This window comes from Hippopotamus amphibius, chromosome 4 (genome assembly GCF_030028045.1).
Source record: "Hippopotamus amphibius kiboko isolate mHipAmp2 chromosome 4, mHipAmp2.hap2, whole genome shotgun sequence".
NCBI classification, from domain to species: Eukaryota; Metazoa; Chordata; class Mammalia; order Artiodactyla; family Hippopotamidae; genus Hippopotamus; species Hippopotamus amphibius.
Genome location: NC_080189.1, coordinates 153,784,078 through 153,854,369, shown reverse-complemented (window position 1 = coordinate 153,854,369; position 70,292 = coordinate 153,784,078). Strand labels below are relative to the sequence as shown.

General features: G+C 49.5%; 2 protein-coding genes across 19 annotated transcripts; both read left to right on the top strand.

Moving 5' to 3' along the window:
• The first annotated feature begins 17,167 nt into the window (after positions 1-17,167).
• TMEM229B (transmembrane protein 229B) lies at positions 17,168-55,115 on the top strand. 18 transcript variants are annotated; one of them, XM_057730571.1, is made up of 8 exons: positions 33,168-33,215; positions 39,861-39,949; positions 42,064-42,250; positions 47,031-47,114; positions 47,327-47,470; positions 49,622-49,770; positions 49,909-50,078; positions 53,013-55,115. In XM_057730571.1, exons 7-8 carry the CDS (start codon positions 50,025-50,027, stop codon positions 53,532-53,534), a joined length of 576 nt encoding a protein of 191 aa, XP_057586554.1. In that variant the 5' UTR covers positions 33,168-33,215; positions 39,861-39,949; positions 42,064-42,250; positions 47,031-47,114; positions 47,327-47,470; positions 49,622-49,770; positions 49,909-50,024; the 3' UTR covers positions 53,535-55,115. The 18 variants fall into 18 exon arrangements, with proteins under 18 accessions (XP_057586552.1, XP_057586553.1, XP_057586548.1 ...); XM_057730574.1 differs by lacking the exon at positions 49,622-49,770 and adding an exon at positions 46,493-46,698; XM_057730568.1 differs by lacking the exon at positions 49,622-49,770 and having other exon boundaries at positions 33,154-33,204.
• Positions 55,116-56,189: 1,074 nt separating this feature from the next.
• LOC130850969 (uncharacterized) lies at positions 56,190-67,707 on the top strand. Its single transcript, XM_057730563.1, has 2 exons — positions 56,190-56,834; positions 57,808-67,707. Exons 1-2 carry the CDS (start codon positions 56,190-56,192, stop codon positions 58,066-58,068), a joined length of 906 nt encoding a protein of 301 aa, XP_057586546.1. The 3' UTR covers positions 58,069-67,707.
• Positions 67,708-70,292: the final 2,585 nt, after the last annotated feature.

The following is a 70,292-nucleotide window of genomic DNA, read 5'->3' as shown; positions in this document are numbered from 1 at the left end:
TGTGTGTATGCATGCACTCCTTATTTATTTTAAAGCAGTCGGCCGAGGAGCCGGAAAGGCACACAGGCCACCGCCTGCGGGCAGCTCTCAGGGCACCCTTTCAGTCCCTCAGCTCACCGGTATAATCCTACACCCAGAGTGGAGCTCTCAAATTTTGGTTAGGCGGCTATGGGGTAAAGAAGATGAATGTGGAGAATATTGCAGGGAAGAAACCTCGCTTCATAACAGAGCTTTCTTCTCCAATCCTGCAGGCTCTCATTATAAGCCTGAACAGAGGCAGACATTACTGCAGGCGGTGGTAAAGGAGCCCCTGGGCCGCACCCCAGATCTGAATCTGAGTCTCTGGAGATGAGGCTGGGAAGTTGCCCGGCTAATAAGCTCTCCAGGTAATTCTCATGCACGATCTTGAGAGCCCAGACTCTATGGAAAGCTGACCCCAGTAGTTCAAGAGGCCAAGGGTGAAAATTCAACTGGGTCAGTGGGACTTCAGGGGCTGACCTTGCAAATGGATTCCTAGCTCCTGAGGATTGGAACAGATCAGCCCCAGACTGTGGGACGCTGGCCTCTGCTGTCCCCTTCAACACTGGAAGTGTTGCCTAAAGAAGCCCCACAGCAAGTCCTGTGGAGTCTGTAAGGGAGACCCGTTTGTTCATTCATTCACACACCTATTCGCTTTGAATAGGTAATCATGCACATAGTGTAATTTCAAATGACACAGAAGCGCTAACAATGAATTGTAAGCCTTTCTCCTGCCCTGTCTCTTGTCCCCTAGATCACTCCTCCTCAAAAGCAACTACTGTTGTACTTTTTTGTATGTATTCCTTCAAGATGTTTTATACATACATAAGTATTCATGTATTCATAAATACATATGTATTCATATATATACATATATCCCTTTCAACATGAAGACTTTTTTTCTAGTTTTTACCATTTGTTGACTCTAAGTGTGACACGTCAGCACACTTAGAGATGCCTTACTTTTTCCCCCAGTTTTGTTGAGCTATAATTGATATATGGCACTGTAGAAGTTTAAGGTGTGCAGCAGGACTTGACTTATGTAAATCATGAAATGATTATCACAGGACATGCCTGGTGGCACAGTGGTTAAGAATCTGCCTGCCAACGCAGGGGACATGGGGTCAAGCCCTGGTCGTGGAGCAACTAAGCCCATGTGCCACAATTACTGAGCCTGAGCTCTAGAGCCCATGAGCCACAACTACTGAGCTCTTGTGCCGCAACTACTGAAGCCCACGTGCCTAGAGCCTGGGCTCCACAAGAGAAGCCACCATAATGAGAAGCCCCTGCACCACAATGAAGAGTAGCCCCCGCTCACCACAACTAGAGAAAGCCTGCGCACAGCAACAGACCCAGTGTAGCCAATAAATACATAAATACATAAATAAAATGATTATCACAATAAGTTTAGGGAACATCCCTCATCTCATATCAATGAAATTAAAGAAAGGAAGAAATTTTTTTTCCTTGGGATGAGAACGCTTTTACTTTCTTAACAACATTCATAAATAACATGTAGCAGTTTAATTATATGTATCATGTTGTACATTACATCCCTAGTACTTATCTTATAACTGGGAGTTTGTACCTTTTGACCACCTTCATCCAATCCCCCGGCCCCACCCTGCCTCTGTTAACCACAAATCTGACCTCTTTTTCTACAAGTCTGTTTGTGAGTTTCTTTGTGTTTGAGGTATAATTGACCTACAACGCTGTGTTAGTTCCTGTTGTATGACACAGTGATTCAATATTTCTATACGTTTCACAATGGTCACTGTAAGTCTAGTTATGATAAAGCACCATGAAGATATTACATAGTTACTGACTGTGTTCCCTCCCACACGGTACATTTCACACTCCTGACATTTATTTTGCAACTGGAAGTTTGTACCTCTTCCTCTCCCTCAGAAATTTCTTTCCTACCCCTACCCTCCTCCTCTCTGGCAACCACCTGTTTGTTCTCTGTACCTATAACTCTGTTTCTGTTTCGTTGTGTTTGTTCATTTGCCTTACTTTTTTTTTTCATTTGCCTTACTTTTTAAAACACTTCCCTAGCATTCCTAATGATGGATATTGAGGATGTTTCCAGCCCTTGGCTATTATATACCTTGTGGCAGTGAATATCTCTGTATATACTTCTTGGTCCACACGTATGACTACCTTTATGGCTTAACACTTAGAAGTGGAATTGCTGGGTATCAACACAATGTGAATTTTAAATTCAATGGATGCTGCCCAGTTGCCCTCAAAGGAGACTGTACCAACCTGTACTTCGGTCGGTGTGTTTGCGTGCCCCTTTGTTCCCTCACACCCATGACGATGAAGTGATTTACCACAAAGCACAAAGCTTTTAGTAGAAAGGGAGGATAAGATGAGTTAAACACATGGACGGTTTTAAAACACTGCCGGTTCACAGAGAGGCTCAATAAAGTGTTAGCCGATGGACTCCCGACCACACTCCTCCGCGTGGCCTCCCCCTTGCTCTGGGCTCTGTTTCAGTCCCTGCTCTGTAAACTTGGGTGAGTTCCTTAGCCTCTCTGGGACTCAGTTTCCAATTCTTTAATATGAGAATCACAATGGTTCCCTCTGGAGTTGGTTTGAGGATTAAATCAGATAATAGAGTTACATAAATTTGGGAATCCAATCATTGTTCAATAAGTGATAGTTGTTCTTCTTCTCTCAAATCCTCCCCCCCCCCCACAAGATTTTATTTGGAAAACGTCAAACCTATAGAAGTTCCAAAAAACAGTACATTAAACACGCATATACTCTTCACCTAGGTTTACCGATTGTTAACACATTGCTACATTCACTTTTCCTCCCTCTCTTTCTCTACATGTGTATATGAGTGTGTGTGTGCGTGTGTGTGTGTGTGTGTGTGTATTTTTTTTCCCCATTTGAGGCTTAGTTGTACACATCATGACCTTTTGCCCTTGGATACTTCAGCATGTTCCTCCTCAGAACAAGCATGTTTTCCTAATATTATCACACTTACAAAATTTAGCAACACAATACCGTCATTGACTGTACAGGCCACAGTTAAATTTCCCCAATTGTCCCAATAATGCCCTCTATAGCTCAGTTTTATAACTGTTTTTAGTAACAGTAAATAGAAGAGCTAGTACTACCTAGTACTCCCCAGGGTGAACAGATGCCTGGAGGAGGATGGGTCTGTCCCCTCCTCCACTCCCGGGAGAAAGTGGCTCCCACAGCCCTAGCCCTTGGCGTTCTTTGGGGGCTGTAGGTAATTGACAAGCGGGCCAGCAGGGAAGCACACAGGCAGAGCAGTTTCCCATCGAGTGCTGGGGATTGTCCCACCAGACTTCTTGGCTGCAGCTGCCTCCTCTACCTGACCCCAGCCACCCCATGCTAGCAGCCCGGAAAGGTCCTGCCCGCCTGCCCCTAACTCTGGTTGGGTTTCTGGTGTCTCCTGCACCTGCCCTCTCATCGGTCCCCAGGCATCAGGCTGCAGTGAGGCCCGGCTCCCCAGCAGTGCCCTCAACCGCAGCTCCCCATGCCACGCCTCCCCAAGGATGAATTCTTATGGACCTTCAGGCTGGCCTACCCCTAACTTAACTCTGGGATCAAGGGTTGGAATGTCTGGGACACTGTCTTTTTCCCACAATCTTTTTGTCTTAAAGCACTTTCTATGCAGCCCTCCGTGGGTTGAGACAGAATCAAACTGTGGCTGCTGCCTAATCAGACGATAATATCTGCTGATGCCAATGTCCCTCTCTCCTTCCCTCCCTCCCTCCCATTCATTCATTCACTCATGGTGGCTGACTTTCAAATTGTTCCAGGGATTCTATCAGCTGCCCAGCTGTAAGCGTGGATAAACCATCTCCTTGCTTCCCGCCTCAGTTCGTCCTGTTGTAAAGTGGGGAAATTATTTCCTCGGCACAGCTACCCTTCAGGTTATAATATTGGAGAGCTGGAGGAAGAGGTAGGATTATGAGGGACTCACCACAGCAGAGGGGGAAGTTTGCAAAACTGAGGTAAAGAAAAAAAATGCCATGTTGGGTGGGTGCCCTAGTGGCAGAGGGAGGGGAGCAGGCAGGGCTGGGTGGGAGCTGAGAGAAAGGCTCTGAGCCTCCAGACCCCTCCTGATCCACGGAGAGGCGATACCCACCACGCCTAAAGCTCGTTTCTGTTTGATGTTAGCTTCTTATCACAAGTGGCCTGACAGCACAGAGAAAGGGAGAAAGCCATCAAGTGCTTAGAGTCGAAGGCTCAGTTGGGCCAGGGAAGCTGAGGGCCTCCTCTTACTCTTCTGAGAGGAGGATGAGGCCTGGCTAGGCACCCGTTGTGAACAGATCTGAATTCATTGGACCCTTTGGCTATCGTTGGTTCTTATATTTGCAGCCACTGGAGATGAGAGGCAAGTGGAGGCCATGGTCCCCTTTCCACTACCTCCTACAGGCGGGGCATTAAACATGGCCAAGGCCCAAATCTGCCAAACGTGCAAACATTTATCAGCAAACAGAGTCCCCCAACCTGCTTCCAGGGAGCTGGGGGGCTGGCCTGGTCTGGGTCTCACACATCATTCAGCATCACCTTTCTGGCTGCCTCCATATGTTGAAAGCCACTCATCTCACCAGTGAAAGATTATTTCTCGCATCCCTCGCGCACATCCAGCCCAGGAGTGTAGATTTTGATGGCGTTTGAAGTGTTTATGTAACCGCCCTCTGGAGTGCAGATTCCTGATAAGAGCACTTCAGGTGCTAACTAACCACTCTAGAGGCCAGAGGAGCGTCCATCTATACACATCCACCATCCCGTCTGGACTGAAATAGTTAAAAAAGAAATTCCTCCAGAGTCGATACAGCAGCCTCCGAGTCTGTGCCTGGCTCCCTGGGCAGCACTGTGGGAAGGAACGGGTACCTTGGAAGCAGCCAAACCACCGTTCACGTCCCAGCTTTACCGCACGTGCTGATGTAACCTTGGGATGGTTGCTTAAGCTTCCTGAGTTAATTCCTCATTTGTAAAATGGGGACAATAATTCTTGCATCTTAGGCTTGTTGAGGGGGTTCAGTGAGATAGTACAGAGTCTGGCACTTAGCAAGCGCTGTATAAATGGTAGCTTTCGTTATGCATTCTTTGAACAAATATTTGCTGGAGGTCTAATGTTTACCAGATACTCTCCTATGTCCTTCCTTTGGTATCTCCTCTACTAGGCCCAGAGGTGGCATCTGCTCCCAAAGAATTCTCTTTGTTGCAAGATTGCAATAGTTAAGCAAGATAGCTGGAGAGACAGCAATAACTCTAGGAGAACATGGAATGTTTGACAGTTCCTCCTTCCCATGTCCTGGGCCTTCCAGAGACCTTACTTCCTAACTCCACTTGTTTTTACTGAGCAGTACTCTGGGCTCCAGAGAGATCCCTCCTGCTTCATGGAAACCCTCCCAAATCAAAGCAACACTTTTTCTGCCTTCAGGGCCTGATTCTCAGTTGCTGTTAGAAGGAGAGTACAGGGGAAGAAGGAGAGCAAAGAGGAGGAGGGTGAGGGGCCTCAGATTCCCAGGAGCCCTGGGGCCAGTCCTGGTCCAGCCTTCTGCTTTAGGAGCAGGAGCAGAGTGTGGTAGCTTTCAGGTTACAGAGAAACCAGGAGGCTGTTTCTACTGCTCGATCTCTGGGAGCAGCCAGAGCAACCATGGGCTGGGTCACAGAGGCTCAGTTATCATCCAGGTGGGGCCGGGAAGGCAGGGATGGGACATGCAGAAAGGTGCAGGGTAGGAAGGAAATGGATGGCCCAGGGGCAGAATTCTGTGTGTGTGTGTGTGCGCGTGTGTGTGTGTGTCGGGTGGGGGTATCATAACGTCGAGTGTGGATCCTTTTTTCATTTATTCATTCAGCTACTCACTAACAAATATTTGTGGAGCACTTCCTATTTTTCCAGGCACTGGGCTAGGAAACAAAGTGTGGTAAGTGTGATAGATGAACTCAGGGCAGAGGCTTCAGAAGCAAACATACCTGCCGTTGAATCCAGATTCCTCCCAGTGGGGAACACACAGAAAAACTGATGCAGCCATCACCTGTATCCCCGCACGTGAGTCCATCCAGTGCAGCTGTGGCTCCGGAGCCAGAGAGAGCCAGGCAGAGGAAGGGGAGGGGAAGGATTCTGAGTTTGGAAAACAGGGAGCAGGATTCTTATCTGCTCTGAGGGGTGGAGATAAAGGTCTGTCCCCATGCCTGGCATATGAGGCACCTAGTAAGAGTTGTTAAATGAGGAGGGAACTTGAAGGTACAAGGGGGTAAAGGACGAGGAAGATGTGCAAAGACTAGGGACCTGGAAGCTAACTACTAAGAGAATTAGGTGCAAGGAGGGCCTGCAGGAGAAGGATTCCAACGAGAAGGCAGGCAGTGATTCCCCGTCTAGCCTCACGTCAAAAAATCCTGGGGGCACTTATTAAGAACATGCATTCCAGCCCTGGGCATGGGGATCAGCAGGCTCAGGGGTCTGTATTTCCCTGCTCTTTAGGACCCACAGGGTGCCTGGTATTGACTGGTTTGTCATACATCATATTCCAACACTCCAGTGATCTTCTCAGAGAGCAGCAACAGCCCCAGAGGGGAACACAGGGCAGAGCTGATGTAAGCGCAACACATATCGATGCAAACTGATCCATGCAGTGCAGCTGGGGGCCCCCCAAGCAAGAGGGAGCCAGGCGAAGGGGGGCTGGGTAGGATGCAGTGGAGGAGGGGAGAGGAGATGGCAGGAAAGGAGAAAGGGAAGCTGAGTTGGGAGCGGATGGAGCTCAGGGAATGAGAACCTGGTAGATCCAGTCATCTAACGGGGATTCTAGATCATGGTAGAACCTGTCACACCGTGGTTTGAAACCAGCTGTCTTATTTCTCCGTTAGCTTTCATCACCGGTGAAAACAGTGGCTGCCCACATTGCGGGGGCAGGGCGGGCTGGGCAGGGACCGGCTCCAAGTAGGTGGCAGGTGCTCCAGCCGTCTGGGGAGTCCCTTGGCTTCCCCTCTGAGCAGCTGCTGCTCCCGACCGGAAGAGGCCTATGGACTGCGGTGGGGACCTCCACGCAGGGCTGGGATTTCCCTCTGCTTCAGGGATACCGCATTCTGCTGCAGAGTGCCTTCCAGGGTGTGGTTGCTGTAAGAGTGGACCAACAAGCGGCCCAGAACTCACAGAGAAGGGAAAACGAGAAATACCTGAATGAATGAGAAGGCATAGCCATTGCAGTTCTCCCACCTTCCCTGGGTGGTGTTGGATGAAACCAGTAGGTCTCCTTTGATCAATCAGATCTTTGGCTCCTTGTGCTTCTTCTGATCGGCATGCTCGGGCTCAGGGTTTTTATGAGAAATGTCAGCGCTCACATCCTAATGGAAGCTCTCATTGCCAACTCCTTTTTTGTGAAGGGGGTTAAGTCCAGATGGCATAACCTGTCTTCCGTCTCAGAGTCCTGAATGTGACCCACAACCCACCAGGACGTCGGAGGCTATCTCTCAGCGCCACCTAGTGGTCAGCATGGCTTATTTTCCTAAAGGACCCTGGGTCCTAGCATCCCTGCTCCCAGCCACCCCCAGTGCTAGATCCGCTCCCTTCTCACCAGACCCCTGCAGGCTTTGGTCACTTTGAAATGTGATTAATGAGACTTTAAGTTCTGCCTAAAGTTAAGACTTTAAACTCTGTATCCGTTGTCCTCGTTCACTTTTACATAGTTTCAGGGAAGGGGGTTGAAGAATTTAGTGGTATTAAAAGACTAGGGGATGGGACTTCCCTGGTAGTGCAGTGGTTAAAAATCTGCCTGCCAATGCAGGGTCCCTGATCCCGGAAGATCCCACATGCCTCAGAGCAACTAAGCCCGTGGGCCACAACTACAGAGTCCACATGCCACAACTACTGAAGCCCACGGGCCTAGAGCCTGTGCTCCTCAACAAGAGAAGCCACCTCAATGAGAAGCCCAGGCACCACAATGAAGAGTAGCCCCCACTCTCCACAACTAGAGAAAAAGCCCACCCACAGCAACGAAGACCCAACTCAGCAAAAAAGACCCAATGCATCAATAGATAAATAACTATTTTTTTAAAAAAAGAAAAGACTAGGGTGAAGTAGGTAGGGATAGATGTGAAGAACATTCTCCTTTTTCCCAGCTGCCTGGCTTCAGCATGCATAGCCCATCAGCTTGGCACTTATTCCAGGCATCTCTCACCCAGCTATGCCATAAGAGGAGGGCACAGGAAGAGTCTCTTCCGCACAAAGACCAAGTTGAATGTTCAGAATCATCTTCGAGCTCCCCAAGCTCCTGCAGATAAAGTGATGGGACACGGAGCTGGAACCAGATTGCTCGTATTAGAGGGAATCCACGCATTAGAAACTTTTCTCATGTAAAAATGAGTTTTGGGGACTTCCCTGGTGGCGCAGTCATTAAGAAACCACCTGCCAATGCAAGGGACATGGGTTCGATCCCTGGTCTAGGAAAATCCCACATGTCGCGGAGCAACTAGGCCTGCGAGCCACAACTACTGAGCCTGCATACCACAACTACTGAAGCCTAGAGCCTGTGCTCCGCAACAAGAGAAGCCACCACAATGAGAAGCCTGTGCACCACAACGAAGAAGTAGCCCCTCTCAACGCAACTAGAGAAAGCCTGCGCACAGCAACAAAGACCCAATGCAGCCAATAAATAAATAAATAAATTTATTCTAAAAAATGAGCTTTTGTGTTTTCAGAGAGGTCATATGGACAGTGCACCTTTCCAAAAAGGAATATCCACATTTCCAGATTCTCAGTTTCCTGGTCCAAGTCCAGAAGAGGGAGCACTAGTTCTTCTCCCCTTACAGAATGAGGTCCACACAAAGGAATCAGGTAGAGCCTACAGATAGGTCTTGTACATGAGAAGTGAGGTAAGCGATGGAGCAGAACACATCAATTCCTGGAATGGGAAGCCAACAGTCATTGCTCTCGGGGTGACACATGACTGCTGCTCCTTCCAAATGCCACACATTGCCCCACAGGCCACTGGGGAACCATTCAGATGGCTTCTGGAATGGCCTGGCCCTGCAAGCAGGAATTTCCCTGCAGAGCACAGGGGTGTGTGCTTATGCGGACCCAGGATTTCTGGAACAAAGACACTCTTGGGAAGACATGGTTCTTCTGGGAAGCAAAATCTTAGTGTTGAAATAAATCCATTGGAATATTCAGAATGAGAAATTTCCCTAAATATACTTGCCACTCAAGCCAGTGGGATAGTAATGTACGTATGTAGTAATGTACAGAAGATTGGAAACCATTTATAAAGGTAAGGATCACTAAAAATTTTCTAGGACCTTTTCCTCCACTCCAAATTGCTGTTCTCACTGACGGGGTTTTATGATTCTTGTGTCCTTCCTTGAGCTACATCATTCAATACTTTTCTCATTAGGAGAAGGATGCTTGAAAGGACTGTGTTGCCCCAAATATTTATAGCAGCAATAATAACAAAATAAAGAAAAAAGATACAACCTAAATGTCCATCAGTTGGAAGCTAGTAAATGTTATTAAAATTCATCTAGAAAATAAAATATTAGGCAGCCATTAAAATTTATGTTGAAGAATTATTTTTATTGACATGGAAAAATATTCATTACTTAATGTCAAGTGAAACAATTTCTAGAAAAGTATGTATAATATAATTTACTTTATGTAAAACTATATGTATATGTATATAAATATGGGCAGAAGACTTTTTCCCCAAGCATTAACGATGTTTATCTTTGGGTGTACAAATGCAGTGTAATGTTTTTAGTTTTTGCTTTGTTCTTTTTTATATTATGTGAATGTTTTACAAGGAGTATGAATCATTTTTCTAATAAATCTATTAAAATGTTTTTAAAATATTGATCTCAGTAAAGTAGAAAGCTGAGATTCAGGGAAGTTGACAACTGACTCAGTAAAGCCACAATCTGCCAGTCAAGGAACCAGAATTTGCCCTCATAATCTCCCATCCTTCAAGTTTAATGCCAACTTACTGTCTCCAACTGGTGAAGAATTTGGGCAGGGATATGGCAAGGGGGGAGCTGAGGACCAATGCTGAGATCAGAGGGGACTCACATGCTTTTGATATTGCTGGATCCTGTTACCTCTTCAGAGCAATTAAGCTATGACCACAACAGCATTACTGGATTCCTATTATACACTATGTTCTTGTGGTCTGGAAGTTGTCCAGGTCTTGAAGGAACAGACACAAGTCTGGGGACAGAGTTAAGTTAGGCCTAGTTCTAATCCAAGCCCATTTTACATCTTGCAAGGGAAATGATGTATTCAGCCGTGGTCTCCACTTGAGGAAACAAGGCATGTGAAGCTAGTTGGGTGTAGTCCAGAGGCTTGACTTTGTGAGGTTCTGGGTGGGAGAGGCATGGTGGATGATTTTATGGAGAAAGTCTGGAGCCCCTGTTCCTTTCCCCTACCCCTTCTCATGCCTCCACACCCACCCACGTTCATCTACACCCCTGGAATGCAGCACCAGCGATCCTCAGGACCCTTCCTTCAACATTCATAGAGTTTTGGGCCATCATTCAGTTCTATTCACTTAGGACAGGGGGTGGGACCCACTGGGCCCAGTGTCTTCCTTCAACATGAATTTGGATTTAAGTAATAAAAGCTCCAGGATACGGTGTAGTGTTGATCTCCCATCATACAACTGCATATGAGGGCACTTACCAGGTCAAGAGCAACCAGTTCCCTTCTTAGCCTGTGCACTCGGAACAGACATGCAGGTCCAGAACAAAGCACTCATCCCCTCTGTGGTCTTCCCTTGTGTCATCGGGAACCCCATTTCCTTCCCTATCCCTAGACCCCTCTGCTGTATTCCCACAGGAGGTCACAGCTCTATACCTGAGATTACTGCTCAAAGATATGGAAAAATCCACTAAAAATGGCAATACCCCTTCCCAAGTCTGTATCTTGCTGAAGGGCACAAGCAAAAGCAAACCTTGGCCTAGGCTGTGGGCAAGAAAGAAAGGCAAAGAGTCTTTTGACAAAAAAAAGTGTATAAACTTGCAAATACTAGTCAATTCTGAGCCAGCGCCTGAGAGTTTACTTTCCAAATCAAGAGTGGTAGAGATAAAGCCTGGCATGGAAACAGCTCCATCTGAGAACACAAATAATCACATGCCCTTCCATAGGAGGTACAAAGTTTAAGTCACTAGGAGCACGGGGTAATGCTTTGCTAGAGATGGTTGCGTATTGTTCCCACATCCATATGCTTAGGTCTCAAGCTTTTTACCTCTGCGACCCTAATCCTCAGCACAGTGCATGGTCCACTAACAGTTGTTGAACCGAATAACAATTTCCTTAAAGTTAGGAGTCTGGTCCTCACAACAGCACAGTAACAGAGAAGACATTAGATATACAATTATTAATGAGTTAGCATCTGAGACTAATAGGTACCTCACCTGAACTAATTGCCCAGACAAGAAGGAGTCCCTGAGATCATCAACCCCTCAGGCTTACACAACCCTTCCTGAAGTTGGCGGAGTTCTTCTAGAAGGGCCAGGACAAAGAGGGTACAAAGAACTGAAACAGGTTTTATCCTACCCTTGGTGATACAATCCCAATACCACCCCCCCACCTACCCCCACTCCCACCCCTGAGCTGGGCTGCCTCTCAGCCAGCTCCTACGGGAAAACTCTTTCGACTCAGATCTACAAAAAGCAAGATTTTCCCACTCTAACACATCTCAGGACCTAGTGGGGCCAGGAATCGGGTCTTGGATGAGATGCTGTGATAGAATTTCTTAACCTACTAATGTTGCCAAGGTCCAAGATATCCTTCTGTAATCACTGCGTCAGGCTGAAATTTCTCTTTGAACTGATATAGTGAAGCTGGGACAGGCACACAGTGTCCCCCCCAGGCAGAAGGGCTTAGATAGCAGCATAAAAGCTTTCAGTTGCAAAGCCTTCTCATAACCAGGCTCGCCTTAACAATACTCCTTTGTCCCTCCTCAGACGGCTAAGCTCCTTGTATCCTGGTAAAGGGAGGCACGGAGGGGAGGTGACTAGCTTGGAGTTTGGTTTCTAATCTCCAGGGCAAGAAATACTTTCAAATTTGTCCAGCACCTGGGCTGACTGCTGAGTCGGAAATGAGAGCAGCTGGGCATGGGGATGGCTCTCCCTGTGATTCACAAGTTTCAAAATCAACGCTAGCCTTCCCCAAATTTACAACCTTCACAGTGAAACTCACACTTACAACTATGAAGTAGTGTAGTTGTAATGTATCTTCATATTTTCACTTTGATTTCTTTTGGCCTTGCCCGCCCCCAACTTACTGCTAGTGTCATGAACCTGCACTCATTTTCCGGGCTATCTTAGTGCACACACGTTAATGTCTTAATGCTTTATGGATGAATTCACAGCATCACAGAATGGTGAGTTCCTCATTCTCAGGCTCAAGGTGTTCATGAATACTGCATAGTTCTTATCCACTGTGTTTTCTTTCTGATGACTGAAAAAAAGAGAGAGGACATGACTTTTAAATATCCCTAAAGTAGGAACATACATTATTTTGAGAGCTCTGTGAAAGTACACACCCCTTGCCCACGCAGACACGTGGGTAGCAAACCTTCTGATAAACTTGCAAGTCAACTTGACCATTTCCCTGGGGCCTGATGCCTCTTCCCCCTCCACTGGTACCACTTTCCACCCCTCAGAGGCATTTAATAAACATTCAAGGACATCCTTAATAACCTATTTTACCTGCTTCCCTATCATAGTTCATTCATTCCTGCGCACAGCTCGTAGCTGTGCAAAGCCCCTAAAACGGTGACCTGTCTCCAGCTCTATACCCACCCCAGCACGAGCAGTGATTTTAGCCAGCAATCTAGGCCTCTCTGTCCCAGTACTTTTCAGAGCTTCCTGCTACTTTCGGAAGGCTTCTGTGTTTCTCCCTTCACCTTCTCTCATAGCCAAGAGCTGTACGGGGCCCCGAGTCAAGTGTACATTTCCTGTGCTGCTGGCTTCCCCCACACCATGGACATTCCCTTTTCGGGGGATGCCTAGCGGCCTTTCTTTTCCTTTGGGTAACAGCACTTTGATTTCTCTGCCTTACTCCTCAATTGCGATGTGGGGTGCTGGTAGAGCTCACATCAGGGCATCCTGCTGGCCCTTCCCTGGCCAAGAGGTGAATGCATGACTGAACTTAGGCACTTTTGACTCTTACATTTGAGCAGAAGTAATAAACAAGATTAAAGTCCCTTTGTTCCGGCAGCAGAGCCCTGAGGAGACGCTCAGTCACTGCACATGCCCTGGACTCCCAAAGCTGTTCTGGTCCTAGCCTTTCCAAGTCTGTTCTGCCAGCATTCCCTCCAAATCTGTGAGTCGCCTGATCACATCCTGCCAATCAATTCCTTTTAGGCATAAGATAGCTAAAGTCAGTTTCTGTCACTTGCAACCAAAGAATCCTAAATGATGCAGGTTCATACTCCTTAGCCTCTTTATGCTTCTTTCCAACCTATTTCAACAAAAGGCTGTTACAAAGAGACTCCCCTCCCCACCTCCCATTTTCAAACTCCAGTGGATTACCTTGAGCTCCTCTCTTACTGCCAAGACCACGCCCATATCTTCTGGAAGACAAGAACTTTCCTGCCCTTCCACTAAGCACACCATCCATAAAGCAGAAGCTCTTGTCCACCGTAAGTAATTTTCATGATGCCTTTTAAAGGGAACAGAAAGATTTCTGCATGCTTGTTATGGGGGACTGGTTCCCTGGGGGTTCCCCCAGTTCTTTCTCACTCAACTTATTTTCCTGTTAAGCTGGTCCAAACAATTACAAATTCAAGGTTGCCTTTGACTTCAATGCTTCCTCTGTCCCTACCTCACTTCTCTCTTTCTTATCACAGCATCTGGGACAGACTATACCTAGTTGCCTCTTGGCATCCTATTACCATGCTCCAGCTCCCAGGTCCTTCCTGCTCTGGCTGCTGGCCCAGTCCCTCTACTGAAATCACCTGCTTGAGCAACATCTCTCCTGACTTGTGGTCAAAGGGCAACCCCCAAGGAACCAACCCTTTCTAACGAGTGTACAGAAGTATTTATGGTTCCCCTTGAAAGTCATCAAGAAAATTATTTATGGTGGACAAGAGCTACCGCTTTATAGATGGTTTGCTTTGTAGAAGAGCAGAAAAGTTCTTGTCTTTCAAAAAATGTGGTTAAGAACTTAACATATTCAAGGCACTTTAGAGACTACAAAGACACTTGAAAGACTCTTTTTCCCTGCCCGGTGATAGAAGAGAGATGTGAAGAGAACGACCATTAACTGCCTAAGGTGGCAGGGACTTCAAACTGTGTATGTGTTCCTGGCACTATGCTATGTTCCTAACATGCATCATCTCATTTATGCTTGCAGCAGCTATGGGGTTGAGTTTTATTGCCATGTCCATTTTGCAGATGAGGAAATAGGCTCAGAAAGGTTAAATAAACTGCCTAAAGACATCTGGCTGGGATGTGGAGCCTGAACTCAGATCCAGGTTGCTTTGATAAGACAAGAAATCAGAGGAGGGGCTGGCATCGTTTGGTGTGTGTTAGTGCAGTGGGGCTTGGTTTGTCCCATGGCCCTCCACCTTGAATCTATGCTTGAATCACTAGAACCACTATCATGGTGCTGACCTTCATCCAGGGCCGCCCCCCTCCCACCCCCAACCCATTCCCACAACACTACATACATGTCTCAGCATTCTTTCAGTGAAAAGCCAGGGGACCCACTCACTGCTACAGATGCTATTTTTAGGTCTGCTTCTGCAGCAGACAGCTCTGTCCTGTACACACCTGATCTTATTTGAAATCTTCTAGGTGCAGATGGAAAGGACCTTGGATGGGGTGACAGGAGACCTGAGTTTGAACTGCATTCTGCCTTTCCTAGCAACATAACCTTGACCAAACCATACAATCTTTATGAGCCTTGATTTCCTCATTTATAGAATGGGGATTAAAAATAGCTGTCTTAACCAAAGAGAGAAGATATGTCCATGGTAAGGCATTATATAAATTTTTGTTAGGAAGAAATGATTCTTAATTTGGGAATGAGGAAGACCTAGATGATGGAGTTAAGGCCATAGGAGAGCTGGATAACGTAGAAACTGACTGATGTCAACTCTTGTGCCTTAGTTCCCTACCTTGGCTTCTATATACTATGGCTTCTACACTAAAATTATATATGAAAACATTTTCTTTGACCTCAAAGTTTATTTTTTGCCTCTGATTTTAAAAGAAATTCAAACACTTTGGGGGGCCCCCAAAATATTGTGGGTGCTAGGCACTGCACTGTACCTAACAGATAAGTCATCCCACATTCAGATCTTCTGCCTTAACGGCCCGATATGCTTTCCTCTGAGCAATGCTGCCTCCCAGAGCCAGAAGGGAGCGGAATCAGCTGCCAGCCAGACTGAGAACCAGAGCAGAACTGGGCCTCAGAGGCAAGGGGGCGCCAGGGACATCCCTCTTCAGCAGGTGGGCTTTGCTGCCAGACTTACTGAAGCCTCTTCTTGCCAAGGTGTTTCTGAGAGGGGGCTGTCTCCCGCCTCTCTGACAGTGTTCTAGGACAGCCCACATGCTTCACTGTAGCTCTGGTCCCTTCTCCCCATCCCTGCTTTACCCTCAGCAGAAAACGCTTTCCTGTTATTGAAGGCCTACTGTACTGAGGACTCTACATGCACTACGTTATTGGGTTATCACAATATACTTATGAAGTAGGTGATATTATTTCCATCTTAGAGGAGGAAATTAACTCAGGGAAGCCAAGAGCTCTTGCCACTGGCACCACATGGCTGTGCACTTCCTCTACAGGTCTGCGAAACCCAAGACTTAGGATCAGATTAGGTTCAGACTGTAGAGCAGCAACTCAGCTTCTCATTCAGAGTCGGGCAAGGCCAGCTGGATGGACTGCAGGTTCATTTTCTTAGAAGACTCTGTGCTGCCTGGGACCTCTGAGAGCTCTCTGTCACTGTGGCAGGGGATAAAAAGGGGGTGATGGCTAGAAGGGAAGCAGCCCTCAGACCTCTCAGATCAGGCCTTGGCACACATAGGGTCTGTGTGAGAATTAGAAAATTAGAGAATTAGAAAAATCCCTCTGGATGGATTATTTACAAAAAGATACCCCTGGTGGGCATTAGAAATTGTAAACAGGTCCTTTCCTCTTGGCTGCAGAGCCCAGTGCCAAACCCAGGCTTGGTGTAGGGGCTGGGGTTGCACTGCCTTCCTATGCCCTGCCCAGCCTTTCTGCAGGACCCAGGACCCGCCTGAGGGGTCTGTCTCAAGCAGGGCCCTCTGTCACTGATTTCCCACAGTTCCACATACCAGAATCGCCAGGCTTTCTGGATGACATCCATTATTTTCCATCTTCCAATAGAAGAATCTAGATTGACTTCACAAAGAACATCTTCTGTTTCATCTTTGAGGTATAAACGAAACTGTGGGCCTTGGACGTTCAGGCTCTGCCTTTGGTAGATTCCTTAACTTCCACAGGCCTCAGTTTTTCCATCTTGAAACTGGGGATAATAAAACCGATCTTGCAGGCCCGTTTCAACGAACGGACGGCATGGGACATAATGCTGGCGTATAGTGGGTATGCAATACCATGCTGACCGTGGCCATCAGGTCGCTGGGACCTACGGGATACCACGCAGTCCCCGCACCTCCTGCAAGCTGGGAGGTGAGGGGTCCCGGCTGGTCCTCTCCTCGGGGCTCCTGCAGACACCTCGAGCGCAGGCGGGGTGGCAGGGGCCGGGAGGGCTGAGGAGCTCTGCACTGCAGCCACCCGCGCCGCGGCCCCGACCGAGGGCGCGCTTCCAGGCGCCCGGGGCGCGGCCGGCCCCCGGCGGTGGGAAGCGGTGGGGTCGGCGGGCAGGGCACCCGGCGGGCGGGCGGGCGGATGAGCAGGCGAGCAAGGAGTTAAGCGGGGCCGGAGGCAGAGCGCCTGTCAGACGCGAGCATGTGCAGTTTGCACCGCATCCGTACTATGGGTGAGTGCCGCCGCCGCCGCCGGGGGCTCCGTTCGGCCCGGGCAGCGGCGGCCGCAGGCCCCCGACCCCCGCGCCGCCGCGGCGGGCGTCGACACACCGTGCGGGACTAGGCGCGGCGCGGGAGGGCCGGCGGCCTGGGGGAGGCACGGCCGGCACCTCGGCGCGGGGGGAGCCCGAGCGCCGGGCGTGGGGGCGGGGAGACGCGGCGCAGGCGAGCGCCCCGGGTCCCGGCGCGGGAGGAGCAGCGGGAGCGCGCCGGGGAGACGGCGCTCCTGGCCGCACCTGCGCCCGCCGGGCGGCCGGCCCTGCCCTGCCCTGCCCTGCCCCTGCTCGCGGCTCCGGCCCCGCACCGGTAGGTGCCCCCGATGCCCGCAGAGAGGCCTTTCCGCCGCCGGGAGAGGTGGCCGCGCGGGGCCGGCCGCGCCGAGTGCGGGGGGCGCGGGCGACGGTGCGGTGATGGGGAAGACCCTGCGTGCGACCGGGCGACCGGGCTGGGGGCGCTGCCGGATCCCACTTCCTTTTTGCTTTCGGTTTCGAAGCGGTGCCCCGGCTGGAGAGCGAGATGCGGATGAGATGGTGCGCCCGGGCTTGGATTCCCTGCGGGGGATGGGCGCACAGGGGGGCGTGTTGGGGAAGGGGGTGCACGTTGGCAACTTTCACCGCCTAAAACAAAGGGGGCATCGGGGAGATGCGAGGGCAAGGGGTCAGCCGGGGATCTCCGGCAGCGGAAGGTTGACATCTCCTCTTCCTCCGGGCGAAGAGCATCCCGGAGGCTGCCTCGGGAGGGCGGAGGGGGCGCGGGTCATTCTGGGTGGAAGCTAGAGAGGCTTGGGAGTGGGAACCACGGACCCTCCTGAGTTTGAGGCTGAGGACTTTTCTGAAGGGGAGGGAACCGTGCCAAGATGAACCCTCTCTCCAGGGTGCGTGGAGAAACGAGGTGATGGTGGACTGCACACCTAGGCGTCCTCCCCTTCCCGGGTCCGTGCCCTGGGGCCCAGCCCGGCCCCCTGGCTGCCAGCTCTCCATCTGCCCAACCTGATCTCCGGTCCTCTGTGGGAAATGCGGGGCTGGGATGGGGACCATTACAGAAAGGGGAAGGAGATACTGGCCTCTTTCCCAGGTGTCTTCCTTTCCCTCTTTCTATGCCCAGTCAGAAACTGATCCCCTTCCCTCCCTTCCCTGGACTATGTCTCCCTCTTTCTCCACAGTTTCCTTGGGGGTATGTTTGTTTGGTTGCCTCAGGTACACAGCTTAGGGTGGCAGGTTGTTCTGATGCCACTTGGAACCCTCTCAGGAGGAAAGGAACAGGACCCTGGGGGGCTGTGCCAGTGTAACCTTGGGGGCTCTGTTCACCAATTCTCCTGAGTTCTCAGCACCCAGTAACAAATGAGCTGTTATTCTGGTCTTCAGATTGGGTCATCAGAAGGCCTGGGTTTTTCTCTTTGCTGTACCCAGGAAGAGGGGTCAAGGGAAGGGCTGAATAGCCTTCCCGGGGTGGGGGGGGGGGGAGGGCATACAGTGTCTTTCTCTCTAGAAAACAAACGGACCAGTTTTCAGGTCCCTAGTCCCCGACCTTGTGTCCTCAAGAACAGGGTGCCCCCAGCTGTGAGCCGGCTTGCATGTGACCACCCACTTCCATCCTGTGACCTCTGCCCACTGCCTTTCTTCCTCTTAGAAAGGACAGCCCTTTGAGAGTCAAGTTTTCCCCCTGGTTGCAAGGCAGAGCTGCATCTGCTTGTCTGTGGAGACAGAAGGCACTGGGTGCGGGGGTAGGGGTGAGGGCTGGACTTCTGGGTGATTCTCCTGTCTGCTCCTGTGAATGAACTAATGCTGTGAGTGGTTGGGCCAGGGATGGGCTGGCCAGGACACCTTGCCCTAGAGGCATGGAGGGGTGGACTGAGATGAGTCTTGGCCCTTCTCCCCAAGGTTTTATGTTTGGAGACAGAGTTGAGTAACTGGGGAGACAGTAGAGACTGGGCCGACTGGTTTATCTCCGTCCTTGGAGGGAAATAACAGACTGATTCAGTGTTGACTTTGGTTACTTAAGGGTACAGGAGGGAGGGAGCAGTAAAGGATAGCAGGAAAAAATGAAGTCCCCTGAGCTATAGCTCTGTATGGCCCTGGAACTTGTGGCTGAAGTCAGATGCAGGTGCTAAACCACAGAGCACCACCAGCCCCACTTCTAGGTCCCTTTCCCCTCTAAATGGGCAGGATTGACTATGGCTTAGTTCTCCTTTGTGTTTATCCCAGGCTATTCTGGGCTGAGGATAATGATATAGAGGCCTGACCTCCCCACCTCCAGTGGTGAGAGAAGGGCTTTTCCATGGACTGTTCCTCAGTGTACTGACCATAAGATGGGGAAATGATACTCCCTCCCACTCCCCCTTTTAAAGTGATGAGGTGTGAATTTTTACATTTATACAGTGACTTAAGTGTCTTGGATTCTTGAATGAAAGACGTTAGAGTTAGGGAGCTTTATACTGTGTTTATTTCACTTGTATCAGATTCACATATTGTTTCTAAAGGGAAAGGTGTCATTTTGCAGGAAAGGGCTACATTACAGCACTTGTGATAAGGAAAGCTCAGTGTTGGTTTTAAAAGTGAAGTTTTTAATCAGAAAGATACTTGTGGGCAGCAAGTGTTTTTCGGTCTGCCTCTGCTCTCCAGATGCCTCGAGTTCCGTCCTCTTAGGATTTTTTCTGGTAGATGGTGTCCAGCCTAGATGTCAGTGACAGTCACCCTCCAAGCTCTCAGAAGGGTCTCTGATGATGTTGGAGACGCTGTGTTATAAACTGAGACCTGGGTGAGGGCAGTAAAGTGAAGCCGCTTGGCCTTATCAGCGGCCGTATCAGATCTGGCTGTCCTTGAGGGAAGGGAAATCTAAGCCTGGTGCAGCCTGTTTTCCAGTTTTACTCTTTACGTTCCTCTGCCCCCCTCCCCCACCCCCAATTTACAGACAAGGTGGTTTGGGTTTGTTTCTTGTTTTGTTTTGTTTTGTGGTTTTTTAATTTCAGGAACATTCCTTTTAAGGTGTGGCTAATTTCTGACTTGGCACACTCTCAGCTCCCTTTGTGGCAACACCTGGCTAAGGAGGAAACATCGGAAGGGATCCTGATGCTCTGAGCAGGAAGAAACTCAGCCTTACTGGCCAGGTCTCCTTCCTCCACCACCACTTCTCAGAAATCAGAGGCTTTGTATTTGAAAAGTAAAGTCCAAGCTGATTTCTGGGGAAGGGCTAGGAGGTGGCACTTTTGACTATGGCTTCCATGGAGGGAAACTGAGTCACACTGAGAGTTAGCACACTGGCTGTGGTGTGTGTGAATGTCTGTGTTGGGGAAGTTTGCCTTTCCTGGGATTTAAGGGTGTTTAGAATCAAGTACCAGAGGAGATCCGCTGGTTACACTTCTTCGTTATGAGATAAAGATGCACTGATAGAATTTAGGTACCCACGGGTTTGATTTCCAATGTGCATTTGCCTCAGACTTTGAGCTGTGGGATGTGCCATGCTCTTGTGATGCAAGGAAAAGGAAGGGATTTTCACCCCTGCACCTCACAGCCATAGACAGAACTGAGGCTGGGTAAGGAATCCATCCCATTCTCTATCCCATTCCCAGGTAAAAAGGAGAGTCTGCTCCCTTCGCTTTGCTCATCCATCCTGCAGGTGTGGACTCCTGCTCGCCTTCGCCCTAAGGCTGTCCTCAGTGTTCAGTTTAACATCAGTTCCTTTATGGATAGATTTGGCGTGGGTCGATGATGTCACAGAGTGAGTGATATTGGCCCCCTGCTTCCTCGGAGGATGGTTCCGAAAGGTAACTTTCCACTCTTTGCTGATGTTGGTGCTTCTGCCTTTTGGGTCGGTCACAGTCAAGTCTGGCAACTTGAGGAGTAACCAGAGTCATTGCCCATTCCCGTTTCTGAACACCCAGCTCGCATCGTCCTTTACTCTGCTTGCTCCCCAGCAGGGAGTTGATATCCTTTCAAGGCTCTTGGCTCCCAGGGTGGTATGGTAGAAGGGACAGCATCCTTGGAATTAGGGCAAACAGTCTACGTGGGCAGGACTTGGGTCCTGAGACTGCTTCTTTCTGCTGTTCCACCTTCTAGAAGCATGGCAGTTAAAAAAAGTAAGACTTGCATTGTCAAATCCTGACTTGCCATAGGGAGATCTAATAGGTCGGGGGGCATAGTGGGAGAGGGCTCTTTCTGCCATTCCTTTCCATTCAGAAGCCCTGAATTCAGGACACATTGGATTAGCCTTTCTGCCTGCTGTCGCGGTTGGACTTGAACGACGAAGGCTGGTTCATTCTTCTAGCTGGTTCATTCATTCATTGTTTCCTTTCAGTTTTTAAGAGGCACTCCTGTCACATGAGTTTCTGGAATGGTCTGTTTTAATCAGAAAGGTCACTTACCCTAAGTTTTCCTAAGGCCTTGACCCCAGCCCCGAGCTAGGGCTGCCAGCCAAGAAGGAGATTGAAGGGCCACAAAGAGAGGATTCTTTTCTGGAGTTCTGAGGTGGTGATTCATGCTTCAAGATAAAATGTGCTTCCTGGGGCCCTCTGGTTTCATCGCTTGCACAGTCAGTGGAGGGACAGGTCCTGGTGCAGCAAGAAGCCCACCTTGCAGAAAATAGCTGCAGTTCTTTGGAGCAATGGTGGGGACCTATTTTTAGCCCACGGCCAACCCCCGTCTTCTTTTTCATAGCTGTCCTTGGCCAGACCCCATTTAGTCTCCAGTCCCTAGGACCGCCCCCTCCCTCTCATTCCCGATCGAAAGAGCATTTCTAAAGTCAGGAATGAGGCATCCAGGCATTGGTCGTGCTTTCTTTTCATCTACCCTCTGCAAACAAATATGGTCGAGAAATATTGTGACCACTGGGCAACATAAGCAGTGGCTCCAGACTTCTGTTTTGTCATCGTGTTTTTGCCTGCCACAGACAAGGAGATGACCTTCCTATGCTGATCTGTAGATGCCTTAAAGCTTTCATATAGCCTGCCCAGTTTCCAGCACATAGTGAGTACCTATTAGATCATCAGCTGTGGTCCTTGGATATTCTAGGCTGTGGTACTTAGATTTCTAGGTTGTTGAGCAATGATGTTGTTTGTGTAGGAACTGATGGTTGGCAAAGGCTTCCGGGGTTAGGAAATCTGGGATCCTTCCTTGACTCACTTGTGTGACCTTGGACAGCCCATTTCAGCGCTCTGAGATTTAATTCCACACATGGAGCTTCAGCTGGCTTCAGTGAACACAGCAATAATAACAACAACGACAGCCATTGTTTATTGAATACTTACTATGTGCCAAGCATTGGGCCAACCACTTGATAAAGGATAGAGTCACTGCACATGTCACACAGCTAGCAAGAGTCCGACTTGGGATTTGAACTGCGATCTGTCTGATTCTGTTGTGTTCTACAGCCTTAGATCACCTGGTGGGACAAATGTTGGGGACAAGGTAAAGTGGAGGTAGTGTTAGTTAAAATATAGGAAGGAGAGCTGGTATGGATTAAACACAGCTAGTTGAAAAGAGATGGAGATTGAGATTCTCCTTTGAAAAACCATATCCTGATGAGTGTTCGGGAAGAGAGAGGTCAGTACCCTGCATCGAGGAAGCAGACCAGATGGCCTGGGAGTTCCTATAAGAGGACCAGACATTCTGCTTGGCATAGGAATATATCTCATAAACCCCATTTCATTTGCATGCCAAATTTTTCTCTTGCTTAATAGGCTCTCTGGGCAGCATTTTTCCTTCTGTCACCCTAAAAAAATATTTTACTTATTTATTTATTTCTTTATTGGCTGCGTTGGGTCTTTGTTGCTGTGCACGGGCTTTCTCTAGTTGCGGTGAGTGGGGGCTACTCTTCGTTGTGGTGTGTGGGCTTCTCATTGCAGTGGCTTCTCTTGTTGCAGAGCACAGGGTCCAGGTGCGCAGGCTTCAGTATTTGTGGCACATGGGCTCAGTAGTTGTGGCTCGCGGGCTCTAGATCACAGGCTTAGTAGTTGTGGCACATGGGCTTAGTTGCTCTGTGGCATGTGGAATCTTCCCAGACCAGGGGTCGAACCACTGCGCCACCAGGGAAGCCCCATAGTAGTTTATCTTTGCAGATTCTTAACTCCAGGCCTCATCCTCCAACCTAGTTTCTGAGCCTCCCCCTGCCCATCATTCTAGTCCAGCTGTGGAGACCCTGATTATGACTCTGGGTTGCAGGAATACTCTGTACAATACAGCAAGCATTGGACCATCCTGTTCTTCTGAGAAAGTATTTGTGGCCTCTGATAACTCCATCCAAAGGTGACCAGCTAGTTCATTGAGATGGTCCTCATCTCTTTCACCCTCATTTGTTCCAAGAAAGTTATCTCTGGGACTTTTCTACCATTTTGAGGTGTTTGTGGAAGAGGAGTGAAGATTGAGGTGGTGGCCTGCGGGAGGGGAGCTGACCTCCTTTGAGAGTTAGCATGACGGTGTATAGTGGAGCGTTGTGCTGGGGTCAGGAGACTTTGGTTCTTGTCTCAGCTCGGTGACTCTGGGAATGTGACATGAGTTCGTTTCCTTGTCTATAAAATAGGAATGTTGGAAGAGGTGTTCTCTAACATGTCCTCCAGCAATCATGCTTGGATCCTCTAGTAGAATCTGGATAGTTTGGTTCTTTCTCAGATGATAACTCAGCTGGTCTGGAGTTGCAGGAAGTCACAGCTGCGAGAGCAGAGGTGGGGTTGAAGGAGAAATAAGCCAAGTGGGAAGTTAGGGGACTAAGTCACAGCTGGAACAAGTCCCTTCTGGGGAAGGGAGACTAGGTTGGATCATTCCTCCTTTGTTTAAATGGGGCAGCTGAGAGGTGCCACCTGTTCACCCTTATGCTTTAGGAGATGATGCACCCTTGTATCTTGTCTTAAAACTTAAACTTCACGCCCCCACCCCCCAACCCCCCCCCGCCACCAACCTCCTACTCTCCCCATGTGAAGGCAGCAAGTATGCATTGGTGTATGTCTTATAGCCTGCACTTAGATTTGGCAGATACCAGGGCCTGGTTCTGCCCAGGATCCTTCCATAGCTTCAGGACCTGGGGACTTTGGCCAGTGCTTTCCGAGTGACTCAGAGTCAATAAGACCGTATCTCCCTCTGCTGCCCTAGCTTGACCTAAAAGAGCAAGATCATACTATAAGCTCAGCTTAAAACTCAGGACATCACAGCATTTCTGTTCATGAAATTGGACTGCCTCCGTTTCCCTTTGAACAAGCCATTTGTCCAAGGATTCTGCTCTCCATTGGTGTGTCTTCTGTTTTAATTTCATCACATTCCAGGTTGGGGAGCAAATCGGTTACCATTGAACCCACCCACTCTTTTCTGTCCCTGTCTGCCTTGCTTTTTTCCTGAGTTCCTTATTGCCCTATAGCAGTGATTTCTAATGGTGGTTACCATACCACTGGGAATATTGAGAAGTGATTTTAGTTGGTACAGGGACAGACGTTTCATTTTAATAGCTATGTTTCTAATGAGTGTAAAGAAATGACTCATTGGGATGTACTCATAATGTGACTTAATTTTGTCTCCCACTGTCCTTTTATGTTGATTCAGTGGGATTAGTTGTTTCCTTGTCCTGGGAGGAAAACTCAATCAGGCCCCATAACTTTCCAGGTCATTCTTAGGCAGTAGAAGGTTCTGTGGTCACTTTAAGTCACAAACCGTCTCAATTCAGTGCCTAATACATCCAGTCCTTTGTCACTGGGCTGGGAGGGACAGGAAAGGGCTTGCTTGGCCAGCACTGTTGTCTGCCAGCTTCCAGCATCCTCGGCTTGGCAGGTACTTAATGCTGAGTCTCTTCTTGTGGCCACATTCATGGGTTTCTCAGAGACTCTTCCCCCACAATTGCTAGGACCATTTACTTCCAGTTGTCTTGAAAAGAGCAAATTATCCTCTATTTTAGATCACTGTTCTTTCCTCAGCCCCTAAAATCCAGCGATTCACCTCCAGCCTCTTTTGGCTAAGGTCCTTCCGTCTGTCCGAGTGGCCCTGTTGGACAAGACCTGCTCTGATCTCATGCCAACCATCTTTTGCATTAGCCCGAGGAAACAACTGCACATCCTCTAGTGCAGTGAACCTGGGAACGCAGGCCCATCCTCCGGCTCAGCTGCTTCCCTTGGCTCCGCCCACAGCAGATGGCCAGCTTGCCTCTCACACCTTGCGTGTCTCAGGTATAGTTAGATGCCAGTCCACCCTGTCCTCTCAGTTGCAGGGTTAGAGATCAGATTTCCTGGGTGGCTCTGTTGGAGCCCCTCTCACCAGCTTGGGTGCATATAACCTGTTGTATTCAGTGCCTTAGTTAAGACTTTTTTTTGGTGGGGGGGGAGGCGCGTGGACTTAGTTGCTCTGTGGCATGTGGGATCTTCCCGGACCAGGGCTCAAACCCGTGTCCCCTGCATTGGCAGGTGGATTCTTAACCACTGTGCCACCAGGGAAGTCCCATTAGTTAAGACTTGATGGAACATCTTGTTACACGTGTATCATCAAAACCATGACTGTCACAAGAAGACCAGGATTTCATGGATATTATTGCCTAGGACAAGGCTGTAGCCTTGTGCATATATAACTACAAATTTAACTTAGGTTAACAACTAATATTTATCGGATACTTACAATGAACGCCGAGTACTGTTTTCAGGACAGTAAACACTCCTTCATGTAACTCTTACAAGGGAGATACTTGTATTATTTCTATTTTACAGATGAGTAAACTGAGGCAAAGAGAGGTTAAGCAGCTTGTCCAAGGTCACACAGTTGGCATCAGAGTCCGGTTTCAGATGGAAAGAATCTGACCCCACAGTGGGCTCGTTTAAATCGCTGTACTCTGCCTCTTCCTACAAGGGTAGTGGGCAGCTGTAAGCCATGAAGGCAGAACTCAAATGATTGGGAAATGCTGCCTTAGGACATAGTCGCAGGTTCTTCACACTGGCATTTAAGCTCTCTATGCATTGCCTTTACCTGCTTTTCCAACAACTCCTGTGCCTTTCACCAGAGCCTAATCCACATGCCCAACTCACCTGCCACATACCCCCCGCCCCACCCCCATACCTCATGATTTCCCCGCCAGGAAGTCCCTCACCTGCTTTGCTGCCTCCTCAAATTACAGTCCTTTTAAAAGTCAAAACGCATCTTTGCTGCAAAGGTGTATTTGAGCAAAACCACTTCAGCCGGGATCTTTTGCAGCTCTTCATTTCCTCACTAAATTGGCAATTATTATGTGCTTTTATGCAGAGAGCAGTGAAGGGCAATTAACACACCCAGAGTTTAATCTCTCCATAGCTCTCACTTCCTGTTGCTAACTTGTGCAATGCCTTCCACCTCTCTGAACTTTGGTTTCATTACTTTTATTTATTTATTTTGTTTGTTTTTAATTAATTAATTAATTTTATTTATTTATTGGCTGCGTTGGGTGTTTGTTGCTGCACATGGGCTTTCTCTAGTTGCTGAGAGCTGGGGCTACTCTTCATTGTGTTGCACAGGCTCCTCATTGTAGTGGCTTCTCTTGTTGTGGAGCACAGGCTCTAGGCGCGTGGGCTTCAGTAGTTGCGGCACACAGGCTCAATAGTTGTGGCACACGGGCTTAGTTGCTCCGTGGCATGTGGAATCTTCCCCGAGCAGGGCTTGAACACGTGTCCCCTGTATTGACAGTCGGATTCTTAACCACTGTGCCACCTAGGAAGTCCCGGTTTCATTACTTTTAAAATGTGTGTGTGGGTTAGCTTCTTTCAGTTTTCAGTATTCAATGATTTAAGGTTATCTTCCTGTCTCTTCTAACTTTTCAGCTTTTGAGGGCTGGACCTGTGTCTAGCATGTCTGAGTACAACCCAGGACACTGTATAAGCTTTTACACACAGACAGTATTTAACAACGTCCATTGGTTGGCTGGTGGGAAATACTGTAAGTCTGCTCTGGGCTTGACCAACTTTTAGAAATCGCCTTCCTCTGGGTCCACTACTGAGAACATTTGCAGTTCTCTTTTCTGTACAAGTTTATAACAAAAGTTTTGGGTCCAATCTGCTGCCTTTTTTAAGAGACCTAAAGTAATGCTATTCAGGTCCACACTCCTTTATCTGCAGTTTCAAAATCCAAAACATTCTAAAACCAAAAAGCTTTTCTTTAATTTGTGTGATGGCAAAGCCTGACCAGGATGAACATGAGGCCACTGGCGGTCTCTTGACTCAGCGGAGTGTGAATGTTCATAGACCTGGCTGCAGAAATGTTCATGTGTTTGGGGGTGCTGCCTCCAGAACCTGCTGTGGGGATTATGTAATCTCCTGGATGAGTTCAACATTACCTTTTTAAAAAAGCTAAACAATTCTGAATGCCAAGGGTTTGGGACCAGAGATTGTGGTTCTGTGCGGTATTTCTCCAGAGATGCTATTGGCAGTAAGGGGTGGGTAGGTCCTTGGGATGCGGGACTATGCTAACATCACAGATCCTCACATGTGGCCTTGTCCTAATCTTGGCCCTGGTTCCAGTACAATAGCCCATGCCTTGGTTTACCAATTTGTTTTTTAAAAATATTGCATTATGGTATCGTTTATCTTGATTAGTAAGTTTTTCTTGGCACCTCCTTAGGTTTTGTGCCCGAGGCAAGTGTCACTCTTGCCTCACCCTAGTCCCAGCCCTGCTTGACTCCTAAACCAAGAAGGTTTCCTGTTGCTGCTGTGGCATCTCAATGAGGAACTGGTGTGTCCTCAGGATGGGAGTGCCTGCTGGGTGCGTGCACTTCATTTTAATCCTGGGAGGGGGGTGGGGTGAGGGGGAAGGGCCCTGTTGACCCCTTGGCTGGGTCAGCTCTACAGAGAGACTTGTAAACTGGTTCCTGGTTGCAGGTCCTACATCTGGATGTTTCTTCAGAGCCCAAGTGAGCCAGGTTCCTCTGCTTGCTTCTGGGAAGGCATGAGTAACTCATTGGAGAGTCAATCTGTTTGTTAATCCCTACAGCTGCTTCAACCTGACATCTTAAAATTAAAAATATATATACAAATGCTCCTGGAAGAACATGAAAACAAGAGAAAAATGTACAGTGGTGGACTCTAAAGTGTTCTATTGTGTTTTCTTCATTTTTTTGATGAGGAAACCAAGAGGAGAGGTAATAGAGTTGTGAGGGTTAGTGGAAGAGCCAAGCTCAGAAAGCCCTGTTTCCAGGCCTTCCATTAGCATCTTAGCCAAGTCTGTGCCCTTCCTTTTTTCCCAGTCCCCAGGTGTCCTCAGATGGGGAGGACACATGAATCAGTTAGCTAGCATCCCCTCTTGGTTGAAGGACACTTTTTCTTTAACCCTTCGTCCCTATTTGGCAGTGATGGGCACACCTATGGGAATTTGGGCCAGCTTTCCCCTACCATTAAATAACCAGGCCCTCTCAGATTCTGAGCCCTAAGTATTTCTGGCCTGCCTTTTTAACCTATTGGAGGTCCTCCGAGATCATTTCTCTAACCCTATTCCTGTCCGTGATTCCTCGTGATATAGCATTTCCATACACATCCTTAAGCATCCTCTTATATACTGTTCCTCATCTTCTCATCCATTAAGAAGATATTCGCCAGACCAAGCCTGGCAACTAACTCTTTGACTTCTTCTAAACACACCTCTGCCTCCAGACATTCAACCATTTGTCATTTCCCTGGGCCCTGCAGATGACATGTGATCTTCTACCTATTGTTGTTACATGCTGGAAAATGCTGAGGTACAGTATAATTTAAATTAATAATGGAGATAAAATTTCCCAAAGGTCCCCAATTGAATAGTTGTCTTAAGCCCATGGGTTGGCCATGTCGTGTAGCCATCATTCAGGAACTTCATGTCAATATCTGTAAAAGACTGTTGAATTTGCTCTGTGGGATTGATCATGTGAAGTCACCTTGAATCTACTCACCCCTCCATTTCCCTCAGCACCGCAGTTTCCCTGGCATCCCACAATCTGGGATGGTGTCCCTTTTTATTAGAACAATTATTTGTAATGCCTCCTAACCACCCTGAATAAAACTCATAGATAATATGACATACCTGTATACATAAATTAAAAAAAAAATCAATACGCCTAAACTGTATTGTGAAAGAGAAATAAAGGAAAAGTTAATTATAGTACAATATCACATATTCCAATATGTAATTGCTTGGGCACGATGACACATAAAACAGAAGGAGGGAATCAGATGCTTGAACCTGTACATAGAATCACTGAGAATGTAACAGCTACAAATACCCACAAGATACAGGTGTGTTGTGTGGGTGACTCAAATACCAGGAGAGATGCCGCTGAGGTTGACGTGATTTTCCCCGATCGTGAACCACTCTCGGTAAAGTTCCAAACATAAAGGACAGTATCCCCTCAATTTGCATCCCAGTGGCATTCCTGGACATTTCAGTATATGTTAAAACCATGCAAAAATCCTCTGTGTTTATTTCAGAAAGGTAGTTTGGTTCTAGATGCCGATAATTATAAACAGGCTTTTCACCTCTGTGAATGCCCAGTGGAATGTTCCAAAGTTCTGTGGGAGGGCCCTTTGTGGGTTGTTGTGGGAACTGCAGGGCGTCCGGCATTCCTGGTCCCCACTGACAAGTACGTGTCCGTGGCCTTTGGGACTGTGGCTCCCTGTGCCCCCTCCACGACCTCAGGACAGCCCAGAGCATCATGTGTGCCTCACAGCTGGCCGCACGCTCTCCCTCACTGTGGTTTTGTTCTCGGCATTTACACATCCTTAGGTCTCTCTTATCTGGGAAAGAAGGAAGGAGGAAGGGAGGAGGGACACCTCCCCCTGCCCCCATGTCTACATCTGCAGCAGCTTTTCTCTCTCCTTTCTTTCACAAGCAAATTTCTTAGGGTCATCTGTCAACACTCTCTCAGTCACCTCCCTTTGCAGTCACACCTTCTTCTTGAATGGTCCCCAGGGACTTCTTTCTGCTAAATCTCCTCTGTCCCTGTCTGGCTTACCTCTGCAGCTGACTGTGACCCCTGGCATTCTCCTGCCCCCACTTCGCAGGTGGGGCCCCTTCCTGGTGTCCTCCTTCCTCCCTGACCCTTCCACAGGCCGCTTCACAGCGAGCCCCTTCACAGCGAGCTTCACAGCCAGCCTGGGATGTCACCCCTCGCACCTTCTCCCCAGCAGGCTCCTCCTCTCTGTTGCTCCATCCAGCGGGGGTCCCAGACCTGCCTCCAGCCTAGGGTCCTGTGGGCATCTCAAACTTAGAGCATCTGAAATGCAGTTCATTGTGGGTCCCCTCTGATGCACACCTTTGCCTGCACTCTGTTCTCTCAGGGAATGACTTTGCCATTGCCCAAGTCAGAAGTATGAGTTCCGCTCTCTCTCTCTCTTATACCCTCTCTCTCCCTCTCTCACACCCTCTCTCTCCCTCTCTCACACCCTCTCTCTCCCTCTCTTTCTCCTCTTTCCCCACCCCTCCTCCAATAAATCTCTCACTGAGTCTTGTCAGTCCTGCTTTCTTAATAGCTCTGGAGTCTTCGATAATTTGAGTTGGTTGCTTGACCTTTGTTGGCATTTAGGATTGCGACCTCTACTTACTGTTTGGCTGGATTAAGATTTTTAGAGGCTCTTAGCACTGACAGCCTAGGTAATTAAAAATAAATTAATATAATTCTAAATTATAATATAAAATCACGTATTTAGAAACAACAAAATTTATTTGTGCACTGAAGGCACAGTAGCTTCTTTCTGATTCTCACTTATTTTCTCTTCTTTAAAATAACTTCCTCTGGTGCCCCTTCGTGGCTGGTGTCCTGAGCATGTGTCTAGTGGTCCAGTCGGGGGATCCAGGAGCACTTAGAACGTTGGCTGCCTGTGGCCTGGGCGTGCGTCTTTGCCTCTTGGGTCTTTGTGTGTACCTGGTGGCGTGACATAGATACTGAGTAATTGTTTAAGGAATGTGTGGTGTGAATGAATGCATGAGTAATGAGATGAACTTGAAGTAAGTTCACTTAAGTAACAGGCACTGTCACAATGGAAGTTCTTATTATTCTTAAGCTTCTGATATCTGATGTTAGGGTAGAATTTCCAAGATTTTATATTTCCAATGTTCTAAAAACAACCAGCCCCACTGTTGTGCTTCAGCTTTCATACTCCAACCCACCTAGCACTGAGTAGTCTGTACATAGAAGATGCATATAAGAATTTCTGAATTAATAAATAAATGAAGTTGTACAGTATGATGGTTTGCTTGACTCCGTTTCCTGCAGTGAGGCTGCGTTGAGACTCCCTCAGCTGCCTCTTATTTAAAGAGGTGCGTTATTTAAAGTGGCTACACCCAGCTGTGACAGACATGGTACCCGGGGAGGGAGGCTGTGCCTGGGGGGGTAGGGGGGTGCTTACTTTGGAGTTAGGTGGTGGTGATGGTGGTGGCACGTGGGAAACGGAGCATCTACCCTAGAAAACCTGCATGAGGTCTCAGAAGGCACGAACATGGTCTAAAGGCCTCAAGTCAGGCAGCATGAATAGGACTAACCACAAGTTTGCTGGGGAAATGAAATACCATGAAACACCCAGAAGGCTGTGGCTTAACAAATATAACCTGACTCGTTCGTATGGGCTTGTGGACAAAACAGGTGTCAGAACATCTCCAGAAAATGTTAACTACATATGAGAATAGATCCAAAAGATTAACTAATCCTGTCCTCTGGTACTGAGAGGGTGGCCTCCTGAAAGGTTGCTGATCTTGGGAGAGGAAGGAGTAAATAGGTGGAGAAGTGAGAAAAGGGGAAGGCCACGTTGGAGAGGAAATGTGTCTGTGAGGGACATTTTAACAGGGCTGGAATTTGGGGGCCCCGTCTAGGGATGTGATGACCACTGTCCCCCCTGGATTCGCCCTCCAGTCTGTTCCACCTCACCCCACCTCATCTAATGGAAGGGACCCCTTTGTTGTTTCTTTTTTTTTTCTCCAAACTTTTATTTTAAAGTCTTAATTGAATTTGTTACAATATTGCTTCCATTTTATGTTTTGGTATTTTGGCCTCGGGCACGTGGGATCTTAGCTCCCCGACCAGGGATCGAACCCGCACCGCCTGCAGTAGAAGATGAAGTCCCAGCCACTGGACCACCAGGGAAGTCCCTCTCCAAACTTTCTATTTGGAAGTAATTTCAAACTTACAGAAAAGTTGCCGGAATAATACAGGACACGTGTGTACTCTTTATCCAGATTCAATATCTTTTAATGTTTTTGCCTCATTTTCTTTTTCATTTATGTTCTTTCTCGTTCCCTCATTCTCCCTCTTTTTCCTGAACCTTTTTAGAGTAAATTGCCTACATCATGGCCCTTTCTCTCTGGATATTTCAGTGTGGATTCCTAAGAATGAGGATATTATTTTATAGAACTTTCAGTAAATTAAACTTTGATATGATACTTTAATCTGCTGGTTGTATTGCATTTTTGTTGATTGACTTAATAACATCCTTCACAGCATTTTTTTCCTCTCCAGTCCAGGATCCAGCACTGTATTTAGTTGTTACCTCTCTTTAGTCTTTTCATCCAGAACAGTTCCTCAGCCTTTGTCTTGCATGACATTGACATTTTTGAAGAATATATAGCCTCCTCCTCTCCCTTTAAAAAAAAATAGGATGTTCTTCCCTTTGGATTTTTCTGGTGTTGCCTCACGTTTAGACTCTGAGTTATACACTCCCGGCTAGCATACACATGCGTGATGCTGTATCTGTTTCAGTGTGTTACATCTAGAGGCACTGGATGTCCATCTGCGCCTTAAGTGTGATGTTAAATTGGATCACTTGGTCAAGGTGTCTGATTTCTTCACTGTGTATTTACTAATTTTTCCTCACTACTAATAAGCAATGTGCGGGGAGACAACTTAAGACGATATAAATGTCTTACTCCTTATCCACATTCTGCCCCAAGATTTACCAGTCATCCACCCTGGGTTTGTAGGTATTTCTGGATACCAGGCAAGGGATGGAAGGTCGAGCTATCTGGGACCAGGTGATCCATTTTCGAGGGCCTCGCCCATATGGGAGGACCTCAACAGGGCTGTGCCCAGCCCTGTTGAGTAACCACATTTCCATAATAGTTTTCCTCTTCCTACTCCCACTAGAAACAGAAGCTCATTCGTCATTCACTCAACTGACACAATGTTCTTGCGAAAGCGTCTCAGCTTTATTTGGGCACAGCGGGTATAAAAAGAAAGCTAATTCCCTCTCGGTGGCTTTAAGAAAACTACCATTGAGTTGGGGCGATAAGACTTGGTCACTGAAAGGTAAAGGACACGTAAGTTGTCAGTACTGTGACCCCACAGGACAGCCCAAGGAGAGCTGTCCTATGACCCTGGAGAATTAAGTGCCCTTAGAAGTTTGGGGGAGGAGGGATTGGAGTGGTTTAGGTACAGTGCAGGGACCTTTCACTAACAAGGGTGATCTTTGAGTGGGCATTAAAGGACAGGCAAATCTGGGTGAACAGGGATCGATCAGGGCATTCCAGGAGGGGAACAGTGTGCACAGAGACCTGGAGGTGGGAGTGTGGATGGAGCGACGGGGGGACAGTGAGTTATGGACCAGCCTGGATGGGGCCAAGAGTGGGTGCAGGGGGCAGGATCTACCCCCTTACTGAGCACCTACCTTGTGCCAGGCATTTTAAAAAATAACTTTTCTGGTTCTAAAAGTAAGGCATGTTTGGTATAGGAGGTTTAGAAAAATAGAGCTCTATAAAGAAAAATTGTAATGAAGTCGCGCTGTTCTTTCATCCAGAGATAACCGGTTAACCATGGTGTATTTCCTTCATTTCTGAAATCTTTAACATTCTTCTGGCAACAGCTTTGTTTGGGTTCAGAGATTCAGTAGCCCCTCTTATCCCTCAGAGGATGTTAATCATACTTTGAAAAAACATTTCATTCTGTTGACTTTATTAATTTTGTTTTCTAGCTAGAACTGCTGTTCTCTAATTTGGTGCTTCTTGGGCAGTTTTGGTTTTTGTCAAATGTGTGGTGAGTCTTGATTGTGTTTCTCTCTTTGTATTTGAGGATTTTCAGTCACTTCTGTGTGAACCGGATGCTCTAGAGCCAGCCGCCCCCCGGTTGTGGACAGGAGGGTGGGATGTGCCTGCTGGGGACGCAGGAGCTGTCCAGGTGTCCCCTGGCCTCCCTTCCCTGATGTCCCGGCACGAGCCTGGGCGGAGAGGTGGGGCAGGGGCCCGCCTGCCTGGCTGCTCCGAATCCCATGACCAACCCCTCAGGGCCTCTCCTGGGCCCCTGGTCTGCTCACTCCAACGTGGAGCCCCCGGAGCCCCTCCTCTGACTGAACGTAGACTCCTCAGCCACGCGGCTGGGGCTCATATCCCAGCCCTGGCACTGGCTGGCACTGTGCCCTTGGGAAAGCTGCGTAACCCTGGGTCTTATTTGTGAAATGGGGAAAACAACAGTCTCTGTCTCGAAGGATTTTTGTGAAGGTTAAATTAGAGAATATGTCCTTAGAACAGTGTCTGGCATATATATGTGCTGTATGAGTGTTATTATTATGTTATTTCGTGGTTTTATTTTGGGGGGTGATAGTTTCTCTATCAGTTTATTTTCATTCGCGTCCATCTTCAGGGAGCCCATATAACTCCTTCTTGTTTTCTGGTACTGCAATGGATTTATTCTTCTTAGAAAATGCCTTTTCTGTCATTTTCTAGGGCCTCGGGGGATTTAGGCATGTGCCCCTGGCCTGCCATCTTGATGTAGTCCTACACTTCCTTCCAGTTCTTTCTCCGGGAGCCTGCATGAGGCTGCTATTGTTGTCTGTGATACATGCATGAAAGCACCCACTGCCGTCTGTGTCTGCTCACCCAGGAGCCTGGCCCAGGGCAGGACCCGCCACCTGGTCTGGACTCCCGGACGCCGACTCTGCCCCGTGCGGGCCTGGGAGGTGATGAGTTCTCTTCTCCGCCTTCCTCAGGCTGGTTCAAGCCTGTCCTAATGAATGTAATGGGTCCTCTGCTTCTTCTGTCAAAAGGAATGTTAATTATTTTCAGCAGTCTAATTACGTGGCTAATGAGAGCCAGACTGAGATAACATTGCCTTTAATTACTCTTGCCTAAGTGCTGTTTGGAGCCATATTTGAGTGTGTTGCAAGGCTCGGTGCTTTCACAGTAGATGGAGCTGTCTGGCGAGAGGCTGAGTGAGGGGCCAGGGTTGCTGGGCCTGAGGCCCACGGTGGAAGTGTCTGGCTGCCGTCAGTGCCCAGCCTGGAGTATGCTGGCCTTTCCTCTGGGCTGTTACTTAAAGGAAAGGGACAGTCAGGTTGGGTCATATATGGAGCAAACAGCAAGCATCACAGCTCCCCCAGAACAGCTCATTTCTCGGTGTTCCCCTCAATGCTCCCGCCCTTCAGGCTCCTCTCGGCCAGGCCCCTCGCTCTTGGAGGACTTGTCCCCTGCTTTTCCCCCTAGTCAGCTCTTGGATTTTGATTCCCTACTGTACGTCAAGTTTTATCCAGGACATAAGGATACAAAGATAAGGAACTCGTGGTCCAGATGGTTTTCCAAAACAAAAAATTTGATCATGGCCTTCCCTTTTTGCCCAGGAGCAATGCTACATGCCTGTATTCCGACCTCTACCCCCTTCCAGGGTTATCTTCCATACTGCGGCCTTCCTTTGGTTCTAATGTGGTGTCTCTCTATAACCGGGCCTCCGTGGGCAGACCCTTGGAAGGCAGCTCTCCCAAGCCCCTGGGTGGGCTTGAGTAGGCAGCTCACTTGAGATTGCCTGCCATGAGAGCAAAGGGGCAGCTCTAGGTAGCCCATTGCCATAGATAAATTAAGTCCCCTAATTCCTGTCTGCACATCTGCATCTCTCATGAATGGTGTGGGGGGGAAAGTGCTGATAAAACCCGTGGCCCTCCCATTTCCTAGCTGTCATTTAACCTCTGGGCTTCCCTTGCCTCCTGAGTCAATCGGAGTTAACGCCTGCTTCCTGGGCTCGTGGAGGGGACTCATGAGATAACCTATGTGACACCTGCCTGGCACGTAGAGGGTACTCAATAAATGGTTTGGAGTTTTTTAAACACTCCAAGCAACACCCCCTACACTGAGTTATAGCCAGAGACACAGAGGCTGGCTTCATTTCACCAATGGCAAGAGCCTTCTCCTGGCCTCTTGGATAAAAGTCACTCTTCAGACAGTAGACAGTGACTTTCTTGGAATAAGGGTTCATCCTCCCCCACCTCACAATGGCAGCCTTGGTGAACTAGGCCTGAGCCTGAGGGAGAGAAGGAAAGCAGGAATGTCTGTTCAAAAATTTAAAAAAGAGGATTTCCAAGAGCAAGGAAGTGAAGCTCCGCTTCAGGTCTGTGTGTGTGGCAGCCTTCTGGCTACCCTTGGTAAGTTCTAGAGCAAAGTCCAGTGGAACTTTCTGTGATGGTGGAAATGTTCTACATCTGCACTGTCCAGCATGGTAGGCACTTGCCACATGTAGCTATTACGCACTTGAAATGTGGCTAGTGAGACGAAGGAACTGAAATGTTTATTTTATTCATTTTTAAGGTCAAATTTTAAATAGCCACATGTAGCTAGCGGCTATCGAAGTGGGTAGTGAAGTTCTGCAGTTTTCAGAAAAATATCTGTTTGTGCACTTGGCTTGGGCCTCATCTCTAGGCTACTAGTTTTCACATGTCCTGTTTGTAGAAGTCAAGGTGTGCCAGTGGCTGGCAAGGGCCAGGTGAGTCAAGGGGAAATGAAGAAGTCCGTGGCCAGAAGGGAGGGTGATTTGGAGCCCCCTGAGCTACAGCCATCCTGCTGACATTCCCCCACCACGCCAGGCACCTGACCTGCTTGTTTGCAGCTCTGCCCCTTACTGTCTGCAAGGGGCAGCATCACTGCTTTTCACAGCAGCAGAGATGGGTAGGTGGTTCTCAGATACGTGATTCTCGTGCCAGCTAGGTACGTTCCAGAGGAGGGAAAGTCGCCTGTGCTAGTCAGAATTTTCTTGATACCAAGTGACAGAAACTCCAACAAACTAGCTGGAGTAAAAAGGAATATTTACTTTCTTGTTAAGGTGAAACACCCAGGCTAGAGAGGACCTGGTAAAGCTACTTAAATTCTTTTGATCAGAAACAGATGGAAATTGCAGGCCATGAGTCAAAGGACTTCACCTTCCCTTCATAGGTTAATAAAATTGCCAAGCAACAGCTGATGAGGACTCCACGATTCCCAGCCCCTGCCTGCAAGAAGGGTCTTCAGCTGACTGGCTACATGTACTCGGTGACTGGGCGCTTTGCCCTGACCTAGTTGGCCTTGTATGGATCACCAGATGACTCTGACAATAGGGGCAGGGAATGTCCGACCCCTAATTACACAAACTTTAGCTTCTCTGGCCTGGCTGTTTCTCAAACTTGTTTAGCTTGTTTCACTTACTGTTCCCTTTGCCTGGAATGCTTTTCCCAAAGCTCTTTGCAAAGCTTCTTTGCGTCTTTCTGATCTATGCCCCAATGCTAGCTCCTTAGAGAAGTTTAAGACTCGCCCTCCAGCAATCTAGTTTCTTTCTGTCTCCTACCAGGCCTTTCCCCTTCTCTGTGGCCTGATATCAGACATTACAATATGTGCTGGCTGGCCTACTTATTGTCTGTCTCCCCACAGAGCTGTGAGCACCAAGGGGGCAGGAACCTTGTCTTGTTCACATGGGGTACAGTGCCTGGCCTTCAGCAGGTACTCAGTAAATATTTGCTGACTGCTGTAATACAACACTTCGTATAAACAAACCAGCCTCCATAGGACTTCTTGGACCAGGTCCCCTGATTGTCTAGAAATCTCTGGGGGTGGCTTGGCTGTAGAAAACTGTGAAAAGTAGGGCACTGGGTGTCATGCTGTTGAGATGGTCCAGACTTGTCTTCCAAAAGAGCCACCGGGCTTCTTTCTGCCTCCACTGGGGAGGCAACAAAGGGGAAAGGTCCCCATTTCTCCAAAGGCATGGTGCGTTGGATTCATCTGTGGGACATCCTAAGGCCGTGGGCAGTAATAGGGAGAAACCAGGTACATAAATTCCTGGTCACTTTGTGGGTGAGGCTGTGAGGGCACTGTCAGTTCTTGTTCAGCTGACAGAAGGAGCCTTGCTGGTCTCACGTGATGAGGGTTCCGGGGCCCCTCAGCTGCCGCCTGATGGGATCTGCATAGGGGATTATTGATGAAGGGGAGGTGAGGCAGCTCTTTACACTCACACAGGCCTCGCTCTGGGACGGCAGCCAGGCAGCTAATTAGAGAGCCCAGCAGCTGTCCAGCCTTTCAGGCAGTGAGCAGCAGCTACTCAGTGCCGGGGCTGGGAAGGCAGGGAAAGGAAAGGAGCACAGGGCCAGAGACCACCCTCTAAGGTGTAGGGGATGGGCAGTCAGAGTTGGCTCCAAGGGGGACATTGAAAAGGGTGTGTCAGGTAGAGTGGGCTGGATGTGGAGGAGGAAAGAAGAGGAGGTTGTCAGGACAGGGTAGCCTGCAGGTGAGACAGAAGACAGGGTGATGAGATGTCCAGCAGGCAGGGAAACCCAGATTCCAAGCCCAGAGTGAGGGGCGTGGAATGGAAGGACGTGGCCAAGTGGAGTGGGGGGGTCCATCCCCTGTCTACATCCTTTCTTCCCCATGCCAGCCAAGCCCCGGGGCCTGGGTCTCCTTGCTCCCAAGCGGGAGCTGACCAGACACAGGCCTTCCCCTGGGGCGGCGGGGGGCGGGGGGGGGGGCGGGATTTGGAGTTCCAATTGCATCTGTAGCTGACCACGGTCACCCCTTGGTTTGGGAAACTGCCAATTCACTTGTGTTCAGGGCTGGTCTTACTACGAGCAAAAGCAGTTGTTCTGGGTCAAAAGGAAAGAACTGGGGAGATTTTGAAAAACCAGAGGGCTCCCCAATAGTCTCGGGGGCATCTTCTCTTTACTTTATGGGCACCTGGATGCGGGGATTGGGGAAAGAGGAGAATAGGAGAGAAAAAGGGATAGTGTTTGCCTGCCACTTCCTGGCTTCAGTCTTAGGTTCCGGGCCATGGAGAAGGGCGGCGGGTGGAGGTAGATTTGATTTTGAGGTTCTGGCCAGAGAAGCAGAGATTCAATCCTGCAAGCCCAGCTTACCCTAAATAGTTATAGGGGAGGAGAGAGAATGATGCAAAGCGCATTTCCTGCCAGTCGCTGCTGGTTAAACCTCTTTGGGAAATGAATCCTACGTGTATGAAAACTGGATGTGCCTTGTGAGAGTGCCAGCACATTGTAGAAACGACAGAGTAGGCATTGTTATTCTCTGACCTGAACCTGAGCATGGGCCCTTGCCCACGTGAGAGCCTGCAGCGTCTCCAGGGATGCCTAGGACGCTCTGTTCCTGCCCCATCCCTCCGCAGGTGACATGTCTTCTGCATTGCCCTGACCCAAGGCACTCAGCCCATCTGTCCTCACCTCTCAGCCTGGGTGGCGGCTCCTGGCGGTGGGAGAAAGGACAGTGAGCCACCCTCCTTTCTCCCCTGGTCTGCAGAGACAGCCCTGCCCTTTGCAAACCGAGGTTTATGGTGCTTTGTGCGAGAGAACCCCTCCACGATGGTGGCCTAAAAATTAGAGAATATCATTATGCTTGGTTAAAAACACTGCTTGTTGCAATCACCCACTAATTTAGCCGGACCCTTCTCTGCACTGCTTGTCCATCCATCCAACAGAAGTTTCATCGTCTCAAAGAATTCATCCTGTGGAGGGGGAAACAGAGACAATCATCTTAAGATGGGACAATACGTTTCAGTTGGAGGATGTTCGAAGTCCTGTGGGAACATCAGTGAGGGGATTACTGGGAGGCTGTGGGAGGATGGCATCACAAAAGAATGAAGAAGGGGCAGGGTCCCAAAGGAGGAGCGGGTATGCTGGGCTGCAGAGGAGGGCAGTTAAAGAGGGCTTGAAACTGCATGGTGGTCTCTGCTCCTTCCAGCTTCTAGGGCATCTGGATGTGTTGAAGGAGAAGCAGATGGACAGGCTCGGCTGCTCATTTACAAATAAGCTGCTCAGAGGATGGACTAAGTAGGTTACACTGAATGAAGGACAAGTGCGTGCAGACGTGTGCCTTGAGAATGAGACTGGGATGGGAGGCAGTTTGAAGGTATGCTGTATGGCGAGAGGGGTGACTCTAGAGCCCGAGGACCAAGGTTTGAATCAAATGTGTGGATTTAGCTCATTTCTCAATGTCCTGAGACTCAGTGTTTTGCAGCAGGGTTGGGGACAGGATAGGGGTGGGGAGGTAGGCTATAATTCCTGGTCTTCCCTGTAGGAGTTTGGAGAGAATCACAAGAGATGATATACTTGAAAAAGTACAAGCTCTACCCACATGTTAGCTGTGTGAGGGCTACTCACACATTCCTCTGCTTCAGAATCTTCTGGTTCAGGTCATGCTATTCCACAAAGGAGCCTCCTGCCCTCTACACCCTGGGGCCAAGGAGTGTCAGAGGGGTCTTGGGACAGCTTGTGCACTTGGAGGCAGAGGTGGGATCCCATCACCTCCTTGCCAGGGCCCCCCACCCCCACTCCCAGCTCCCTGGGGGAAGAGCCTGCAGACCAGGAAGTAGGAGGCGTCCAGCACGAGGCTGGCCCAGGAGGCAGCCTGTTCTGCCTGTTGTGCTTCATCGGCCAGGGCAACACCTTAACCAGCCTCAGGCTCCTAGAGCTGACTGTACTGCCAGGATGTGGGCTTTGGTTTCTCTTTGGTTTTGGCTTGTGCTGTTAATGCGGCCTGCTTAGGGCCCAGAGAAGGGGAAGTGCCTGGGGAGCGGGGTGGGTCGGACTCCCCAGGCTCAGAGTCACGTGGTGCTGGGGGTGGAGGGCACGTTGGATATGCCCCTGATGGGTACGTGCCAGGGTGACCCCTGCCCACGGTCTGGCAGGCTGGGAGAAGGGAGGTGGTTGTCAGGGTTGGGGGCTCCTGTTTGTGGAGGAGCTGGGAAGGGACAGAGGCCAGGAGAGCGCGGCCGCCTGCGGCACTTCACCCCCTCTGTCCTTCACTTCTCTCAGTGCAGAGGCCCAGGGGAGGGGCCCGGGGTGCATGCCCTCCCTGCAAGCACATGTGCACCCAGTGAATTTCAGGTCCCCAACTCCTGCGCTTTCACTTCTCTCAGCTCCCCTGCTGCCTCGGAAGTTGTCAGGTTCCGTAGCAAAGGCCCCAGTCACCCCTGCTCAGAGAGCCTGACAGGCGGGGGGCGGGAGGATGGCCGTGGGCATCAGCCCCGGGGCGGTGCCTCTGCGGTCCACCCTGCTTAGCCGTCCACGGCGGGATGGCGGCACCTCCAGCGCCCAGTCACACACTGTCCCCAGCTTCTGAGCAGCCGGTCCGTCCTCCTGTAGGGCCGGGCTGGATCTGCTCTCTGTCTTCAGGCTTGTGCAGAAGGGACAGTATCCAAGGGATTTTCGGGGAAGCTTCAGCACCTTCATATTAAAACAAAAAAAAATGTCGAAATCTCTATCAGATGGCCCAGTCTTAGGGCTCTGTTAAAAATATGTACCTAGCAAGGGGTGTTCTAAAGTCAGGTTTATCTCAGCTTGTAGTCAGTTACCAATGTTACTAGGAAGGGTCTCGACAATAATCATAAAATAATAGAGTGAAATGAACATAAGGGTAGTGGGATTGCAGGTAAAGGGTTTTAGCACACCGTTTGTTGGTGTGCTTGTTTTTGCAGGTGTAGTTGTACTTGGCTCCCCAAATGCTAAAACAAATGTCCTATGCTGTGTGTCTTCCGTGAGGTTCTTGACCGCCCTTGAGAACAGATGTACCCACTACAGGGTGAAGGTGAGAGTGTAATTTGAAGCTAAATTGAGAATGGAGCTGGACTCTAAAATTACATCCCCGCTCAGACTTCCAAGTGTGCACGCAATCCCTCGTGGCGCAAGAAGCGCTGCGTCCTAGCCGCCATGTGAACCGCCTGGGATCCACGCCGGGCGCTCCTCGCAGGATTAGCCAGACCCGGGCAAGCAGGATGGCCGAGAGGAGGTGGCAGGCTCCAGGAGAGGCCCGGTGGCCTGGGTGTGATGAGTGTCTGGTGCTGAGCCCGAGCCTGGAGTCGTGGTGTTTGCCTTAAGGCTGCCTCTCGGCTGGCCTGGCGGCTCGGAGCTGGGGGCAGCTAATGAATCCTCATCTTTAATTCCAGGGACGAATGGAAGCTACCCCCCGCCCCCGCTAGCTGAAGATCCGTGGAGCCCTGGGGCTGATGCTTGCCCGCACTGTTGAGAACGGCACCGAGGCCCAGCCAGGCACCAGGACAGAGGTTAACCTGGGACACCCCTGGACAGTGATCCTGATGTCTGTTCAGAACCGCGCACTCAAGGGTGTGATAAGTGAGTATGCTACTGGCTCCCAGGGGGCTGCCGGCCCTTCCTGCCTCAGCAGCACAAGCACAGGTCTGGAGGTTCCCGTTCTGAGCCTGCTTGCTGTCCGAGGACCTGTCACAGGGCTATGGTGCTGGAATGGGAGGGGGTTTCCTGGCAGTTTCAGGCCATGTCACATGCTAGAGCCCCAAGGCCTCTAAAAACTGAGCCAGACCCAGATGGGCAGACCTGAGTGATGTGAGACACCCGGCACTTAGGAGACGGCATCCTCCCCAATTGTCTTTCTTATCTGTTAGGGTGCTTTGGGCCCTGGGCTTTACCTCTGTGCAGTGGGAACTGGATCTCACCTAGGTTTCCAGACTCTGCCTGGAAGCCATGAGTGGTTCCTGTGGCCTTGGGTAGAGCATCCAGGGCACTGAATGGTGAGGGATTTGTGGTGCCTTAGGTGCCATAAATGTGGCCACCAGGGGGTCAAGAGGAGCAGGTCCTCTGCTGCTTCTGCCATGTTTCAGGCATGTCTCCTCCTCAGTCCAGAGGAGCGGCAGGTAGGGCCAGTGTCCCCCTGGATGTGGAGTCTCACCGGTCCTCACATAGCCTTTCTATCCAGCCTCAGCCTCTGGCTTTTCCTTGATGACGCTTTAAAAAATGACAACTGGCTGCTTTCCCAAGCCCCAGAGGCTGTCCGGCCTAAAGGCTGTTGTGTCTGAACAGGGCTGACAGTCCCACTGTGGGATCGGGGGCCAGAAGGCAGAGAGCTCCCCCAGAAGGCAGGGCAGGGAGAGCTGGTGCTTTTGCACTCCTGACCGGACAAGCTTTTAGGAGCTGTTGGACTGGTCCACAGGAGCCCAGAGCCCTTAGATTCTATGTAGGAGTTTGCAGAGCGGGAAATGGTAACTGGGTATTTCTCAGCTTTAGGTAGATCTTGACTGCACTGCTAGTTGAGAATTTAAAACTCAAGGCTAGGATGTATTTTTCAGTCAGCTGAGGCTTGCAAAATCAGTTTGATTGAAGGGTCTTTCAGGAAGTGTGTTACCGAGCTGATTTATAGCTGGGGTGGTGTGACGAGCCTGGACTGTGGGAGTGGGGTGGGGGTGCAGAGATGGCCGTGGAGGCCACTGTGGGAACGCGGTGACTCAGACGGAGACCTAGTCCCCGCATGACACAGGATTCCCCAGAACAACCTACATCATCAGCCTTAAAACAGTTGTACCCTTTTGTCCAGTGATCCCACTTCTGGAATTGTTTGTTAAGAACTCTTTCACTAGGAAATAGTTTCAGCAAAGAAAAGGGCTGAGTTCTCTTGTTACAGGCACAGAAAAGATGTTTCTTATGGTGTCATTGTCAGAGTGGAAATGGGAAACAGTTGTTCTCCCTTTGTTGAACATCTAGGTTAAGTAAATTAGTTTTCCACTTGATGGAATATTATGCAGCCATTCTAATAAGGAGAACATAGGAAATATGACAACTTGGAAAAATGATTATGATGTAATGAGTTAAAGTGTCAGGTTACAGGATAAGTACCTTATGGTAACTTGCAAAATAAACACGTGAGAAAAGATTGCAAAGGGGAAATGATAATGGCTGCTAGTTTGCTGGAATTATGACTGCCTTTTCTATGATGCATAGATTTTTTTCTTTTAAAACTAAATTAAATCTGGATGAGTACACAACATACCATTAAAAGTGATTTTCTCTAAGATGTGGGGTGATGGGGGACTTTTGCTTTCTATGTCATTCCTTTCTGTAATGTTTATTTTGCGGGGCTGTGTTGGGTCTTTGTTGCTGCGTGCAGGCTTTCTCTAGGTGCAGAGAGTGGGGGCTACTCTTCGTTGCAGTGCGTGGGCTTCTCTTGTTGCAGAGCACGGGCTCTAGGTGCGCAGGCTTCAGTAATTGTGGCACGTGGGCTCAATATTGTGGCTTATGGGCTTAGTTGCTCTGTGGCATGTGGGATCTTTCCGGGCCAGGGATCAAACCCGTGTCCCCTGCACTGGCAGGCAGATTCTTAACCACTGTGCCACCAGGGAAGTCCCTGTAAAGTTTAAATTTCAACTGTGAGCATATGTCAGTTTTGTAATCAGGAAAAAGATTTTTTTAAATTTATTTATTGGCTGCATCAGGTCTTTGTTGCTGTGCACAGGGTTTCTCTAGTTGTGGTGAGTGGGGGCTACTCTGTTGTGGTGTGTGGGCTTTTCATTGAGGTGGCTTCTCTTGTTGTGGAGCATGGGCTCTAGATGTGTAGTCTTCAGTAGTTGCAACACACGGGCTCAATAGTTGTGGCTCACGGACTCTAGAGCGCAGGTCCAGTAGTTGTGGCACACGGGCTTAGTTGCTCTGAGGCATGTGGGATCTTCCTGGACCAGGAATCGAACCCATGTCCCCTGAATTGGCAGGCGGATTGCTAACCACTGTGCTACCAGAGAAGTCCCAAGAAAGATATTTTAAAATGCTAGAAATAAAAAATGTTAACGGCTGTATTTCCCAAGAAAAAGGAGAAGAGAAAGGCTGAACTGGTTAGCTCTTTATACCTGCTTCCAGTGTTTAAGGGCGTGCGCCTGTTTGGGCCCATTTATTTCATTCATTCATCAATCTATTTGTTCACAGGTATCAGTGGGTCTTACTTCCAGGCACTGTTTTAGGCACTAGTTACCCAGCAGTGAACAAGGCAGAGCCCTGCCCTTGTGGAACTTGCACTCTAATTGGAGGAGATAGACAATGAACAAGTAGCAAAATATCAGAAAGTGAAAGTGCTACGACTAAAATGGGATGTGAGTGATGGGGAGTCTATTTTGGATCAGAGATCAGAGAATTCTCTGAGGGGTGATGGTTAAGCAGAGATCTGAATAACAACAGGGAGGCAGCCACCTGAGGCCTGGGAAGGGTCCTGCAGGCAACGCACAGGATGCCCGGCCTGCAGGCCCCACCAGCAGGCTACCCTTTGCCGCCTGAGCCCCGGTGAGCCTCTGCGCCAGGCTGACTCCATTCCCCAAGCCCACTTGCCCCCCCTGCACCTGCCAGCTGGGATTTGCTCCGCATCTGAAATCCTCCCCCGCCTGCGGCCCTGAGTGGATCCGCTGCTTCCAATACTCTAGCTGCTGCTGCTGCAGGCACAGGGCTTCTCTGGGCAGCCTGCACGCTGGCCACTATTCTTGGCTGACATTTCCGTGGCAGGACTGGGGCATCTGAGATTCCCGGCAGCATTGGGGCAGGCTGGCAGTCAGGGAGGCTCTGGGTAATGTGTGTCCTGGTGAGAGGTCTTTGAATGGCATGTGCCTGAAGGCCCAAAAGGGGTGGCTTCTGCTATGGTCCTGTGAGGATCAGCTGTGACCCTGGAGGACCTTCATGTGAATCCTGCCAGAACGTGGCTTCAGAACGGAACTTGGCCTCTCAGAATGGGCTGAGAGCCTTCAATAGCTCTGACGCCAGTTCTGGGCTTCATTGATGATCTACCTAGAAGCTCACATCCTTCTTGCTTCCTGTTATGTCTCCATATACCATCTCAGCCTTCCACAGGCAATAACTCAGAACATGGTCGTGCCCTAGAGGAGCCTGTAGTCAGGCTTAAGGGCAGTGCAATGTGCTGATTGGGAGTGAAGGCTCTGGAGCTGGGTTTGAATCCCAGTTCTGCCTTGCACATCTGTAAGAACTTAGGCTGATTTTCTAGCCTTTCTCTGCCTCAAATTCCCCGTCTGTGAAATGCGCTTGAAGATCATCTGAGTTAATACATGGAAAGTGCTGCAAAGAGTGCCTGATTACTATTGTGACTTAGGAGGTGGCAGGAGGACCATCCCAGGGAGCTTTCCTGGGGGGCGCTCACAGCAAGAGAGTGTGGAACTCTATGGCATGTGGGCCAGCCAGTGACCACAGGTATTGTCCCCGACTTGCTTCCCTCTGGTCCTGAAGCAAGTCCGTGTTTTCCTCGCCTTCAACCTGATGACCACAGGGGAAGCTCAGGACTGTTTCAGAACTTGCACCCAGATGTAAGGGCAACCACCCTCCCCCTCATTAGTTTCGCTCCCCTACCAGGAGACTGGACTCAGGGTAGCTCCAGCTGTGCCCCCAGTGCCTTGCCCTCAGGGGCCCCTGGAAGGCCTGTGCATGTCCCCAGAGCAGTGGTATTAACTAACTGTAGTGGTTTTGTTGCCTGGGGATGGGGAGCGAAATCTGGGAAGTAAATGAGGTGAAAGAGGAAGGCCTGCCCAGCCTGGCTACACGGAAGGGGAATCCTGATGTTCTAGCCAGATGCTCCTCTAGGTGAAAATTCCCGGAGTCGTGGTGCTGCGGCACCTTAGCTTCCTGGAACAAGATGGGGATTTCTGGCGAAACCAAGAACAATCATCCCATCTGGTTTTGCTTCCAACCCACCTTGGACTTTTATGGCATTCTCTTCGCTCCTCTCAACCGCTCACTCAGCTCTCTGCCACCCTAAGGAATAGCTCAGCAGGTTCCAAGAGCAGCAGGTGAGATACTCCTAGGGAGCAGGGCTCTGAAAGCCAGCCCGCTCCCCTCCCCCACCTCAGAGGAGGCAGCGCCCTGTCCTGACGAGCCTCCTTGAGCTCAGGCCCTTTGCAGGGAACTCCGTGTACCCTGGCTCTTTCATCACACCTGAGGGCTCTTGCACTTGAGTGTTGTTCCCCAAAATCCCACTTGTGAAACTGTTCATTGCTCTCCACATTCTTTTCTCTGCTGTCAGTCTTGCCCATGGTCCCCTCCCTACTCTACCCCGAGTTTTCCTTCCTGGGCTGTCCCATCTTTGTGTCATGGTCCTCAGGACGGTTATATTTATCACCAGGAGAAAGAAGCAACGTCCTGTGAGCTGCTGGTTCCTCTTGATGCAAGTCTGCCTGGGGCTCGGATCCCTGGGCCCAACAAAGAGGTACTGGAAGGGTCCGGGGCAGAGGACTCAGATAGGGGGAGGCCAGGCAGGGATGGGGGGCTGTTGGGCACAGCAGAGGAAGGGGGAGCCTGTCCTAGTTCAAAGGTTAAGCACAGCTCCTGTGATTATTAGAAGTGGGTTTGGGGAGTGGAGTTCTGAAAATCCACCCAGGCCAATGCCTGCCTCTAATTTTAGCATCTGTCCCATCACAGTGTGAGCTGCCATCCTGGCTGACGACACTGTCTCATATCTCCGTCCCTGTCCTCACCCCTGCCTCCTGGCCCCAGCCAGGTCTCCCCCATTCATCTTCCGTGGACCAGTCCAGGCCTCCTCAGACGCGGCCTGACCTCGCCTAGGTATGCTTCCCCTCCACCTACCTGTGTTCTTCCAGGCGCGGAAGATTCTAAAAACAGAATCCAGGTCTCGGGCTTGCCCTGTTGTCTCTCACCCCATCCTCTCTTCTGTTCGGCAGCTTGCCCTCTCTCCCTTTGACAGCTACTCCTTTAATCTTGCTTCTGCTCCACCGCATTTGGGGGTCCATCTCTTCCAAGTCAGCCGTTCTGGGGTGGGGGGGTGGTGGCTGGAGCCTCTGATTTGCAGCCGACTGGGAAACCACTCTTGGCCGCCCCAAAAGATCAGACTCAGAGGCAAGGAGAGCAGGGTTTTAGAATCAGCATCAAGGAGGGGAGAGACGTCTGAAGAAGCCCCTTCTCCGGATCCTATGGGACAGAGGGGCTAGGGGTACGAGTGCCTGTAGGACACTCAGAGACAGACCTGAGTTCCGAGGACCCAAAATTGGGCAGGAGGCAGAGTGGTCTCCAGGCCACCACTGTCCACCCGCCTCAGACGGTGGACCCCTCCTTGCTCCTCAGTGAGTCCCTGGAGCCTAGCTCTGTTCTGGGCAGAGCTTAGCAACCTGTTGGGAGTTCAGGACAAAACGAGAGCTTGAGAAACGGTACCAGGGATGCTGGCCCTCTCACTCACACTTTTTTTAAAGCCTGGCCCTCACAGGGCTGGTTCTGAGACCCCTCCCCTTCCATCAAACCTCCTCAGCCACACGGGAGCTGGACGCGCACGTCGATTCTCCTCAGCTGAGTTTTTGTTCGCCCGTGGGCTGTGTGTGTGATTATTGCTTTCACGGGTAGCTTGGCTGCTGGCTTAGTGCTCTGGGTGGAGGTGAAGCCCTGACCTGCTTGGCACGGAAGGCTGCCCGGCTGCTAGCAGAGGACAGGGGTAGGAAGACCCTGCTGCAGGGGAGGGGGAGAAGCCGACCGGGAAGCCTGGCTCTGTGCCAGAAATGAAAGCCATCCTTTTGTGAGCATTTGCCGTATCCTTAATAGGGGCTATCTCTTAGCTCATTCATCCTCACTGTAACCCTCAGGAGGCAGTTACTCTTATTATTCTCACTCTACTTATAAGGAAACTGAGGCACAGACAGGCCAGGTAATGTGCCCTAGATCCCACAGGTGGGGGGATTATCGTCCACAACACAAACCCAGGCAGTTAGGATCTGGAGCCCCTGCACTTAACCGTTACACACCATTCACACCTGTGAGTCACAGTGTGTTGTTGGGAATGGCTCAGGAGGGAAGAATCTGCATGAATTTTACACAGTTTCGGGCTTCATTAGGTTCGTTTGTCCAGCAAATTTATTGAGCATCTTCTGTGTGTGAGGCTCAAAGATGATTCATATATAGTCATCCAACAAATGGTTTTAAGGGGCTTCCCTGGCGGTCCAGTGGTTAAGACTCTGTGCTTCCACTGCTGCGGGTGCAGGTTTGATCCTGGTTGGGGAACTAAGATCCTGCATGCCACACGGCCAAAAAAAAATTTTTTTTTAATGGTTTTAAGATACAATTATTTTTATAAAAGTTATACATACTTGTTAGAAAAATATTTGAGTTTACAGAAAAGTAGAAAGATGGAAATAAAAATCGTTTATGATGTCACCATCTAGAGATGATTGTGGCTAAATTTTTTGTATATTTACATGTATATATGCCTTTGCCAAGTCAAAATCATACGAAATTTTCCATTTTGAATCCTGCTTTTTTCTCTTAATATTGTATTAAACAAATATTCATCAAGTGGCTACGAGTGCTGGCCTTCAGATGAACCGTGGCAAAGCTGAGTGCTATCACTGCAGAAGTGAACGGGGTGCAGAGGCGGACAGGGCAGTGGACAGCTCTGGAGTTGCAGGTGTTTAGGAAAGTCTTCACAGAAGAGGAGTTGGATCTTGAAGGAAGACTATGGCTTCTCAGGCCATGGGTTGGGGGTGGTGCTGGTGGTAGCAGTTGGGAAGGGCACCCCAAGTAGCAAAAATAGCAGTGGAGAGATCTGGAGGACAGGCTCCAAAGCAGAAGTGGATCACAATGGGCTTTGCCAGTCTTGCCTAGGGGTTGAGCCTTACTCTGTAGATGTTAAAGATCCACTAATAGGCTTTAAGTGGGGAGAAACATCAGATTTGCATTTTTAAAAGACTGCTGTTTTTGTACACTCTTTCGCAGTGTGATGAGTGACTTGAGCAAGGCAAGGCTGGGAGACTGGATAAGAGACTATTGGAGTCATCCAGGTGAGAGGTGATAAGGCTTGAACTGGAGCAGGAATGAGAAAGAAGCATGACAAGGAGGAGATGGATTTCAAAGATATTTAAGAGGTAGAAAGGATAGCAGTTAATGGCTCACTTGGTGGCTTTGCTGTGTGACTTGCTTGGGCCAATAAGATGTTAGTGGGCGTGGCTTAACTCCTTAACCAGTATTGAAAAGCCCTGGTGTGGCTGGGTTGCTCACTCTAGCGCTTCTGCCCTTGCTGTGAGAAGACCATACCAGGGCTAGTCCACTGGGCCCAGGAGAGGGACAAGAGGCAAGTGGAGCAGAGCCATCCCAGCCAAGCACAGGACAGAGCCCCCATATGACTCCCAGTCTCGTGACTGAGGCCAGCCAAGATCTGCCAACCCACAGGCACGTGAGTTGTAATAATAAATGAGAGTTTATTCAAGCTACTGCGTTCGGGGGTGATTTGTAACGTAGCAATTGCTGAGTGATAAGAATGTCTTCAATCTTGAACTGAACGCTTACTGTGTGCAAGGCACCTGGGGATGCAGTGCTGAATCTGCAGTGCAGACAAAGACCTCACTTTCAGGGCATTCAGGTTAAGGGGGGGAGACGACAGAGGAAGCAAGAGTGATCTCTCTCTGCTAACTGGGTGTGGTGGTAGGAAAACAGATATTGGGGAGAAGATAATGAGTTTGATTTAGGAAAGGAATATGAGGTGCTTATGGGACATTTAGGTGGAGGTGTTCAGGAAGGAGTGGGATAAATTAGTGTAGAACACAGGAAAGATGTTTGGGGACTGAACGTTATCAACATCATGAAACAAAATCATCTATACCAAAGAGAGACAGAGTATATTCCTCCTCTGAGTGGATAGTCAGAGGAGGAAGAAAGGACTTGTGGTTGGGAGGACGAAAAAGATTTTGTTCTGAAGGTAACCTGTAAGCTGGGTTTGTACTTGTGGAGGCAAGAGGACAAAGGCACATAAAACACAATAGATAGGATGGTGGTAAGATCTGGAGAGCTGGACTGTGAGAATTAGGCTGGAAAAGTAGATTAGAGTGAGATCATGGGGAGTCTTGAAAGCCAAGCCAAGGAGACTGTAGTGTTTCATTAGAAAATGGGGAGCCGTTGAATGTTTTTGAGCAGGGGAGTGACATTAGGCACCCATGTCTAGGGGATAGGACATACTATCTAGGAGACAGTACACACATAGAAGAAGTATGATGAGTTCTGAAGTAGAAATCAAAAGATACAGATTCTTGTCTCAGCTCTTCCAGTCACTGGCCCTAGGATATGGGGCAAATGACTTCTCTCTGAGCTTCAACTACCTTTCTTAAAAAATGGGAGGCAAACCACCTACCCTTTACACGTCTTAATTTTGTAAGAACCAATGGTCAAATGTGGATGAAAGTGCTTGGAAGGCCATCAAGCAATGTACATGCGTGGGTGTTATTGTGACCAGGTCTGCTGTAGGTGAAAGATGAGGCTGGGATTCCCAGACAGGTGGGCAGACTGCATATGTCATCTTGTTAACCTCTGAGCTCTCTACCACCTTGGAGAGAAGATTGCCACAGGTGTTGGCCTGGAGCCCACTGGCAGCTGGCAGAGCTGGGGTTCATGTTCTCCTGCTCTGCCTTCCCATTCTTGATATAACCCTGACTCTCCCACCCAACCCTCTGCATAAATGACATGTCACTTAGAGAATGCCTGCTCGGGGAGGCCTATGCCAAAGCTGCAGAACAGAGGACTGGGAGACAGTTGCTATCCTCAAGGGGTGTACAGGCTGGCTGGATCAAGAGGGCATGTACCTCAAAATAGTAAATAGGGGTGATGCTGAGTAACGGGCCAAATGAGTGATCCACACAGTTGCTGGTGGAGAGCTGGGCCAGTCTTCCGGGAAGCATGATGGGGCCTTGAAGACCTGTGGGGTTTAAAAAAGAGGAACGGAAGGGAATACGAAGTAGAGGGGAGGACTCTCTGGTTTCCTTAGCCCACTGGTTTCCTCTCAACATTGAAACTAAACACCAAAACCCCACTTAATGGAGCAGTTAAAGACAAATGTGACCACAACCAGCAACCACTTCACACCCATTAGAATGGCCATCATCATGAAACCAGAAAATAACAAGCGCTGGAAAGGATATGCAGAAATTGGAACCCTTGTGCATTGCTGGTAGGAATGTAATATGGTATAGCTGCCGTGGAAAACGGCAAGGCCATTCCTCAGAAAATAAAAATAGAATTACCAGATGATCCAGCAATTCCACTTCTGGGTAAACACCCAAAAGAATTAAAAGCAGAGATTCGAACAGATATTTGTACACCCATGTTCAAGAGCAGCATTTCACAATAGCCAAAAGGTGGAAACACCCGTTAATGGATGAATTGATAAACAAAATATGATATATCTAGATACATAGATCACAATAGAATATTATTTAGTCTTAATAAGGGAAGGAAATTCTGACACAAGCTACAACATGGATGAACCATGAAGACGTTATTGCTAAGTGAAATAAGCCAGTCACAACAGGACAAACACTGTATGATCCCACTTAAATGAGATACCTTAAATGAGACTCCACCTAAATGAGTAGTCAAATTCATAGAGACAAAGTAGAATAGTCCTTGCTGTGGGCTGGGGAGGGAATGGGGAGTTAGTGTTTAATGAGTTCAGGTTTCAGTTTGGGATGATGAAGACGTTTTGGAGTTGGATGGCGGTGACGGTTGCACAAGAGAATTTACTTCATACCACTTCAGTGTATACTACTTTAAAACGGTGAAAGTGGTTAACTCTTCTGTATATGTTCACATACACACACAATAGACGACAAATGTGACCAGTTGCTTACTAGAAAGATCTCAGAAATAGGTGTTGTGGAACTGTTTGAGAAGAAGTGGGGGGAGAGATGGGGACCCCAGTGGATGGACCTGGTGAAAAATCAGCAAGTAGCCTGGAAATGGGGGTGACTGGTGGGCCGGGACAGCAGACTCTTCCACTGACTGCAAATAATCCTAAGAAGTTATTATAGGGAGTGTAGTGGACACCTCTCTCCAAGGAGCACTTGAGTAGAGTTGCTCAGAGGAAGCCAGTGGGGCTGTGTGTTTCCGTCCTTTTATTTCTTATGCCTGCCTGGCTCGGGTAAGGTATATGAAATAAAGTAATGGACATGGAATTGGGTTAGGAATATGATGGTAACTAAAGAGAAAGGTCGAAGCAGGTGTGACATCCTCGCCAGCCTGGTCGCTTCAGAGACTCGAGCGGGGCGGTGGGAAGGCAGCAGCCGGGGGCCTCCCGCCTTCCTTCCTCCCTCACCTGTGGCTCCTCTGCATCCCCCAACAGCCGGCCCCAGTCGGCGCCATGGCTTCCGCCGAGCCCCTGACGGCGCTGTCCCGCTGGTACCTGTACGCCATCCACGGCTACTTCTGCGAGGTGATGTTCACGGCGGCCTGGGAGTTCGTGGTGAACTTTAACTGGAAGTTCCCGGGGGTCACGAGCGTGTGGGCGCTCTTCATCTACGGCACGTCCATCCTCATCGAGGAGCGCATGTATCTGCGCCTGCGCGGCCGCTGCCCGCTGCTGGTGCGCTGCCTCATCTACACGCTCTGGACCTACCTGTGGGAGTTCACCACCGGCTTCATCCTGCGCCAGTTCAACGCCTGCCCCTGGGACTACTCGCAGTTCGACTTCGACTTCATGGGCCTCATCACCCTGGAGTACGCCGTGCCCTGGTTCTGCGCGGCCCTCATCGTGGAGCAGTTCATCATCCGCAACACCCTCCGCCTCCGCTTTGACAAGGACGCCGAGCCCGGGGAGCCCAGCGGCCCCCTGGCCCTGGCCAACGGCCACGTCAAGACTGACTGAGGGGGGGGGGGGGGCTGCTGGGTGGGGCCCCGGGGGCTCTCATGGATCCTGTGCACGAGGGGACCAGGCTGGTGGAATCGCCCTCTCTGCACAGCACAAGCCCCACCCCGTAGGGCGCGCAGAGCCCCCCGCCCTGCACTGTGGGCGGGGTCGGGGTGTGGTCAGGTGTTGGGGGCGGGGTTGGCGGCGGCAGAGGAGGGGTCCGTGGATCTCGGCCCAGCTCCCGAGCTGCAGGCGGCAGGCCCGTGGCTACGCGGCGGCTAGACTCCGTGGGTGACTTTGGAAGCAGCAGGCCCTGTCCTGGCTAAGGGACTCTGAGAATGGGGTAGAAGGTGAGAGTTAAGGCCTGAGGAGGCTTTGGGCTGCTAAAGCGGCCACCTCCCTCCCTCTCACCTGGTTTAGTTGGGCTTTGGCTGGTTCCATTAGGCAATATTCAGGTGCTTGCTTGCAACCAATACCTCCCCCAGGGCCTGCTGAGCTGCAGCCTAAGAAGAGACTGGGCAGCCAGGAGGCTGCTGGGCCGGAGTGCTGGTCTGCAAGGGCTGGGAGGCCTTCCCTTGGCTCCTCTCCCCTCCCCCAGGGTCCCACGCTCCTCCCTTGGCCTTCTGGGGCTCCCCCCCTGGTGCTGGATTCCCACCAACCTGGGGCTTTTGGAAGTTTCAATCCCTGTGTGTTCGGTGGCGTTTCCCCCTTTTCTCTTATTTTCAACACCTTTACCACTAGCAGCCCCTTTATCCACGTCAGCCACCCCACCGGCCCCCACCCTTGACTCCCTGGCCAACACAGCAGCTGCCAGAGAGAGAACCTGAGCAGACGCCTCCCACCCTCTTGCAGCATTCCCTCCACTATTTCTGCTGGCCTGATTCCTGGGACGTTCCCTGTTATGCCTCCCCACCTCCCTGGTCTGGGGGGCTATGGCAGTGCCCCTGGTGCTCACCTCCCTGCAGTGGCTAAACACCAACGATACCCCCAACGCACAGTCAGGCCAAGATGGGCCCCACGGATCCACAATGGGGACCTAGAGACAAATCAGTTTGAGGGGGGAGGTGGGCAGGAAAGGCACCTGACTGGTTTATTTTCAAACCAGCTGGGGCAATCTAGCTTTCCAAGGGGTGGAGGAGCAGGTATCCAGTGTTGGAGAGTCATGGAGATTGAGTGAGGGAGAAAAAAAAGCCTTTCAACTTTGGGAGGGTCCTCAAAGCATCCTCAGTGGGAATGGGTCAGTTCTGGTTCTGCCATAACCCCAGCCCTGCCGCAAAACCTCCTTGGGGCTACCCCTCCTCGCCCCTCCCAGGAAGACGGACCCGTTGAGCTTGATCCTTAAACAGTATTAACTCTGCCATGCTCATGGGCATTGTCATCTCGGTTGCCCCACCTTCCCCAGTGACAGGTCCATTGCTGGCAGTGGACAGGTGAAATCCTAACTCCAGCCCACTTCCAGCTCTGCCCCCCTCCCCGAGGGGAGGGATCCGTCAGAACGCAGCCCATCCCATGGTACATGGTCTCTTCTTGACCACACTAGGACTCTTCAGTAGAAATTAGCCTTTCCCTTTTTATAGAACATTAAAAGTGATAATACCACCTGTGGAGAGAATCTCCTCTTCTTGCTGTACTGCTCCACCTAGACTGTGCAGACAGCACCAGCCAGGGCGCAGGCCAGGGTGGGGGTACTGGGGGTGGGCAGGAGTGGTGTCCTGGATTGGGAGAAAGGCTGGGAGACTCTGCCTTTGGCAGGGTTGTGTTCTGCAGTGACCCTGTCCAGGACGGGATAAGGGGTGATTTCCAACCTCTATGGCCTGGACAGGCTCCTCAAGTCCAGGCACGACCTACATTCTGCAGGGGTTAACCCTACCCTTGATTTTACTGTGGCCCCAATTCCAGGGCTTTGGGGCTTCCAGGGATTCAACCTTCCAGTGGGGGTCAGTTGCTTTCCATCTAAAGGTGGAGGGGATTCCAAAGGAAGAATATTGTCTGGTTCCCGGTTCTGTCTGAGTAATTGTTTCCTTGGTTTTTTCCCCTTGCTCCATGTTATCTCGGTCTCCTGGACCCCACCACTCCTCCAAGCTCCCACATGGGCCCTTAGACCACACCACTCACCTTTGCTGCCCCCTCCACGACAGAATCTGGTAGTCAGCTTGTTGATGTCTCCCAGCCCAAGACCTCCATGATTCTCTGCCAGAGCAAGCCCTTGGATGGCCCGCTGGGACTGGCCACTCCAGGGGTTTCCCTGTCTGCATTCCCTGGCACCACCTCTCTGGGCCCTATAAACTCCCAAGTGTGAGAGGTCCCCGTGTAAACCTGCCTGCCTGCAATGTGCAGAGCACTGTGCTTCTGCTTCATCCAGGTACCCCATGGCTCCTATTCTCCCTTATAGGGCACAGAGTCCCCAGCAAAGGGAGGTGATGACCTGGAGCTTGACCACAGGATCTGCAGACTCAGAGCTCACCAGAGGTCATCCAGACCTCAACTCTTGCTTTTTTGGGTATCTTCAGGGCCCCAATCCTACAGTGCCCAAGGACTAAACGTATGAAGTAATTCCAGCCCTGCAAAGCAGGAGAGAATTTGCTCAGAGTTTATGAGCCTCTGGTGTCCTGGGCCTCTCTCCACTGCACACGGCAGCATCTCTGAGTCACAGATCGCCATGTGCTGCCTTGCATGGTTGAATCGCTTCTGATGTCTGCTAGGCATCCTGTCCCTTGTGCTGTGTCCCCTCTGATGCCAGTGAGTCACAATGGCCTATGCTTATTCACAGCAATAATACCTAGGGAGTGCCCATTTAGTCCTTTTGTCCTGGTCCCTCGCTTTCTGCATGGGTCTCCTGGGGAGGCAGCCACTGAGTGGGTCAGTTCATCAGAACCTGTATTTATAGAGCTCTGGGCTATGCAGACATCATCACAGGGGATGCAGAAAAATGGGAGGCCCAGGCCTGGAGGAGTTACAGCTAAGGCAGGGAAAGCACCTTCCACTGTGAGGCCATTCCAGGCCTGGAGGAGCTTCTTGTCCCTGCTCTGCAAAAGGGTGGGTGGGACTGTCTCCCAGCTGTGGCAACTCTTCAGGACACATGACTGGTTTGTGCGCCCATTGCCTGCTGTGTTTCCATTGGTCTCTTTGTCTCTTTCTTTTCACATTCGTGCACATGAAATATACTGGTGTTTGTGTTCCAGGACTGGCTCTGACCCGTCTCTGTTTCTTCTCTGTTGGAGCCCCTTCCCTAGAGGCTGCTGGAGGCCAGGCCCTGCACGCTCTGGCATCACACTGTCCTGCAGCATGCCGGACGGGACCATGCTGTGGGGAGGGCAGGTGACACTCTCCATCAGTCCTTTCCACAGTCTCTGCGCTGACCCTCTCTGGTAACCTGAATTCTGCACCCAGCCCCTCACTCCCCATCATAATCTGGTCCAGTCCTGACTTTGGGCTCAGGCTCCAAGGCAGATGGGGAGGTCCAGGCAGTATCCAGGTTGGCTATAGGTTACTGCATCTGCCCATGAGATGGGCTCCTCTCGAAAATGTCCGCCATGACCTGCAATGTCTCATAGGGCAGGAGGGCCCATGGAAGGAGTCTGAGGGCACCCCACAGAGCTGGAAGGCTAGAACCCCTTACTTCCCATTACCTTGAGATTCACGCTTTTTAGAAGCAGGGAGTTCTGCACTCCGCCTGGCAGTGCTGCTTTCCCCGAGAAGTGAGTTTGGAGGGAGGCATCCCTGCTCTGTGTACCTCTGCTCTGTGTAGCATCCCTTTTCCTCCTCTACCCCCACTATGGTCCTGCCTACTTTCCTACTTCTGGGAAGAGGTTGGAGGGTTCAGAATTTGCTCAGCTAGTTTAACCAAACCAAAATGGCCAGCCTGCACTGCTGTAGCCAGGCTATAGAATACCTCCTAGTTTTCTGAATGGAATAGGCAGTGTATACACTTCCTGAATCATTGAAAAGGCCCTCTGCCTCCACCACTCACTTGATGGTGTTCATTTCTTTCCCTGAAAGCTCTTCCCCTTGTACAAATGAGCAAAGCCCCAACAGTCATTTACATGTTAGTATAAACAAATCTATAAAGCTAGTCCATTAGAGCAGGTGTTTATAAAAAGAAAGAGGCAAGCATAAAGGAACAGGGTCTACCTGATGGAGCTTCAGAGAAAAGGCAAGAGGTAGGACCCAGAACAAGGAAGCTGAGGGGACTTGAGACCCTTCTTCATTGACCAGCTCCTTCCATACTCTACTCAATGGATACCTTCCTTTCTTGATACTTTCCTTCCTCACCCCCTCTGTCCCACCCTAGCCCAATTCAAAGGGACCTTCTGACTCATCATACCACAGATTAGAAGAACAACAACACTGGTTCCTGTCGTCTGGTCCTGCGACTGTGGCCAGGCACTGCACTGAGTACTCACCCTCATTCTCGAATTTTCTCCCATCTGAGGTGAGTACCGTTATTTCCCTATTTTACAGAAGTCTGGTGGCAACCAGTCTACAATCTCAATTTACCACATCTCTCTTTTGTGGAAATGTAAGCAGAAGACCCTTTGGGGAGAACTTGTGATGAGTCAGGTGCCCTTTTGTACTTTGATGAGATTCTGGATGTCATTAGAGTCCAGCCCCTCCAAATGCTATTCACAAAGAGAAACGAATGTTCAGAAGGAGGAGGTTTGAGGGGAGAGATGGGGTGATAAAGAAGGAAGTATGGGATGCCATCTTGGCCAAGACTTAAGCCAGTTGGCACAAGGATCCCTCCTCATGGAGGGAGGGTTGCACAGTTTTGGCCTCTGGAAACCCTGGGTTTAGGCTTGACACCTTCTCTTCCATGTGCAGCTTTATTTATTCCCTGTGCCTTTCGCCTTTGATCCTATTTCCTTCTCTTGAGATTAAACCTGAGCCCCTAGCTGTAGGTACTCTCAGAGGGTTTGAAACTACCAAGTGAAATCTTTCTCCTTTTGAAAACTCAGATGGGCCTGAGAATTGATCTGGTTAATTCTTCAACTTCTTATTTGACACCTGCAGTGAGCCAGGGACGAGGTTAGTTACTGGGGTGCTCACAGCTAGTCAGGAGAAAGGCATCGAGTGTTCTTTCATGCAGATAGTTATATCAGTACGGTAATGTTGATCAGGCCTCTGGAAGAAAAGCCTCCATTTAACAGAGGAACCTGACTTGTCTGCAGGGATACGTAAGGTTTCCCCAGGGTAGAGACACATAGTGCAGACCTGAAGGTCAAGTACTGATGCTTTTAGGGAATGGGGGATGGGGGGTGGGGGTGGGCTAGCTTCTCACTGTCCAGAAATGCAGACATTGTGCTCTGGGAGATACTTAGAAAGGTAGAGTGCAGAACAAAGCCAGCACACAGTGGATGCTTTAAGGACTCTTGATGAATGAAGTCTTACAGTACGTCAGCTCTAGTAAGCCCACCCTAAAGGCCAGGCCGAATGTTCCAGAGCACCACAGCCCCCTTTGGGAACCTGGAGTTAGGAATCCTATTTAAACAACAACCACCCTGCCATATCTGTGCCCACTGCCATAGAACAACTCACCGCCCTTCCCCCTCTTTCCAAACCATTAGTCCCTGCAGAGCCCTGCCAGCATTTCAGCTTCACGCTCAGAGTCTTTGGAGCTTGGCCAAAAAGCCATCTTCATTGATTTGTCCATTGCTTCATTCTGGTGATATACTTTCTAGGTGTGGGCAAAGGTGCCCTTTCAGTGCCAAGCAGTACCAAGAAGAAGGATCCACTGATAGTCTAGTCTGGCTTCTTGCCTCTGTCATAATCACACCTTCCAAACTGAAAGGAGATGTTCTGGTTTATAAGGGTCCACTGATGGTGAAAGGTCCTGAGGCTGAATCTTCTTAGTTACAGCATGGGGTTGTATTAGTTTCCTGTGGCTGCTGTAACAAATTACCGTGAGCTAGCTGGCTTCAGACAACAGAAATTTATTCTCTCACAGTGCCGGAAGTCATAAGTCTGAAATCCAGCTGTCAGCAGAGCTTTATTCTGGTGGTTCTAGGGGAGAATCATTCTTCGCCTCTTCCATCTTCTGGTGGCTGTTGGCATGTCTTGGCTTCCTAGGCTTATGGTGGCATCATTCCAGTTTTTGCCTTGATGGTCACGTGGCCTTTTCCCCTTCTGTGTCTTCTCCTCTTTTGCCTCTTCTAAGGACATTTATCATTGGATTTAGGGCCCATCTAAATAATCCAGGATGATATCTCAAGATCCTTAACTTAATTACATCTACAAAGACCCTTTTTCCAAATAAGGTCACATTCACATGTTCCAGGGATTTGGATGTGGCTATAGCTTTTGGGGAGCCACTTAGGGGTTAAGGAGGGAGATTTCTTCTTAAACCCTGCATCCTATACCCATTTAGGGGTTCCATGAAGAGCGAGAGCTAGAAGTGCAGTGTGGGGTAACCTGGGAGACAACTCAGGGATTTAGGTTGGGGTTGGAGCTCTCACCCCAAGACACAGCACTGTAGCTGCAGTGCGTTTTTCTGTTTAGATACAGATCTGACCACTTCACTCCCTACTCAACCCTTTAATGATTTCCCATTACCTTTAGGATCAAGTTCACCTCCTCGGTGAGGCTTACACAGCCCTTTGTGGTTTGGCCTCATTTCTCACCTTCCCCTCAGTCCTGCACAATCCAGGGAGAATGACTTGTGGTTCCCCTGGCAGCTCCCCGCTCACTGCCTCTGGGCCTTCAGCCCTGTGTGCCTCTTCCTGGAACAGTCTTACTCCTTCTCTTAGCCCAACTAGAGACAGATGAGCTCAATTACAGCCAGCATTGTTGGTCTCTGTTTACTTCGAGCTCTCCCTGGACCCAGCTCTCGACTTAGTTCAGGCAAACTCAGGATGGGAGCTGTCTCCCTGGAAACTCTCAGCGTGACAGCTGCCAGCAGCAGTAGCTAAGTTCTTCCAGTGCTGTCCATGCAGTGGACCTTGAATCATTTATTCACCCTGCTAAACACCAGCTCCTATACTAGGACTGCACAGGACAGTGAACACGGCAGACTCGTCTCTACACTCCCTGCCTGATGCCTTCATCTGAATTGTGGGGTTCAGAGAACACTGATGGGCTGATTTAGGGAAAAGGAATTAACTAGATTTAGGGGTCAGAAAATATGTTTATGTCTGATAGCCAGGAGAGGGGGTAAGTGAAAGTCTCCAGGTGGTAGAAAAGACAACACACACAGAGGCTGGGAACTCAGAGAAAGAGCAGGGGTCCCTGTGGTTCTGCAGTAGCTTCCAGGGTGAAAGATAGAGTCCACAGGAAGCCAAGCTAGATCATGAAATGCCTTGTAAACCAAGACAGGGAGCGACAGATATAAACAAATGAGAAAAGAACAGGCTGTAATACATTAAAACAGAGTGGTGTCCAAATGAACAGGGAGTGCCTTTAGATCGGGTGGCCCCAAAAGGCCTTTGGGAAGAGATGATATTTAGGTTGAAATCTGCATAATGAGGAGGGCCAGCCACATGAAGATGGGGAAAGAGTTTTTCTTATTTTTTTCTTTTTAAATTTTTATTGGAGTATAGTTGCTTTACAGTGTTGTGTTAGTTTCTACTGTACAGCAAAGTGATTCAGCTATTCATATGCGTATATCCCCTCTTTTTTGGATTTCCTTCCAAATTTAGGTGATTTAGGTCACCACAGAGCATGGAGTAGAGTTCCCTGAGCTATACAGTAGGTTCTCATTGGTTATCTATTTTATACATAGTATCAATAGTGTACGTATGTCAATCCCCATCTCCCAATTCATCCCCCACCCCTTTTGCCCTTGGTAGCCATACGTTTTGTTCTCTATGTCTGTGTCTCTATTTCTGCTTTGTAAATAAGATCGTCTATACCAATTTTTTCAGATTCCTCATGTATGCATTAATATACGATATTTGCTTTTCTCTTTCTGACTTATGGGGAAAGAGTATTTCAAGCAGAGGAAACAGCTGGTACAAAGGCCCAAAGGTGGGAATGAGTTTGGTTAGTTTGAGGAAGAGATAAAAGGCCAGCATGGCAGGAGCTTATTGAGAAAGGGGGTGAAGAGGAGGGCAGGGTGCAGGTGGGCAGGGGTCAGAGTGTGTGGGGCTCTGGGGGCCTGGGTCGGGGGCAGAGAGGCGGATGTGAGAGCTCTCAGAGAAGGAGACTTGTGGGGCCTGGCCCAGCCCCTCCCGGGGAACCCTCCCCAGGGGTGGGGCCTGGTAGGAGAAGACTGCAGGCAGAACCTGGGGTCCCTCAAACCCTAGCAGCTGTCCTGCCCTCCTGGAGGCGGGGTCATGGGTTGCGGTGAGCGTAACTGAGAGATGGGTGTATTTGGTTTCTGCAAACCCTTCTCTCTACCTGTTACATAAGCGCTCCTGCCCTGGGGTAGATTGTTCCAGGCTGGGTCCTGCAGGGCTTAACAAACTAAAATTCTTTCTCTCTCTGTCTCTCTCTTCCCCCCACTCCCTCTCTCTTTCTCTCTCTCTCACACACACACACACACCACGCACACCACACATACATGCACCCCCCCACCACCACTTACCCAACATGCACAGTACACACACTCTCCTCATTCTGTGCAGCCTCTGAGGGAGGACCCATCCTTTGACTCACTCACCCTTCTCTCAGGATGCACCGACCAGGAGTGTCTAATCCACCTCGCATCCAACCCATCTCACCTCACCTCACCCCACCTCTTCTGCCTCAACCTTTGTGAGAGGGACCTGCAGAGCCATCCTGAAGTTATGTGGGAGCCCAAGCCCCATCCCACCCACAGACCTTTGGAGTCTCAGGACCCTGGCAGTACTGGGACAACCCAGAGCTGGGCAAGGGTGGGGATAGTACAGGTATTGAATCAGACAGACTTTAGGTTTCCCCCTGGCTCTGCCACTTACTCTCTGTATGACTTCTGATAAGACCCTGAGTCCCTCTGAGATTAGCTCTGTGGATTTAGTTCAAACTTTGTTTAGCCTGATTCACTGGGAGCATATTCTAGCCTCCCTGGCAAAGGCTGAGCGTAAAAGTAACCACATTAAAGGTTTGGAGCAACCAGAGGGGGTATTACTTTCCAGTTCCCTGCAGCAAACGTCTTACAATGGATGATTTGCTACCCCTGATATTAAAAGTCCGTGGGCGTTGCCCTCAGGGATTTTTCTCTGCCAGCTCAGGCCCACCGCTGGCTGTAAGGAGACCTGCCTGGGACTCAGGGTTTCCTGTGACATAACAGGAAGGCTTGGGCAAACCAGAGCAAACTGTTGATCCTAGCTGGTGGGAGTTTACAATATCCTTACCAAATACAATTCCGTGTACTTCCTGCTTTGCAGGATGACCTCCTCTCCCAGGCCAAGGAAGGACAAGGGTGTCCAAACCAGGACAATCAACCCCTTTTTCTTTGAGTATCAACACAAAGCCTAAAGGGACTGTCCAATAAATCGTTCCTGCCTGGGTCCCCAGAGGACTTTGGGTTCCTGTTGTTTTCTCAGAATGTTCTTTAGCCTTGCCTAAGACACCTTGAGGTGCCTCTCACAATTTTCCAATTAATTCCTCCTTAGTTTGTGTCAGTCCGTTGATTCTGTTGCGTGTAACCAACCCTTCTCCCACTCTCCGCACAGCAGTGAGGACCTTCTGTGTGCTGACGATCCAGAGTCCTGCTGCACTTTGACTTCTGTTAAGCATCCGACTGCCACCTGCAACCGTATCTTTAGCCCTCACGCTCCTCCTTCCTAATTGGTGGGACGTGGCTCATGCCTTGAACTCACGCCCCCTTTTCCAGTTCGCGTGCACCTCACCTCCAGAAGACCTCACTCATTGCAGTCTGTCTGTGCTTGCCACCCCTGCACCTGTTCAGAACCTTGACTGCTGAAAGCTGAGGAAGTTCCAACATGGGAGTGCCCCAAACTAGATTCTTCTTTTATAAACTGTAATGCACCCAGAAGTGCAAATCGTGAACTTTCACATTTTGTGTATATTCCAGGATTCAGACCTGATTCGAACGGGATTAATCTGATTTAGGAGCTGTCCTTTTCTGCAGTAGGGTCTCCAGGAAACATTGAGAGCTCTGAACTAACATTAGCCCACTTTCAGATGGGGAAACCGAAGATCTCTAAATTCTTTAGAAGCAGACAGTCTGACAAGTACCTCTGGGCGGGCAGTCAAGGACAGCTAATGCCCACTGCCTACCTGGCTCGCCCAAGGGCTGCTCCCTGGGACAGTCTCTCCTGCTGAACCAAAGCCAAGGGTCAAGGCAGGAGGCAGAACCTTATCTAGACCTCTTCAACACCAAAGAACAAGTCTCTTCCTTGGATCACTTTAGAAATGAGAACAAAATAATGTGAGGTGTTAGTTTGCTGACTTTCACTCAATCTGTTCCCCCAGGGTCTTAGGCCTGCTGACCAGCAGGACCCGATGGCACCTTTTGCAGGACTATCTCATCATTTCTGCCTTTGTGTAGGCCTTAAACATCCTAAGAAATGACTCATCTTCTCCTGATTGACATATCTGTGCATCCTTTCTAGTTATCCATGTAGTTTTCCTTCCGATGACCCTGCTGAAGGCACTTGGGACCCAATCCTAGCTTATGTTTCATGTCCTTGAGATGCCAGCTGAACTTGTTGTCCACAAGGAGGGAGGGTGAGAGGAAGAGAGAAGGGAGTGGGGAGGGAAGGCATAGAACCGGGAAAAGGAAGGACCAGATTGCTCCACATTCACAATGCTATTTGTAACCAGTCTTTCTCAGTCTTTTCAGAATGCGGCCATCTACACCCTGTGTTCTCCTGGCAACTTCCTGATTGCTCAATAGAAGTTGTAACATCCCAGGCTTTGAAGTCATCAGAACTGAGTTTGAATCCTAGGTCCCTGACTCACTTAGGTGTGCTATGTGTCCTGTCAAAGCTTCAGTCTTCCATCTGAAAATGTGGCTAATATTGGTCCACACCTCCCAGAGTAGTGGCGATCAGATGACACAATGCTTGTCAAGCGCTTGGCATGAAACTCAGTGTCAGATATTAGGAGAAATATTCTCCTTTGTTAGTCGCATAAATCAGGTGCAAGCAGATGTCACTGCAGCAAGCATTTCTGGACTCCTGCTGATGTGGTGATGGTGGCCAAATCATGGGCTTTGGATGCTCCCAATCTGAACTGGGCCACTTATTATCAATAGGAAAGCAAATTAGCCACTATACACATGAGTTTTTTTATTTGTAAGGTGGGGATGATCAAACCTACTCTATAGGATTATTCTGAAGGTTAAGTTAAATAAAATTATATGTCTAGATGCTTAGTACAGGTCCATGAGTCCTTACCCAAAACCCATGGGATTTTGCAAGACTTTTTGGATTTCAGAAAAATAATAACATTTATATGCTGTATATTTTGCAACTCCTCAGCCAGGTGTGAGTCAGCACCCCGTGGTCTAACACATTATTATTTCTACAGGTAACTTATGAATATCGTACTAAGTGGAGTAAATAAGTTCTTACCTTGTGAGACAGGCAGGGCAAGTATTAAAATTCTTACTTGACAGATAACAAACTAAGGTTCAGGATAGTGGGCTGTTCAAGAACACATGGTCTATAATTGGCAGCTCAAGGATCCCTGGGTCATCTGGTCAGCTGGCCCAGGGACTCTTCCTACCACACCACACGCTGTGACAGACGCCACCCGGCTACAATCATTCCCTGTGCTTAGTGACATTTTAAAAATAGCAGCTACTAAATAGTCAAGTTTTCTTCTCATCTTTCTAAGTGGACGTGTGTATATTTCGACACTCTTCACATATTCTGCTTTTCCCACTTTGGTACTTGGTACGCATTTCTCTGTATGGTATTGTATTGTGTTGTGGTGTCATTTTTAAGAACTATACAGTCTTCCAGAATCTCAATATAACCCAGTTGGCTTAGCTATTCCCTGATCGCTGGGTATTTGCATGTTTTCAATTTTGTACTGTTCTAAAATAATGCTCAGTCACTCACTTTAAACTTTGCCTTGGGGAGGAGCAAGCACATTGATCTGAAAACACTCGTCCCTTGAGCCCCTGGCTGGCTGGCAGCCTTTGGGAGATTGTATTTCCAGGCACTTCTACCATATATGTGTTGTGCCAATCAACTAATCATTAGGGTTTATTGAACGCCCACGTGGGGAACAGGGAGCTCTTTGGCGCTGGGAGGAGGCACAGAAGCATAAGGTGTCTCTGACCCTTAAGAGGCTGATGCGTAACCCAGGAGGCCTTTCAACTTCAAACCAAGCTGTGTTTGTATCCAGCAGCGAGGCCTTCTAAGCAGGGCTGGTAAAGATGGGCACCGGCATGTGACGTGAGTGGTGAAAGCAAGAACTTTAAATAGGTCTCTGATGTATCCCCTTGCCTGTCAAGGGCTTTGGTTCCATTCAGGAAGAAGAGGCTAAAAATGAAACCATGAATGAGGAAAACAAGGTCAGGTGTTCTATGAAAACTTTCCTAATTTATCAAGTTTTACTTTCAGACTCCAACGGTCAAGGATGAATCATTAAAAATCAATAGAAAGTACCACCGGCCTGAATCCCCTTGGTGGGGGGGGGGGGGGGGGGTCAGCAAAAGGATTAAGCAAGACCTGGTTGCTGGTTCTTTCTAACTTCCCCTTAAGCAAATTAACCTCCTTCTGCCTCTGTTTGCCCATCCATCAAATGGGAACGACAGTAATGTTCTCATGGGACTCACAGGACTGTAACAAGGACCACTTGAGACCCTGATAAAGTGTGTTAAAAAGAACAAAGTGTTGCCCAAATAACCTGGGGGAGGTTAGGGTCCACATCTCACTCACTGCCGCATCCCAAGCACCTATACAGCGTGGGCCTGGCACGTGGTAGGGGCTCAGCAAACATTTGTTGAGCAAATGAGGGAATTAGCAGGTGTAATCACAAGTCCATCAAGGGCAGAGGACCGCACATCATTCTGAGCCTGTGGGGGAGGCTCACTCCTCAACCGCACATCCATCCTCCCCAGAGCAGTCCCCATCCTGTTTCTGTCACCCCCAATCCACTATAAGGAGTCCCTCATGCAGGACAGCAAAGATTCAAAGCTTTCTGTTCACCCTCGGTCAGGGAGCAGAGGCCAGCGCTGACCTCAGCCCGTCTCCTTGGGTTTCGGGCTGCAGAACTCGCTGTCACAAGCGGCTGGCCAGCTCCGCCCTCATTTCCCGCTCCCGTCTGCTGAGGCAGGGGAATGTCGGGCCATCGGAGTCAGCAGCCAACGGCAGCTCTCTGGTCAGCTGAGAAGGACACCTGGCACCAGCGAGCAGCCGTGCCCGAGGCACCACCAGCCAGGGCCTCAGGTGTCCCGTCATCTCCCAGCCTGCTGCTCCTGGGGCATTTGGTACCAACAGCTCCTGGCTGGCCTCTACGAGGGAGTTCAAAGAGGCTCGCGTCCAGCCTGCTGGCTGGACTTTCCCAAGGAGGTTTCCTGTATTTCTTTCTTTTCTTTTTTTTTTAATTTGTTTTTTTTTAAATAAATTTATTTTTATTTATTGGCTGTGTTGGATCTTCGTTGCTGTGTGTGGGCTTTCCCTAATTGCAGAGAGTGGGGGCTACTCTTTGTTGTGGTGCACGGGCTTCTCATTGCAGCGGCTTCTCTTGTGGAGCATGGGCTCTAGGCGCGCAGGCTTCAGTAGTTGTGGCACTCGGGTTCAGTAGTTGTGGCTCGCGGGCTGCAGAGTACAGGCTCAGTCGTTGTGGCGCACGGGCTTAGTTGCTTCACGGCGTGTGGGATCTTCCCCAGCCAGGGATTGAACCCGTGTCCCCTGCATTGGCAGGGGGATTCTTAACCACTGTGCTGCTAAGGAAGCCCAGGAGGTTTCCTGTATTTCTTGAGTCAGTGTCTTCTTTCTCATTGTGATATCCTCAAGGACAGGACACGCTGTGAAGGTTTGGATTTCTACGCAGCTGTGAGGTTGTGACAACCAGTCACTTTCCGAAGTCTGGTTTTTTTCCTTATGCATTTGTTTGTCTCTTTATTCTCTGCCTTCTCCACCCAAATGTAGGGTCCAGAGGGCAGGGAGCATGTTTAGTCCTTTCACTGCTTTCTTGTCCCTGTGCTGAGAACTGTGCCTGACCCAAAGCAGGTGTTTAATTAATATTTGTAATGAATGAACAAACATGAACTTTTTTGCAATGTTTGTTACATGTGGTAAGTGATGGCTATTATAAGTAATTATTATAAATTAAAAGGAAGCAGTAACTTCCATAGTCTCTCAAGATTAACATACAGATTGTCCTGCCTTATTCATTGATTATTCATTTTTTCTTTCGTTCATTCATTCGTTCATTTGGTTATTCGTTCAACCTTGTGTTTGATCTGTAGGAGAGATGTGAATTAACGACTCACATCATGTGTATGTCGGGGCTACAGAATAGGGATACAAACTTCTACAAGCATCTATGATGGGGCGGGGGTGGAGGATGTGACCTAGTCAGGGAGGTCAGGGGAAGCTATCTGGAGGAAGTCGCCTATGAGCCAAGATCTAAAAGAAGAAAATCATTAACTGGGAGCCAGAGTGGGGACAGGAGGAAACTGCAGGAAGAAGGGATGATGTGTGAAAGGCCCGAGGGTGGGAGGGAGTGTGCAAGGAGGAGAAACTGAGGACAGCCAGGGACTGAGGAGGGCAGGATGAAACTGGGTCAGCCCCAATGGCGAGGCCCGAGCAGAGCAGATGGCCAGCAGCATCCAGATGTGCTCAATAGATGCCCTGGGCCAGGGCAGGTGCCCTCTGTAGGAGATGTCGTCTCCTCCAGGAGACTGGTCCCAACCCCCCAGTCTAGGTAAGTCCCCTCCTTTGTGTTCCCAAGGGACCAGGGCTTCCTCTTATCACTTAACTTATAAAAGTCTACTTTAATGATCTGTTTTCTTATTTTTGGTCTCCCTGTCTCTCAATTTGTGAGCTCCTTGAGAGCAGAGAATTTGGCTACTCATCCTGTGCCACCAGTGCCTAACACAGTGCCTGGGACATGACAGATGACCCACAGTGTTTGATGAGTGAATGGAGGGCCCTCAGGTCATGGCATGTGCTGGACAGGTGTTTCTTCTACACACTCAGAAAGCCCCAGCTGAGCCCTGTGCTGCAAACAGGAGAGTGTGGACAAGGGGCGGTGGTGGGGTAGGGGGAGCAGTGTGTGGGGTGGGGGTGCCTCTGCTGAGTTCTGGAGGAAAAGGGAGCCGGAAGACTGGAAAAAAGAAAGGTCAGAAGAGACTGTGTAGTATGAAGGAAAAAAAGATATACAGTACCATCCTTAAAAGGAAAGAGGGATGACAGTGCCAAGGAGGATTTACCAGGTGTGAGAAAGGAATGTTGACAGGTGAAGTTACATGGGTTTACAAAGATGAATAAGAGTGTCAGCTGGGCATTTAGCAAACTCTCATGTATTATGTGCCAAGCACTGTTCTAAGTGGTTTGCAGGTATTTAACATTTAAATCCTCATAATAATTGCATGAAGCATTTAACTATGACTATGTCTATTTTACAGATTAGGAAACTAAAGAGCAGAAAGGTTAAATACATCCCTCAGGGCCGAGCAGCCAGGTTCAGAACCCAAGCACTTTGACCTAGAAGTCAGGATCTTATTCCCACCCTGTGCTGCCCTCAAGCCAGCCCTTGCTCTGCTGCTGGTATAATTGAGGAATTGGTATCATTTTTAAGATCTTCCTGAGAGGGAGGTATGATTCTTCCCCATTTTGCAGATGAGAAAACTGAGGCTCAGAGAGGTTAATTTGCAGAAGATAAGCCAGCTGGTAAGTGGGAAAGCCAGGACCTAAGATTGCAGCCACGCTCACTGTCTCCCATGTCCCCCTGATGCTCTTAGCTGAGCTCTAAACCTAGGTTGTTGGGCGACTCCCTCTGCGGCGTGGGAACCCCAGCCAAGGCCTGGCAGATGCAATGCCCTGTGTACGTTTTTCTGACCCAGCAGCACCTTCTCTACTCCGCAGCTTCCCCCAGCTCTGAGCCTCTAACCCACCACTACCCAGACAGGAACACTATCTTGACCTGCCACGAGATTAGGAACGGCTAAATCCATCAGCAGCTTTTGGGGGGAAAAATAAAATCTATTTATACATACCTGATGGGCAGGAAGGCGACAGCCCCATCTAGGAGAATGTGGTTGAGGATTCAGCCAGTCAGCATCTCGGAGACCTGCATGGTCCACGTGCAACATCCCACGCAGGGCTTGGAGCCTCTGGCAGACGCTCCATCTCACTTGGATGCCAGGATGCTTTCCCTGGTGCTGCCCCTCCCTGCTCCCCTGCTCCATCCATCAGGGACTCCCTTGGTGCAATGGCTGACAGGCTCACACACCTGAAACCAGGGAAATGGGCAATTGGACCCAACCCAGCCTCCTTGACATAGAGGCCCAGGGCCAAGTTGATAGCTCAGACCTGTCAGGGTCATCTGACAGTGTCCCTCCAATACAGTCCCCCTGTACAGAGCTAATTTTGTATTACTTTTGGTCACTTACAGCGAAAGAAGACCTATCTATCTAATCCATTCCTTGTCTTAACATTATAACACTATTAAAGTAGATTAAATAATCACACTCATTTTCTCTCTCTCTCTTTTTCATTGTCATTTGAGCTGCTATAAATTCAAATGTCCCCCTCTAGACTTCTTTGTCTAGTTCAGGGCTCAGACAGAGAGACGGGAAATATTTTAGACTCTGTGGACCATACAAGCCCGATGCAACTACTCATCTCTGCTGTGGTACCGTGAAAGTATATAAACAAATGAATGTGGCTATTTCCAATAAAACCTAATTTTACAAAAGCTGCTGCAGGCTGAACT

Coding starts and splice junctions, on each gene's coding strand:
- TMEM229B (XM_057730569.1), top strand. CDS start 50,025: ATGACTCCCAGTCTCGTGACTGAGGCCAGCCAAGATCTGCCAACCCAC. Junction 50,079..53,012: donor ATCTGCCAACCCACAGGCAC/GTGAGTTGTAAT, acceptor ATCCCCCAACAG/CCGGCCCCAGTCGGCGCCAT.
- LOC130850969 (XM_057730563.1), top strand. CDS start 56,190: ATGGTTGAATCGCTTCTGATGTCTGCTAGGCATCCTGTCCCTTGTGCT. Junction 56,835..57,807: donor CCATGCTGTGGGGAGGGCAG/GTGACACTCTCC, acceptor GTCCCACCCTAG/CCCAATTCAAAGGGACCTTC.